The 65535-nt window shown below is 38.6% G+C and overlaps 1 protein-coding gene and 1 non-coding gene across 2 annotated transcripts; one reads left to right on the plus strand and one right to left on the minus strand.

Moving 5' to 3' along the window:
• Positions 1-37704: 37704 nt before the first annotated feature.
• Positions 37705-38439, plus strand: LOC130962935 (uncharacterized). The gene has a single exon (XM_057889092.1). It carries the CDS (start codon positions 37705-37707, stop codon positions 38437-38439), a length of 735 nt encoding a protein of 244 aa, XP_057745075.1.
• Positions 38440-48590: 10151 nt separating this feature from the next.
• Positions 48591-48694, minus strand: LOC130964518 (small nucleolar RNA R71). Its single transcript, XR_009080608.1, has one exon. It is a non-coding gene; the product is annotated as a small nucleolar RNA R71 (small nucleolar RNA).
• Between the last annotated feature and the right edge of the window lie 16841 nt (positions 48695-65535).

Here is a 65535-nt window from a genome sequence, read left to right on the forward strand (position 1 = left end):
CCATGATCTAAGATAGCATAAGACTAAAGATAGCTACCAAGATGTCAAATACAATAGTAAAAGGTCCTATTTATAGGGAACTAGTAGCTTAAGAATTACAAAGATGAGTGAATGACAAAAAAATCCACTTCCGGGCCCACTTGGTGTGTGCTTGGGCTGAGCATTGAAGCATTTTCGTGTAGAGACTCTTGTTGGAGTTAAACGCCAGCTTTTGTGCCAGTTTGGGCGTTTAACTCCCACTTTGGTGCCAGTTCCGGCGTTTAACGCTGGGAATTCTGAAGGTGACTTTGAACGCCGGTTTAGGCCATCAAATCTTGGGCAAAGTATGGACTATCATATATTGCTGGAAAGCCCAGAATGTCTACTTTCCAACGCTGTTGAGATCGCGCCAATTGGGCTTCTGTAGCTCCAGAAAATCTACTTCGAGTGCAGGGAGGTCAGAATCCAATAGCATCTGCAGTCCTTTTCAGTCTCTGAATCAGATTTTTGCTCAAGTTCCTCAATTTCAGCCAGAAAATACCTGAAATCACAGAAAAACACACAAACTCATAGTAAAGTCTAGAAAAGTGAATTTTAACTAAAAACTAATAAAAATATACTAAAAACTAACTAAAACATACTAAAAACATACTAAAAACAATGCCAAAAAGCGTACAAATTATCCGCTCATCACAACACCAAACTTAAATTGTTGCTTGTCCCCAAGCAACTGAAAATCAAATAGGATAAAAAGAAGAGAATATACTATGGACTCCAAATTATCAATGAAACTTAGCTCCAAATTAGATGAGCGGGACTAGTAGCTTTTTGCCTCCGAACAGTTTTGGCATCTCACTTTATCCTTTGAAATTCAGAATGATTGGCTTCTTTAGGAACTCAGAATCCAAATAGTGTTATTGATTCTCCTAGTTAAGTATGATGATTCTTGAACACAGCTACTTTATGAGTCTTGGCCGTGGCCCAAAGCACTCTGTTTTCCAGTATTACCACCGGATACATACATGCCACAGACACATAATTGGGTGAACCTTTTCAGATTGTGACTCAGCTTTGCTAGAGTCCCCAATTAGAGGTGTCCAGGGTTCTTAAGCACACTCTTTTTGCCTTGGATCACAACTTTATTTCTTTCTTTTTCTTTTTCTTCTCTCTTTTTTTTTTTTGTGTTCACTGCTTTTTCTTGCTTCAAGAATCATTTTTATGATTTTTCAGATCCTCGGTAACATATCTCCTTTTTCATCATTCTTTCAAAAGCCAACAATTTTAACATTCATGAACAACAAATTCAAAAGATATATGCACTGTTCAATCATACATTCAGAAAACAAAAAGTATTATCACCACATCAAAATAATTAAGCTAGTTTTAAGGATGAATTCGAAATCATGTACTTCTTGTTCTTTTGTGGTTAAAACATTTTTCATTTAAGAGAGGTGATGGATTCATAGGACATTCATAACTTTAAGGCATAGACACTAAGACACTAATGATCATAAGACACAAACATAGATAAACATAAGCATGATTTTCGAAAAAACAAGAAAATAAGGAACAAGGAAATCAAAGAACGGGTCCACCTTAGTGATGGCTGCTTGTTCTTCCTCTTGAAGGTCTTATGGAGTGCTTGAGCTCCTCAATGTCTTTTCCTTGTCTTTGTTGCTCCTCTCTCATGATTCTTTGATCTTCTCTAATTTCATGGAGGATGATGGAATGTTCTTGGTGCTCCACCCTTAGTTGTCCCATGTTGGAACTCAATTCTCCTAGGGAGGTGTTGATTTGCTCCCAATAGTTTTGTGGAGGAAAGTGCATCCCTTGAGGCATCTCAGGGACTTCATGATGAGTGGGGTCTCTTGTTTGCTCCATCCTTTTCTTAGTGATGGGCTTGTCCTTATCAATGGGGATGTCTCCTTCTATGTCAACTCCAACTGAATAACAGAGGTGACAAATGAGGACTTGAGGTCATGCCTTCTCAGTTGAACTGGCTTCCCTTTTGAATCTCTCTTCCATTGAGCGCCCTCTTCACAAATGTCTATGAGGACTTGGTCCAAACCTTTGATCAAAGTTGACCCTTTTTCATGGCCACAACTTCATAGAAGTGGTCTTGATGCACCCTTGAGATGAATCTCTCCATCTCCCATGACTCGGAGGAGGAGGCTTTTGCCTTCCCTTTCCTCTTTCTAGAGGTTTCTCCGGCCTTGGATGCCATAAATGGTTATGGAAAAACAAAAAGCAATGCTTTTACCACACCAAACTTAAAAGGTTTGCTCGTCCTCGAGCAAAAGAAGAAAGAAGAGAGTAGAAGAAGAAGAAATAGAGGAGATGGAGGTGGCTTTGTGGTTCGGCCAAAGGGGGAAGAAGTAGTGTTTAGGGTGTGTGAAAATGAAGGAGTGAAAATGGGTTTATATAGGGGTGAAGAGAGGGGTAGGGTTCGGCCATTATGGGTGGGTTTGGGAGGAAAAGTGGTTTGAATTTGAATGGTGAGGTAGGTGGGGTTTTATGAAGGATGGATGTGAGTGGTGAAGAGAAAGATGTAATTTGATAGGTGAGGGGTTTTTGGGAAAGAGTGGTTGAGGTGATTGGTGAATGGGTGAAGAAGAGAGAGGGTGGTGGGGTAGGTGGGGATCCTGTGGGGTCCACAGATCCTGAGGTGTCAAGGAAAATTCAACCCTGCACCAAGTGGCGTGCAAAAATGCACCCTTTGCCAATTCTGGCGTTAAACGCCGGGCTGGTGCCCATTTCTGGCGTTTAACGCCAAGTGCTTGCCCTTTTCTGGCGTTTAACGCCAGTCTGGTGCCCCTTTCTGGCGTTAAACGCCCAGAATGGTGCCAGACTGGGCGTTAAACGCCCATTTGCTAGCCTCACTGGCGTTTAAACGCCAGCAAGTTCTCCTCCAGGGTGTGCTGTTTTTCTTTCTGTTTTTCATTTTGTTTTTGCTTTTTTAATTGATTTTGTGACTTCTCATGATCATCAACCTACAGAAAACATAAAATAACAAAGGAAAATAGATAAAATATAACATTGGGTTGCCTCCCAACAAGCACTTCTTTAATGTCAGTTGCTTGACAGAGGGCTCTCATGGAGCCTCATAGATTCTCAGAGCAATGTTGGAACCTCCCAACACCAAACTTAGAGTTTGAATGTGGGGGTTCAACACCAAACTTAGAGTTTGGTTGTGGCCTCCCAACCCCAAACTTAGAGTTTGACTGTGGGGGCTCTGTTTGACTCTGTTTTGAGAGATGCTCTTCATGCTTCCTCTCCATGGTGACAGAGGGATATCCTTGAGCCTTAAACACAAAGGATTCTTCATTCACTTGAATGATCAATTCTCCTCTGTCCACATCAATCACAGCCTTTGCTGTGGCTAGGAAGGGTCTGCCAAGGATGATGGATTCGTCCATGCACTTCCCAGTCTCTAGGACTATGAAATCAGCAGGGATGTAATGGTCTTCAATCTTTACCAGTACATCCTCTACAAGTCCATAAGCTTGTTTCTTTGAATTCTCTGCCATCTCTAGTGAGATTCTTGCAGCTTGTACCTCAAAGACCCTTAGCTTCTCCATTACAGAGAGAGGCATGAGGTTTATACTTGACCCTATGTCACACAGAGCCTTCTTAAAGGTCATGGTGCCTATGATATAAGGTATTGAAAACTTCCCATGATCTTGTCTCTTTTGACGTTATTTCTGCCTAGACAAGTCATCCAGTTCTTTGGTGAGCAAGGGAGGTTCATTCTCCCAAGTCTCATTACCAAATAACTTGTCATTTAGCTTCATGATTGCTCCAAGATATTTAGCAACTTGCTCTTCAGTGACATACTCATCCTCTTCAAAGGAAGAATACTCGTCAGAGCTCATGAATGGCAGAAGTAAATCCAATGGAATCTCTATGGTCTCAGTGTGAGCCTCAGATTCGCATGGTTCCTCATTAGGGAACTCATTGGAGGCCAGTGGACGCCCATTGAAGTCTTCCTCAGTGGCGTTCACTGCCTCTTCCTCCTCTCCAAGTTCGGCCATATTGATGGCCTTGCACTCTCCTTTTGGATTTTCTTCTGTATTGCTTGGAAGAGTACTAGGAGGGAGTTCAGTAATTTTCTTGCTCAGTTGTCCCACTTGTGCCTCCAAATTCCTAATGGAGGACCTTGTTTCAGTCATGAAACTTTAAGTGGTTTTGATTAGATCAGAGACCATGGTTGCTAAGTCAGAGTGGTTCTGCTTAGAATTCTTTGTCTGTTGCTGAGAAGATGATGGAAAAGGCTTGCCATTGCTAAACCTATTTCTTCCACCGTTATTGAAACCTTGTTGAGGTCTCTATTGATCCTTCCATGAGAGATTTGGATGATTTCTCCATGAAGAATTATAGGTGTTTCCATAGGGTTCTCCCATGTAATTCACCTCTTCCATTGAAGGGTTCTCAGGATCATAAGCTTCTTCTTCAGATGAAGCATCCTTAGTACTGCCTGGTGCAGTTTGCATTCCAGACAGACTTTGAGAAATCAAATTGACTTGCTGAGTCAATATTTTGTTTTGAGCCAATATAGCATTCAGAGTATCAATCTCAAGAACTCCTTTCTTCTGAATTGTCCCATTGTTCACAGGATTCCTTTTAGAAGTGTACATGAATTGGTTATTTGTAACCATTTCAATTAGTTCTTGAGCTTCTGTAGGTGTCTTCTTCAGATGAAGAGATCCTCCAGCAGAGCTATCCAAAGACATCTTGGACAGTTCAGACAGACCATCATAGAAGATACCTATGATGCTCCATTCAGAAAGCATGTCAGAAGGACATTTTCTGATCAATTGTTTGTATCTTTCCCAAGCTTCATAGAGGGATTCTCGTTCCTTCTGTCTGAAGGTTTCGACTTTCACTCTAAGCTTACTCAATTTTTGAGGTGGAAAGAACTTTGCCAAGAAGGCATTGACTAGCTTTTCCCAAGAGTTCAGGCTGTCTTTAGGTTGTAAGTCCAACCATATTCTAGCTCTGTCTCTTACAGCAAAAGGGAATAGCATAAGTCTGTAGACCTCAGGGTCAACCCCATTAGTCTTGACAGTGTCACAGATTTGCAAGAACTCAGCTAAAAACTGATGAGGATCTTCCAATGGAAGTCCATGGAACTTGCAATTCTGTTGCATTAGAGAAACTAATTGAGGCTTAAGCTCAAAGTTGTTTGCTCCAATGGCAGGGATAGAGATGCTTCTCCCATAGAAGTCGGGAGTAAGTGCAGTAAAGTCACCCAACACCTTCCTTGCATTGTTGGCATTGTTGTTGTTTTCGGCTGCCATGGGTTCTTCTTCTTTGAAGATTTCTGTTAGGTCCTCTACAGAGAGTTGTGCCTTAGCTTCTCTTAGCTTTCGCTTCAAGGTCCTTTCAGGTTCAGGGTCAACTTCAACAAGAATGCCTTTGTCTTTGTTCCTGCTCATATGAAAGAGAAGAGAACAAGAAGATGTGGAATCCTCTATGTCACAGTATAGAGATTCCTTGAGGTGTCAGAGGAACAGAAAAATAGAAGGAAGAAGTAGAGAATTCGAACTTAGTGAGATAGAGTTCGAATTGTGCATTGAAGAGGAGTGGTACTCCATAAATAGGATGTGAGAAGAGAGGAAGAGTTTTTCGAAAATTAAGTAAAAGATTTTAAAAACATTTTGAAAAACACTAATTGATTTTCGAAAACCAAGATTGGAAAAGAAATCAAGTGATTTTTGAAAAAGATTTTGAAATTAGAAATTAAAAAGATATGATTGAAAACCATTTTTGAAAAAGATGTGATTAAAAAGATATGATTTGAAAAACAATTTTAAAAAGATTTGATTTTAAAAAATTAATGACTTGGCTAAGAAGGAAAGATATGATTCAAACATTAAACCTTTCTCAACAGAAAAGGCAACATACTTGAAATGTTGAATCAAATCATTAATTGATAGCAAGTATTTTTAAAAAAGGAAAGAAATTGATTTTGAAAAGATATGATTGAAAAGATATGATTTGAAAAAGATTTGATTTTGAAAAACTTTGAAAACTTGAAAAAAATTTGCATTAAAAACAGAATCTTCCCTCTTGTGCCATCCTGGCGTTAAACGCCCAGAATGGTATCCATTCTGGCGTTTAACGCCCAAAATGCTATCTTTTTGGGCGTTAAACGCCAGAATGGATACCATTCTGGGCGTTTAACGCCATGGGCATTAAACGCCAGTTTTCCTTCTCCACTGGGCGTTTTGAACGCCCAGCTTTTTCTGTATAATTCCTCTGCTGCATGTACTGAATCTTCAGTTCTCTGTATTATTGACTTGAAAATAGGAGCAAGATCAAATAAACAATGCATGCAAGACACCAAACTTAAAATGAGACACTAAACTCAACAAGAAACATAAAATATTTTTGGTTTTTATGATTTTGTAATTTTTTTTTTTGAAAATTAAGTGGAAAAGAAAATAAAGGTATCAAAATTCTTAATGAGAATTCCATGAATCATGCAATGTTAGTCTAAAGCTTTAGTCTAAAGAAATTAGACATGGATAGCCAAGCTTCAGCAGGACATTGCATTCAAGAGCTAAATTGATGAGAATCAATCAGCTTTGGTGATGATAAGATCATCACCTTGAAATACTAGAATTCATTCTTAAGAACTCTGAAAAATACCTAATCTAAGCAACAAGATGAACCGTCAGTTGTCCATACTCGAAACAATCCCCGGCAACGGCGCCAAAAACTTGGTGCACGAAATTGTGATCACTACTTTTCACAACTCAAATAATCCCTAGTAATGGCCCCAAAGACTTGGTGCTCAATACCATGGCATAAACACAACTTCGCACAACTAACCAGCAAGTGCACTAGGTCGTCCAAGTAATAAACCTTACGCGAGTAAGGGTCGATCCCACGGAGATTGTTGGTATGAAGCAAGCTATGGTCACCTTGTAAATCTCAGTCAGGCAGACTCAAAGGGTTATGGGTGATATATGAATAAAACATAAAGATAAGGATAGAGATACTTATGCAATTCATTGGTGAGAACTTCAGATAAGCGTATGAAGATGCTTTGTCCCTTCCGTCTCTCTGCTTTCCTACTGTCTTCATCCAATCCTTCTTACTCCTTTCCATGGCAAGCTGTATGTTGGGCATCACCGTTGTCAATGGCTATAGTCCCGTCCTCTCAGTGGAAATGTTCAACGCACCCTGTCACGGCACGGCTATCCAGTTGTCGGTTCTCGATCATGTCGGAATAGAATCCAGTGATTCTTTTGCGTCTGTCACTAACGCCCCACAATCGCGAGTTTGAAGCTCGTCACAGTCATTCAATCATTGAATCCTACTTAGAATACCACAGACAAGGTTTAGACCTTCCGGATTCTCTTGAATGGCGCCATCAATTCTAGCTTATACCACGAAGATTCCGATTAAAGAACCCAAGAGATAAACATTAGAGCCTTGTTTGCTTGTAGAACGGAGGTGGTTGTCAGTCACGCGTTCATAAGTGAGAATGATGATGAGCGTCACATAACCATCACATTCATCATGTTCTTGAGTGCGAATGAATATATTGGAATAAGAACAAGCTGAATTGAATAGAAGAACAATAGTAATTGCATTAATACTCGAGGTACAGCAGAGCTCCACACCTTAATCTATGGTGTGTAGAAACTCCACCGTTAAAAATACATAAGAATAAGGTCTAGGCATGGCCGTGAGGCCAGCCCCCATGATCTAAGATAGCATAAGACTAAAGATAGCTACCAAGATGTCAAATACAATAGTAAAAGGTCCTATTTATAGGGAACTAGTAGCTTAAGAATTACAAAGATGAGTGAATGACAAAAAAATCCACTTCCGGGCCCACTTGGTGTGTGCTTGGACTGAGCATTGAAGCATTTTTGTGTAGAGACTCTTGTTGGAGTTAAACGCCAGCTTTTGTGCCAGTTTGGGCGTTTAACTCCCACTTTGGTGCCAGTTCCGGCGTTTAACGCTGGGTATTCTGAAGGTGACTTAGAACGCTGGTTTGGGCCATCAAATCTTGGGCAAAGTATGGACTATTATATATTGATGGAAAGCCCAGAATGTCTACTTTTCAACGCCGTTGAGAGCACGCCAATTGGGCTTCTGTAGCTCCAGAAAATCTACTTAGAGTGTAGGGAGGTCAGAATCCAACAGCATCTGCAGTCCTTTTCAGTCTCTGAATCGGATTTTTGCTCAAGTCCCTCAATTTCAGCCAGAAAATACCTGAAATCACAGAAAAACACACAAACTCATAGTAAAGTCCAGAAAAGTGAATTTTAACTAAAAACTAATAAAAAATATACTAAAAACTAACTAAAACATACTAAAAACATACTAAAAATAATGCCAAAAAGCGTACAAATTATCCGCACATCAGAGGCAACCCAATTTTATTTATCTAATTTTTATTTTATTTTATTTTATTTTTATTTTGTGTTTTATTAGGTACATGATCATGAGAAGTCACAAAAAAATATAAAAATTAAAAACAGAATCAAAAACAGCAGAAGAAAAATCACACCCTGGAGGAAGCACAGGCTGGCGTTCAACGCCAGTAAGGAGCATCTGGCTGGCGTTCAACGCCAGAACAGAGCATGAATCTGGCGCTGAATGCCAGAAACAAGCAACATTCTGGCACTGAACGCCAAGAATGTGCCTAGAAGAAAAGCTGGCGCTGAACGCCAGTAACAAGCATGAAATTGGCATTCAACGCCAGAAACATGCTTTACATGGGCGTTGAACGCCCAGAACGTGCACCACTCGGCGTTCAAACACCAGAATAGTGTGCAAAGGCATTTTACATGCCTATTTGGTGCAGGGATGGAATTCCTTGACACCTCAGGATCTGTGGACCCCACAGGATCACCTCAGGATCTGTGGACCCCACAGGATCACCTCAGGATCTGTGGACCCCACAGGATCCCCACCTACTATATTTCCACCTTACCTCCTAATCCTATTTTCACTCTTCCCCATGTCACACTTCCCAAAAACCCTTCACCAATCACCTCAATCTCTCTTCCCAATTACCCCCTTCACCACTCACATCCATCCACTCTTCCCCATAAACCCCACCTACCTTCAAAATTCAAAAACATTTTCCCACCCAATCCCACCCTAAATGGCCGAACCTACCCTCCCCCCTCTCCCTATAAATACCCTTCCATTCTACTTCATTTTCACACAACACTACCCCCTCTACTATACTTTGGCCGAACCCACACTCCACCTTCTCCTCCATATTTTCTTCTTCTTCTTCTTCTCTTCTTTCTTCTCTTGCTCGAGGGCGAGCAATATTTTAAGTTTGGTGTGGTAAAAGCATAAGCTTTTTTGTTTTTTCCATTACCATCAATGGCACCTAAGGCCGGAGAATCATCTAGAAAAGGAAAAGGGAAGACAAAAGCTTCCACCTCCGAGTCATGGGAGATGGAAAGATTCATCTCCAAAAGCCACCAAGACCACTTCTATGATGTTGTGGCAAAGAAGAAGGTGATCCCTGAGGTCCTTTTCAAGCTCAAGAAAAATGAGTATCCGGAGATCCGACATGAAATCCGAAGAAGAGGTTGGAAAGTCCTAACCAACCCCATGCAACAAGTCAGAATCTTAATGGTTCAAGAGTTCTATGCCAATGCATGGATCACTAGGAACCATGATCAAAGTATGAACCTGAGTCCAAAGAATTATCTCACAATGATTCGGGGGAAATACTTAGATTTTAGTCTGGAAAATGTGAGGTTGGCGTTCCACTTGCCCATAATGCAAGGAGATGAACGCTCCTACACTAGAAGGGTCAACTTTAATCAAAGGTTAGACCAAGTCCTTATGGACATATGTGTGGAAGGAGCTCAATGGAAGAGAGACTCCAAAGGCAAGCCAGTCCAACTAAGAAGACTGGACCTCAAGCCTGTGGCTAGAGGATGGTTGGAGTTCATTCAACGCTCCATCATTCCCACTAGCAACCGATCTGAAGTTACTATAGATCGGGCCATCATGATTCATAGCATCATGATTGGAGAGGAAGTAGAAGTTCATGAAGTCATCTCCAATGAAATCTACAAAATAGCCGAAAAGCCCTCCACCATGGCAAGGCTAGCTTTTCCTCACCTTATTTGCCATCTATGTTACTCAGCTGGAGTTATCATAGAAGGAGACATCTCCATTAAAGAGGATAAGCCCATCACCAAGAAGAGGATGGAGCAAGCAAGAGAGACCCTCCACGGTTCTCAAGAAATGCATGAGGAAGCTCATCATCAAGAAATCCCTGAGATGCCTCAAGGGATGCACTTTCCTCCCAACAACTATTGGGAACAACTCAACACTTCCTTAGAAGATTTGAGCCACAATGTGGAACAATTAAGGGTGGAACATCATGAGCACTCCATCATTCTCCAAGAAATAAGAGAAGATCAAAGAGCAATGAGGGAGGAGCACCAAAAGCAAGGAAGAGACATAGAAGAGCTTAAGAACATTGTTGGTCCTTCATGAAGAAGACGCCACTAAGGTGGACTCATTCCTTGTTCTTATTTCTTTCTGTTTTTCGGTATCTATGTTATGTTTATCTATATTTTGTGTCTCTACTTCATGATCATTAGTATGTAGTAACCATGTCTTAAAGCTATGAATAAATTCTATAAATCCTTCACCTCTCTTAAATGAAAAATGTTTTAATTCAAAAGAACAAGAAGTACATGAATTTTGAATTTATCCTTGAATTTAATTATATTGATGTAGTGACAATACTTTTTGTTTTCTGAATGAATGCTTGGACAGTGCATATTTTTGATCTTGTTGTTTATGAATGTTAAAACTATTGGCTCTTGAAAGAATGATGAACAAAGAGAAATGTTATTGATAATCTGAAAAATCATGAAATTGATTTTTGAAGCAAGAAAAAGCAGTGAATAGCAAAAGCTTGAAAAAAAATAATTGGCAAAAAAAATATTTAGAAAGAAAAAGAAAAAGCAAGCAGAAAAAGCCAATAGCCCTTAAAACCAAAAGGCAAGGGTAAAAAGGATCCAAGGCTTTGAGCATCAATGGATAGGAGGGCCCAAGGAAATAAAATCCAGGCCCAAGCGGCTAATTCAAAGCTGTCCCTAACCATGTGCTTGTGTCATGAAGGTCCAAGTGAAAAGCTTGAGACTGAATGGTTAAAGTCGTGATCCAAAGCAAAAAGAGTGTGCTTAAGAGCTCTGGACACCACTAACTAGGGACTCTAGCAAAGCTGGGTCACAATCTGAAAAGGTTCACCCAGTTATGTGTCTGTGGCATTTATGTATCCGGTGGTAATACTGGAAAACAAAGTGCTTAGGGCCACGGCCAAGACTCATAAGTAGCTGTGTTCAAGAATCAACATGTTTAACTAAGGGAATCAATAACACTATCTGAACTTCTAAGTTCCTAGAGAAGCCAATCATTCAAAACTTTAAAGGAAAAAGTGAGATGCCAAAACTGTTCAGAAGCAAAAAGCTACAAGTCCCGCTCATCTAATTAGAATTAATATTCATTGATATTTTGGAATTTATAGTATATTCTCTTCTTTTTATCCTATTTGATTTTCAGTTGCTTGGGGACAAGCAACAATTTAAGTTTGGTGTTGTGATGAGCGGATAATTTATACGCTTTTTGGCATTGTTTTTAGGTAGTTTTTAGTAAGTTCAAGCTACTTTTAGGGATGTTTTCATTAGTTTTTATGTTAAATTCACATTTTTGGACTTTACTATGAGTTTGTGTGTTTTTCTGTGATTTCAGGTAATTTCTGGCTGAAATTGATGGACTTGAGCAAAACTCTGAAAAAGGCTGACAAAAGGACTGCTGATGCTGTTGGAATCTGACCTCCCTGCACTCGAAATGGATTTTCTAGAGCTACAGAACTCCAAATGGCGCGCTCTCAACGGTGTTAGACATCCAGAGCTTTCCAGCAATATATAATAGTCCATACTTTATTCAGAAATTGACGACGTAAATTGGCGTTGAACGCCAAGTACATGCTGCTGTCTGGAGTTAAACGCCAGAAACACGTTATGATCCGGAGTTGAACGCCCAAAACACGTTATAACTTGGAGTTCAACTCCAAGAGAAGCCTCAGCTCGTGGATAGATCAAGCTCAACCCAAGCATACACCAAGTTGGCCCCGGAAGTGGATTTATGCATTAATTACTTACTCATGTAAACCCTAGTAGCTAGTCTAGTATAAATAGGATAATTTACTATTGTATTAGACATCTTTTGACAGTTTAATCTTTAGACTGTTTAGTCTTTGATCATTCGGTCTTTTGATCATTTAGGGGGCTGGCCATTCGGCCATGCCTGAACCTTTCACTTATGTATTTTCAACGGTGGAGTTTCTGCACACCATAGATTAAGGGTGTGGAGCTCTGCTGTACCTCAAGTTTCAATACAATTATTATTACTTTCTATTCAATTCTCTTTTATTCTTATTCCAAGATATACGTTGCATAACACTTTGATGAATGTGATGATCCGTGACACTCATCATCATTCTCACCTATGAACGCGCGTGACTGACAACCACTTCCGTTCTACCTTAGGCCGGGAGCATATCTCTTAGATTCTCCAACAGAATCTTCATGGTATAAGCTAGATAGATGGTAGCATTCATGGGGATCCGGAAAGTCTAACCTTGTCTGTGGTATTCCGAGTAGGATTCCAGTATTGAATGACTGTGACGAGCTTCAAACTCCTGAAGGCTGGGCGTGATGACAAACGCAAAAGAATCAAGGGATTCTATTCCAACCTGATTGAGAACCGACAGATGATTAGCCGTGCTGTGACAGAGCATTTGGACCATTTTCACTGAGAGGATGGGATGTAGCTATCAACAAGGGTGATGCCTCCAGACGATTAGCCGTGCAGTGACAGCGCATAGGACCATTTTCCCGAGAGGATTAAAAGTAGCCATTGATGATGGTGATGCCCTACATACAGCTTGCCATGGAAAGGAGTAAGAAGGATTGGATGAAGGCAATAAGAAAGTAGAGATTCGAAAGGATTCTAGCATTTCCACACGCCTATCTGAAATTCCCACTATTAATTTACATAAGTATTTCTATCCCTTTTTATTTTCCATTTATTATTAATTTTCAAAACCCATAACCATTTAATCTGCCTAACTGAGAATTACAAGGTGACCATAGCTTGCTTCATACCAAGAATCTCTGTGGGATCGACCCTTACTCACGTAAGGTATTACTTGGATGACCCAGTACACTTGCTGGTTAGTTGAACGGAGTTGTGTCCACACATAGGTGCCATAATAATGATTCCATACAACAACAAAGAATACTACATTGATGTGATCACAATTTCGTCCACCAATACATTAGAGTAGTTAGTTGATTTGGTCTCCATTGACTCTATGTGACCCTAAGTGTTGACATAGGACTTATGGATTAAAATCAACTATGCCTACTTGACTTATCCTCGATGTAGGTTGACTAAGTAGGATTAACTTTTCATAATCATCATATGTTTATGGTCAATGGATAGGATAGGTAACCTTAGCTCTCAATTACTTGCCAAGAGATTTTCTTGCATTTGAAGTTTTCTTTCCTTGCATTTAATTGCTTTGATTTTTAATTCATTGCATGTTTAGTTTTCACACTCTTGGTTGAGAAATTGGGTTTTTGGGTGGAATTGAGTTGTAGATGTCCATTCCGCATTGTGTGAAGATTGTTAATTGGTTTGGTTTCCCTTGACTCTAAGTGACCCACTAGTGTTGACTTAGGACTTAGGGATTGGAATCAATTATGCCGTTTTGACTAATTCTCAAGTAGGATTGACTAATTGGGATTAATTCCATACAATTGCCATGTTTGTGGTCCATAATTAGGATAGGAATCCTTAATTTCCCAATTATTACCAAGAGTCCTTTTTAGCACTTAATTTCCATTTTCATTGCTTTTAATTATTTTTCTTTAATTTCTTGCATGCTTATTTAATTTCTCGCTATTTACATTACTTGCCCCTCTCTTGCATATCTTGTCATCCAATCCATCATTTCCCTCATAGCCAATAAATATACATTTCATTGCAACTCATAGGGAAGATGACCCACGAGTTAAATACTTTCGGTTATAATTGTTTTGATTGTAACTATCTTTTGATCTAAATTTAATTGTGGGAGTTAGTTGTTGATTTAGTTATACTTGCAACGAAGTGATCCTATTTTGAGAAATTCTAGATCAACACTAATCTTCATTCATCACTCATCATCTACCCAATCCTATCTGGAACTAGTCCAGTTTATAACCTAAACCGAACTTGACTAGGGCTCAAACCTAGCTTTCAACTGCAAAGTGCTAATCCAACTAGCAAGAAAATCTTCTCAGGATCATGACAACAAAACAGAAATACATTCAAAGGATTTTTGAAATAACTTAGGCTTTTTTTCCAAGTTTAGCTCACTGCCTTTTTCCACTCAATGGCTTATACTTACAAAAGCTCACCATGTTTTCCTTTTCAATGAGACTCAGACAGACTAAACTGAGAAAAAAAATACAAAATAGAATCCATGAAGGAGAAGAACTTAGAACAGCTTAGGAAGCTATAAGAACTTAACCATGTGCTCTGTTCCACTCTCTTGCTCAACCTTTGGTTGTTCACTCTTATTATAGAAGAGTAAAGCCTCCAAGGTTTGAACCAAGTTTAACACTTGAGTTGTCTTCTTCCACCTTCACCAGAACTTACAGCAGCGCAATCAATGAAGAGAGAGAAGGCCGAATCGTTGACATGTATCATACCTTTCTCTTCAAATTCCTTTATTCTTGACCGTGAATCTTTTCTTTGGCTCCAAGTTTGGTTTTGGATCATGGATTCAAGACAGAGCACCATTGACTTTCTATTTTTCATGATTGCTTGATTTGTTCTTGAGGCTAACTGATTTCTTCACGGTTTATTGTTGAAGCACGAATAGGGCAAGTAACTTTTGAAGATGCTCTGTCCGAATAGGATTTGCTTCTTTGTTGTAGCCTTTCTTGCTTGAATTTGGAATCAAGATTTTGGTTCTTCGTCGAACCCTAGCTTTAGATCTTTCTTCTTTCTTCTTTCTTGGTTTAGTAACTTGATATGATAGGGAAGGGAAAGAAGAGAGAGAAGAGAGAGATTATGTTGGGTGAAAGTGAAACAAAATTCAATTGAATTTTGAGTTGATTACCCAGTTAGATGCTAGGTTGAAGAGAGATGGGTTTGAATGTCTCCACCACATTGGGCTTGAATATCTATTTGGGCTAGGTTGATTTCCTTCTTACTTATTGTTTAGCTTGTCCCAGCCTTCATAGATCAAGATTTAAGTGAATAGAGAGATAGAGTTGAAATATGTTTTGGTCAATATGTTTGTGTTTGTGGGCTTGCTTACTAGGCCTATTTTGATTAAATTTTTTTCCTGCACAATTAAACAAAAACATATACCACCAATTGATAAAAACCAATAATGTTTGATCATCACTTTAATCAAGTTTTAGTTTTTCAAACTCAAACAATCTCTCCCTTGATGACAAACATTATTAAAATAATGAATTGAAATAGATTGAGGGTTAGAAACTTGCCGTTGATGATATTTTTAATGTAAAGCTCCCTCTTTCTTTTGATCACTAAGCTCCCCCTAAATGTTTGTTTTTAACAACCTGTGGAAACTTTTTCCAAACAACAAAAAGATTTACAAACATTTCTAAAACATCCATCCTGTTAAGTTTTTGCAAGGCTTTTCAAAAGATCAATCAGCCTTATGAAACAAATAGAGAGTAATCACATATTAGAGCTAACATTCTCATAATTAAAACACAAGTATTCATATATGAGTTTTCATCTTTTCAAAATCGGGGCAGTTAATCAAAACAGAACATGGAATTTTCACAAGTTCAAAACAGAGGTAGCTATTTTTAGCAGCCTATTTTTCATCTTATTTTCTCTTGTTCCTTTTCTCATGTTCAAAGCATTCAAAATAGAGACAACTATTTCTAGCAGCCCATTTTTCTCATTTTATTTTTTCTCTTTTGTCATCAAGGAGGGAACCTGCAAAAAGAATGTCACGAAATAATCCAAAAACAACAAGTAAAACAAGCAAATTACTAACAAAGTTAATAAGCTAATTCTATTACCATCACCCATAAAACAATAGTTAAAGCAGTACCCAAAGTACCAAGAAACACAGTGCCACCAAAAAGAGTTCAGAATTTAGAAACAAAATATCAAACTTCCAAGGGCAACAGGGGACACAACTAGGCATCAGATTCCTCTTCTTTAGTCTTCAAAATGTCTTCCCCTTTCTTGAACATTATCTGGTTCTCATCAAGTGAATCAAGGCACTTCAAAAGTACCTTAATTCTATCATGGGATTTCATCTTCACTTTCATCTTCGCTTTCATCTAAGAATGGATCCTTAGCTGTCTTGGTGCCCTTTCCTTTGGCTTGTTTCATTGCACCACCGCCCTTTAGAGATGAAACTTTATTTTTGACTGGCTCATTACTCAGATCAATTGTAAAATATTCAAAGATGCAAGTCAGAAACATTCCATATGGTAGAGAAATATTTTTGTCACTTTGAACGCAGTCAAGCATATGATAGATCATGAGGTAAGCAAAAGAAATGGGAACTAGATTCAGAATTGCATACAACACCAAAATATCACAAATGGGAACTAGCTGGTATGATCCACTTTGGAGAAGAATAATGTGAGTGATGATTCGGAATAGTTGGGCTCTAACAGGACCTAGAGACCTATGAGTGGAAATCATACCATCCATAAGTGAAAAATTTTCACAAATGCTAGCCAAGGCATCCTGATGAGAGATACCTAGATGGTCATCCCATTTTCCAGACATGTATACTCTCACTCCAATGTCTTCATAATCGAAGACATCATCGATGGTCTCCTTGTTCAAAATAATTTGACAACCCTTGACATAGGAGTGAATTTCTCCCTCATGAAAAAGCAAGTTAGCATAAAATTCTCTGACCAAATTCGGATAAACTGATTTTTGAATCTTGAAAATGTTTTCAAATTTCAAAAGATTAAAGTTATCATAGTGAGTTGAGAGAAGCGAAGAGAATATTTTGAAAGCACTTGTTTGTGAAACTCATAATCTATACATGAAGAGAATCGGAGAGGATCATAGTGAGAGTGAAAAGGTTTACCAAATTTGATTTTGTAGTCAAGAGAGTCAATATTAGGAAGTTCCCTAATAAGTTTGAGAACTAGCCTTACGGAGGCTTTTGAAGGACGACTAGAAGGGGCAGATCGTCTTGAAGGATGAGGTGTAGAGCGAGGAGGAGGAGACAATGGATGATCTTCTTCATGCATGGGACCCTTACGTTTATCTCCCTTAGCCCAAGATGACTCGGGCCCCTTATGTGCTAAGGAAGCCCTAGGATGAATGGTTTTTCTAGCCATGGATTTCGTTTGTTGAAGTGGCTGAGATGAAGATGAGTGAGAGTGAACATGTATGTGAGTGTGTGATTGAGGTTGCTTTGAATGTGGGGGGTTGCGAGGAGGTATATAGGTGCCAGTGCTTCTTCTAGTAGCAACTTTCTTTCTCATAATGAAGAAGAGAAGAATAAGTAGAGAGGGAGAGAATAACGTAGTGGGGTAGTAGAGAAGAGAGAATTTTTCGTGATTAATAAACCGTATTTAATGTACAATGAAAACTTCTCTTGAAAACATGAATTTATTCAATGAAAATATTTTCAAAGAAAATTTTGAAATTTTAAAAAATGATGCAGTTTTTGAAATGACATAACAAGATGAATTTGAAAGATAACTAATAGATATTACTTGAGATAGAGAAGAAAGGGAAAAGAAATAAAATTTTAATTTGTAATGATCAAGGTAAGTATGAGGCCCATTTCATTAAACAAAGCTTATCTCACTTAGGCCCAACGGTGATGAAGAATCACTTGAAAGCAATTTGAGTTTTATTTCAAGCTCATATCTCAAAAAAAAACATTATGTGCTCAGTTTTGTCTCCCTGCGACCTGTGAGACAAAACAACATCTGAAAAAACATTAGACACAATTATTCCACAGATTTGATATCGATCATTCTCAGAGCAGTTCTCAGTTTACAGAACCTATCTTCACACAAAGGTTTTGTGAAGATGCCATCTGGTGTAGAAAACTGGCTCCCCAGAATTCGCACAGATAGACCAGCAAGTACACCAGGTCATCCAATACACACTTCCCAATAAACTCTAGCCCAATCACATCCACATCACTTTCCCAAAACCATCATAACTCCCACCAACCCCTACCCACTTCAAAATCAAAATTTTCTCCCATTTACCCCACCTATAACCGAATCTACCCTAGCCCACTCCTATAAATACCCCTCATTCTAACCCTTCATACACACAACTCTCATACACATCAATAGCCCCCTTGGCCGAATTGCTTCCTCTCTCATTCTCCTTCTATTTTCTTCTTCTTCTATTCCATTCTTCTCTTTTCCTTATTTTTGCTCAAGGACGAGCAAAGATTTTAAGTTTGGTGTTGGAAAAGCATTGTTTTTTACTTTTCGTTACCACTTATGGCACCCAAGGCTGGAGAACTCTCTAGAAAGAGGACAGGAAAGGCAGTAGACGCCGCCTCCGAATCTTGGAAGATGGAGAGATTGATCACCAAAGCCCACCAAGACCACTTCTAGTGGCAAAGAAGAAGATGATCCTTGAGGTCCCTTTCAGGCTCAAGAAGAATGAGTATTCGAAAATCCAAAGAGAGATCTGGAAAAGAGGTTGGGAAGTCCTAACCAATCTCACCCAAGAGGTTGGGATCTTAATATTGCAAGAGTTTTATATTAATGCATGGGTCACGAAAAATCATGACATTAGTGTGAACCCAAATCCAAAGAGTTAGAGCACTATGGTCCGAGGGAGAATATTAGATTTTAGCCCGAAAAGTGTGAGGTTGGCGTTCAACTTGCCCTTGATGCAAGGAGACCCACATCCTTACACTAAAATAGTCAACTTTGATCAAAGACTGGATCAAGTAATCTCAAACATCTGTGTGGAAGGAGCACAGTGGAAAAGGGATTCCCAAGGAAAACCCATTCAACTAAGAAGGCTTGACCTCAAGCCCATAGCTAGAGTACATCATGATTGGAATTGAGGTGGAAGTACATGTGGTGATCCCTCAAGAATTGTACAAGATAGCTGATAAGCCTTCCACCAAAGTAAGGTTCGCATTCTCACACCTCATCTGTCATCTATGCAATTCAACTGGAATTGTCATAGAGGGAGATATCTCCATTGAGGAGGACAAGCCCATCACTAAGAAGAGGATGGAGCAAACTAGAGAGTATGTACACGAGCCTATGCAGCCACCTCAGCATGAGATCCTTGAGATATCTCAAGGGATGCAATTCCTTCCTCAAGGCTATTGGGGCCAATTGCATAATTCTCTTGGAGAATTAAACAGTAATATAGAGCAATTGAGGTTAGAGCATCAAGATCATTCCACCATCCTCAATGAAATAAGGGAAGACCAAAGGGCCATGAGAGAAGACCAAAGGGCTATCAGAGAAGAACAACAAAGACAAAGGAGTGACATTGAAAAGATCAAGCACTACATTGGATCCTCAAGGAGGAGTACTAGCCGCCACCATTAAAGGTGGATTCGTTCTCTTAATCTCCTTTTCTTATGTTATTTTTCTATTTCCTATTATGTTTTTGTGCCTGTTCTCTTGTTCTTATTGCATGATCATTTCTATCTATGTCTTAAAGTTATAAAATATTCCATATATCTCTCACCTTGCTTAAAAAGAAAATTTTATTTGAAAAGAATGGAGAGGTACAAGAATTTCAACTTTATAGTAAGAATAATTCAATTATCTTGATGTGGTGGCACTGCTTTTGTTTTCTGAATGTATGAATAAACAGTGCATATTTGAAGTTGGAATTTTAGAATGTTGACTCTTGAAAGAATGATGAAAAAGGAAAAGTATTATTGGTAATCTGAAAAAATCCAAAAATTGATTCTTGAAGCAAGAAAAAGCACCAAAAAAAAAAGAAAAAGCATGTTGCAAAAGAAAAAAATTAATATATTCATGCACAAAATAAAATGGCAAAAAATATAAATAGAAAAATAAAAAGCAAAAAAAGCCAATAACCCTTTAAATGAAAAGGCAAGGGTAAAAGGATCCAAAGATCCTAAGAATGTGCTTAAGAACTCTGGACACCTCTATCTTGGGATTCTAGCAAAGCTGAATCACAATTCGAAAGGGTTCACCCAGTTAAAGTGTCTGTGGTATTTATGTATCTGGTGGTAATACTGGAAAACAAAGTGTTTAGGGTCACGGCCAAGACTCTAAAAGCTATGTTCAAGAATAAAAAAGAACTAAACTAGGAGAGTCAATAATATCATCTGGATTCTAAGTTCCTAAAGATGCTAACACTTCTAAGTTTCAATGGATGGTGAGATGACAAAACTATTCACAAGTAAAAAGCTACTCTGTCCCGCTCATCTAATTGAAACTGAGCTTCATTAGAAACTCTGAGATTTATTGTATCTTACTCTTCTTTTTATCCTACCGTGTTTTTAGTTGCTTGGGGACAAGCAACAGTTTAAGTTTGGTGTTGTGATGAGTGGATATTTTATACGCTTTTTGGCATCATTTTCATATAGTTTTTAGTATGTTTTGTTTAAGTTTTATTAAGTTTTCATAGGTTTTAGTATAAAATTCACATTTTTGGATTCTAATTTGAGTTTGTGTGTTTTTATGCAATTTCAGGTATTTTCTGGCTAAAATTGAGAAGTTGGAGCAAAAGTCTGATTCAGAGACAGAGAAAGCCTTGCAGATGTTGTCCATATCTGACCTCATTGCACTCTAAAGAGCTTTTCTAGTGCTACAGAAGTCCAAATAGAGCGTTCTTAATGGCTATGGAAAGCTGACTTCCAGAGTTTTCCAGCAATGTATAATAGTTTATACTTTGCTTTAGAACTGAAAGCCTAAAACAGGTGTACAACGCCAGCCTCCTGCCCTAGTCCAGGGGTCCAGCGCCCAGTGGAGGAGACCAGCATCTAAATGCCCAAAGAGGACCCTCTATCCAGCGTTCAATGCTCTAGAGACCTCCTAGCACGTGGATCTCATCAAAGCTCAGCACAAACACTCACCAAGTGGGCCCCAGAAGTGGATTTTAGCACTAAAAGACTATTTTACCCTTTCTTATGTAATCCTTAGTTATTAGCTTAGTATTTAAAGACTTTTTACACTTGATCTTCGAAGAATACAGGGAGATATGCCATATTTCGTTTTTCACATTGTATTTTCTATCAGTATGAGTTTCTAAACCTCTTAGGTTGAGGGGAGGAGCCCTGTTGAGTTTTATGGATTAATAAAAGTATTACTGTTTCTTTTCTATCCGTGTTTGATTTAATGGGATGACCCATGACAATCATCTTCGTTCATCATTCTAAGACCGCGTGCCTGACAACCACCTGTGTTCTTCTTGGGTTCGTGTAAATACATAACTGAAAAGCATCGAACCACCAGCTTGATTATACATCTCTTAGACGGCTAATCCACGACTTCGTTGGGGACTTCTTGAGACACCAGTTCAGCCGAGGTATGGGGAGATTATGGTCTCTGTGGTAGAGGCTAGAACCCAAAGGCGCAGCTTTCTTTGATTTGGAAGATTCGACCTTGTCTGTGGTATTTTGAGTAGGATTATTAAGGAGTATGGACTGCAGGAGCTTCACCCTCAATCAGAATGGATCCACACTAACCCTGGGGTTCAGATCTGGAGGAGATTGGTAACCGTGACTGTACGGCATTGATCACATACAGCCTGCCATAGAAGAAATCATTCACAGTTGAAGAAAACTGTAAGACCAGAGTTAATCCAGAAGGACAAAGCATTTCCAAGCCTTAACCATCTTCTTATCACTGCTTTTAATCAAACCTAGTAATTCCATTTTTATTCCTTTCATGCATTTAAACAAATCAAACAACTTTTCTATCCGCCTGACTAAGATCTGCAAGATAACCATAGCTTGCCTCAAACCACAATCCTCGTGGGATCGACCCTAACTCACTCAGGTATTACTTGGACAATCCAGTGCACTTACTGGTTTATTTGTACGAAGTGTGGGGATTCATGCACTAGAGGGCATGTCAGCTACTCTGTAAAACTCCTGAGAGATCACCTCATGCACTTTGTTACCGAGCATAATACAGTTAATCATCATTACTCACTCGACTGTAACCTCAGCCTAGGGATGATAAAACATTGGATGAACTCCAACCATCCTTTAGCTACTGGCTTAAGGTCAAGCTTACCCAGCTGGTAAGGCCGAACTTGAGCGTCCCTCCTCCACTGAGCTCCAGGTACACAGATGTCAGCAAGGACTTGATCCAACCGCTGGTCTGTGTTGACCTTGCGAGTGTATGAGTAAGGGTCTTCTCGTGGCTCTGATAACTGTAGCGTCATCCTCACACTCTTTGGGCTGAAATCCAAGATGTGTCTTCTGACCATGGTGCGCCAATTCTTCAGCTCCAGATTCACGCTTCTATCATGCTTGCTCGTCACCCAGGCGTTGGTGTAAAACTCCCGCACCATTAGCACTCCAACCTCGATTATGGGATTGTCCATAACTTCCCAACCTTGTCTCAGAAGAAAGAAATAGAAGGGATGGGGTATAGGCTTCATCCTTTGGGGCGAAGGAAATGGAAAAAGAAGAAAGGAAATGTGTATGGTGAAGAGTAAGTAAGAGGGGAATAGTAGTGTAAGGTGTGGTGAAGTGGATGAAGTGAAGGGTATTTATAGGTAGGGGTAGGGTGGGGTTTCGGTTATGGTGGGGGAAGGGTGAAAAAATTGAATTTGAATGTGGGTTGTTAGGACAAGAGATGGATGGGATTGATAAGGGGGGATTGGGTGGAGTGAAAGGTGGGTTGAGAGAATCAATAGAAGTGATGGTTGATGGGATAGATGAATGTGGATAGAAAAGTGGGTGAAAGAGGAGAGAAAATGGATAAGATTGAGTGGAGGGGTGGTTGGTGGTTGGGGTTTATCCATTGGCCAGGAAAGTTTCAAAATTCAAAATCTGCCTATTCTGCCTCTCCCCTAGGTGTTGAACGCCGGGCTGGCGTTGAACACCACCACAGAGATCATCAACTTTTTTTTGAATCTGGAGTTTAACGCCAAGAATGGGTGTTAAATGCCCTAGGAGATCAAAAATTGGCTTGGAACTACTCCCCTAGGGACGTTAAACATCCAACCTTTGGTCCCACCCTGGGCGCGTCAGGCTGGCGTTTAGTGCCACCCAGGTATGCTATTTTTCGTTCTACGCGTACCTGTTTCTATTCTAAGTGCTATACATGATCAAAAATGTTAGAAGAATGAGGAAAACTATGAAATTCAACATAAAGTTAATATAAAATCAAACTCAAATAACATAACGAAAACTAAAATAAAAACAAGCTAAACTATAGGATATGTATAGTTGGGTTGCCTCCGAACAAGCGCTTCTTTACCATCATAAGCTTGATGGACAGATCCTTTACGGAGGTTTATAGGCACTCAGATCTTCACTCCGCATTGTGAACTTCCTTCCTATGCTCTCATGAATTAACTCCACATGCTTCAGAGACAAGATTCTGCTCACAATATGTGGTTCGACACTGGACTTCTTGTGAAGACTACTCTCATGCCAGGTGAGAAGTCTTTAGTAGGAATCTTCTTGTTCCTCCAGCCTCTAGGTACTTTTTCTTGGGGGACTCCTTCTGCAATGGTGGATGGTGAATGCCCAACACCAAACTTAAGTTTAATATCCAGGGGCTCTGTATGGGTTTCCACTGAATGAGAAGGCTTGAGCACTGAGCTTTGTATGCTAGTACTACATTTGTTTGAGAGAGGTTGAGGCTTAGGAATTTTGAACAGCAAATGGTCCTCATGCATTGTCAGGACTAGCTCTCCTCTCTCCACATCAATCAAGGCTCTCCCAGTAGCTAGGAATGGCCTTCCTAGGATGATGGAGTCATCATTTTCCTCTCCAGTATCAAGTATCACGAAGTCTACAGGAAGGTAACGGTCTTCAACCTTTACTAGGACATTCTCTACCAATCCGTATGCCCACTTCATGGACTTATCCGCCATCTCTAGTGAGATTCTTGTGGGCTGCACCTCTTGAATACCCAACTTCTTCATCATAGAGAGAGGCATCAGATTTATGCTTGATCCAAGGTCACATAGTGCCTTCTCAAATGTGATGGTCCATAGAGTATAGGGAATCAGGAAGCTTCCAGGGTCTGGCAATTTCTGAGATAGCTTCTTTTGCACTAGTGCACTGCACTCCTTGGTCAGCACCACAGTTTCATCTCCCCTCAGGGACTTCTTCTCAGAAAATATACTTTTCAAACAGGCCGTATAGGGAGGCTTCTTCTCCAACACCTTCGCAAAAGGAATATTGTTTTATAACTTCTTAAAGACTGCCAAAAACTGAGCAAGTTGCTCATCCTTGGTCTCCTCTAGCACGTTCTGAAGGCGTTGTACTTCAGCCTCCTTCATCATTAATGGGGCATGTACAAGTGTACTGCTAGTCTTCTCTTGAGCCTTTTTCTCCTTTGAATCCTCAACAACATCCTTCTCCTTAGGCATGGCTGATAGGTGGATTATCGTTGGTAAAGAATTTCACAAAATATTTACGTTGCAAGTATAGTCCTAACCAACTAACAATCCTCAAATCAAATTTTAAAGAGTGGTTGTCACAAAGTTCAACCCCAATAAAAGTAAACCGAAGTATTCAAACCTCAGGTCGTCTCACAAGAAATAGGCAAACATGTGCATTAATACTGGCTAGAATTCCGGGGTTGGGAGTCATGATCAAGAATTTAAACTACTAGACTTAACATGTAAGGAATCTTAAAGTGCAAGAAATTAAACTAACTATAACAAGAACTAAGCAATTGGAAATTTTGGATTTCAAATATGAATAATAAAAGGAACTCTTGGCTAGGCATGGGAATTGGGGTCACCATCCTTGTCTAATAACCATATCTTAACAATTATGAGGAACCAAGCTCATTAAGTCTACCCCTATGCATGAAATACGTATCATGTCTACCTCAACGCATTAGATAGGTCAAATGGCTTGATCAATCTCAACTCATAAGCCATAATCCAACTACTAATTGGCTTAATAGTGGATTAGTGTCAATGGGTATCAACTTGACCACTAAGGTTCTTAAACCACTAAATTAATTAGACCCAATGACTCAAATTTATCCAATTCCCTTGGCCTAGGCCAAGAATAAAGGAAACTACTCCAATTTAAAGGAAACATTTCATCAAACACATGGCATGCAATAATAAAAGACATATTCAAATTGTAATTTAAATTGGAAATTACAAATACCCACTAACAATTATCAATAGAAAATAACTAGAATAACACTATCAATCATAGGAAACATAAATGGACTAATAGAAATTCAGGATCCATAAGTTCATAAAATGAGTAGAAGAGAGAAAATAACAAGAGAATTCCAATTCAGCATAAGATCTCAACAAAATTATAACTAGAGAATTCAAATTGAGTAATTCAAACTAAAATCAACAAGATCCAATTCAGAATTTCAACCAGGGAAGATCAAATCAAACTATATCTAGAGAGGATTAAAGTTTCTCTCCCTAGAATACAAGAACCAAAAACTAGCTAAAATTATGTGTAAAGTGTGAATGATTGATCCCCTCACCTTTCCTCCTTGGTTTCCTAGGTCTTTTCCGTGCAGAATTAGCTTGAATTTGGGCCTGGAGCTCTCCAGAAATCGCTAGCCACAATTTCATTAATGAGATCACGTACTGTGCGTCACGCGTGCACATTGTTTGCTTTTTTGATCCACGCGTATGCGTCAAGTATGCGTACGCGTCGATGGGATTTTCGCCAATCCACGCGAATGCGTTAGCTCCTGCGCGCGAGTCCCCGCTGCATGTATCCACGTATGCGCGTCAATGCTAACTCCTTCAAAGCTCCATTTTCCATGTCCATTCTACTTGTGCATGCTCTCTTTCCATCTTCTAGGGCCATTGCTACCCTATTAACTCTGAAATCACTCAACAAACATATCACAGCATCGAATGGCAATAGAAGAGAATTAAAATATAGCATTTTTAGGGTCAAATAAGCATGTTTCCAACCATGAGGCACAATAAGAAAGGAAACACAAAACCATACATTTTATATGAATAAGTGTGAAAAATATCGGTAAGATAAAACCCCCGAAGTACTACACAAGATAAATCACAAAATTGGGGTTTATCAATGGCCTCCTTGCCCATGGTGAGGGCTTTGGACTCCTCCCTTGGATTTACCTCAGTGTTGCTTGGAAGAGTGTTGGGAGGTCTCTGAGGTATCCTGCTGCTCAACTGACCCACTTGTATTTCCAAGTTCTGAATTGAAGATCGAGTCTCTTGCATGAAGCTGTGAGTGGTCTTTGAAAGACTAGAGACTATTATGGATAAGTCAAAGAGCTTGTGATTGGACGTCTCCATCTGCTGCTGAGAGGGTTGGAACTGCCTGTTGTTGAGCCTATTCTAATTTGTTCCACCTTGGTTATTATTGAAGCCTTGTTGAGGCCTCTACTACTCCCTCTACCCAAAGTTGGGGTGATTCCTCTATCCATGATTGAAAGTATTTGCATAGGAATCATTATTGGAATTTCTAGAAGAATTTTCCATGTAATTTACTTCCTCCATGGTGGGTTGAACAATGTCATGAACGTTCCCTTGAGTGTAGCTCTCAGTCATGCCATATAATGCATCTTGAGTGCTGATAGCTGAAACTTGCATCTCGGTCAAGTGCTGAGAGATCATGCTTATCTGTTGGGACATGAGCTTGTTTTAAGCCAAAATAGCATCCAGTGTATCCAGTGTACATGTACTGGTTGTTGTTAACCATTTCAATATCCTCATTTGCCTCCTCAGGTATTTTTTTCATATGTAGAGAACCACCTACAAAGTGATCCAATATAATTTTGACCATCTCAGAGAGGGCATCATAAAAGATCTGCAGTTGGGTCCAGTCTAAAACCATGTCTGAGGGGTATCTCCTAATCATCTGCTTGTATCTCTCCCATACCTCATAGAGGGGCTCTCCCTCTTTCTGTCTGGAGGTCTGGACATCCACTCTAAGCTTATTCAACTTCTGGAGTAGAAAGAACTTGGTTAGAAATTCAGTGACCACCTTGTCCCATGTGTCCAGGCTCTCCTTGGGCTAAGAATCAAGCCACAAACTTTGCTCTGACCCTTACAACAAGAAGAAGAGCATGAGCTTGTAAACCTCAAGGTTCACTCCATTCGTCTTGATCGTGTCACATATCTGCAGGAAGTCAGATATGAATTTGTTGGGGTCCTCCGCGGGAGTCTATGAAACTGACAGTTCTGTTGCACCAGAGTGACCGGTTGAGCCTTTAAGTTTGAAACTATTGGCACCAATGGCAGGTACAGATATGCTACGCCTATATAAGTTAGCTGTGGGTGTAGTGTATGAGCCAAGCACCTTCCTTCCTTGCTCTTCAATGTTCAGATTCCCTCCATTAGCTGCCATAGTAGTCTCTTCAGCTTCCTTCTTAAAGGTTTTCGTGAGATTCTCTCTGGATTTGTAAGCTCTAGTTTGTTGCAAACACTACCTTAAGGTTCTCTTAGACTCAAGATCAAAATCAAGAAGGAGTTCTTTATCCCTGTTCCTACTCATAAATAACAAGAAACAAAGAAAAAGTGGGAGTCTCTATGTCAAAGTATAGAGCACTCCCAGTGAGATATTCTATGTAAAAAGGGAAAATTAAAGCAAAACAAAGTAAGCAATTAACAAGAAAATTCAAAAATAAGAATGCGAGATTTAATCCTAAAAATTTTTGCAAATTCAGAAAGAAAAGGATTTAAAAATTTTCAAAATTCAAAGAGAAAGGGAAAACACTAAAAGACACCAAAATTAAAATCAGAAAATAAGAGAAAATAAATAGGGTAAAAATAAAAAATTAAGAGAATTAAACAAAATAGAAATCGAAAATTGAAAAGAGAAATAAATAAACAAAAACTAATAAAAATTCCTAATTTAAGCAACAAGACAACCGGTAGTTGTCAATCATGAACAATCCCCAACAACGGCGTCAAAAACTTGGTGCGCGAAATTAAAACTCGCACAACTTAACCGGCAAGTGCACCGGGTCATCCAAGTAATACCTCAAGTGAGTAAAGGTCGATCCCACGAGGATTGTCGGACTGAGCAAGCAATGGTTATCTTGTTGGACTTAGTCAGGCAAACAGTAAAGTTTGTTTGTTGCTGTAAAACGCATAAACAAAGATGATAAAGAAAGCAATAAGAATTAGGTGTAAAAACAATAATGAGAAAACACTTAAGATCTCAGAAATGTTTACTTTTTCGGATTAAAACAACTTATCAACTATTTTAACAATGAATGATTCATTCTATGGCAAACCATAAGTGATTAAACCCTAATCTCTTAGTGATTTAATATCCTCTAATCCTCATCAAACGCCACTCTCGTGTTCGCTCAATTTAAATCAGAGGGTGAAGTTCAGAAAACTAGTTTAATGCCACAAAAACCCTAATTACCTAAAGCTAACATGATTATATGTCAATATCCCAATTAGTTCATGTAATTAGCAATTTAAGAGGAGTGTTTTCAAGTTGTAGCTCAAGTGAGATAACTCTCTCGAGAATCACAAGAGCTCATGTAGAAAAGGGTCATACTCTTATTCCACCTTAGTAGCACGAATCCCCACACCTTCGTACTTTTGTACCAACAAGTGCACTGGGTCGTCCAAGTAATAACTGAGCGAGTCAGGGTCGATCCCACGAGGATTGTGGTTTAAAGCAAGCTTTGGTTATCTTGCTGGTCTTAGTCAGGCGGATCAGAAGACTTGGTTGTTGGATACGGAATTGTATTAGGATTATGGGTTAAATAATAGGAATAGAGTTGACATGAAAGGGGTAAAACCAATTGGATTAAATCAGTGAGAGAAATAGAGTTAAGGATTGGAGTTGCTTTGCCTTTCTGAAATAACTCTAGTATTACTGTCTTCTTTGCTTGTGAATGATCTTCTTCTTTGGTAGGCTGTATGTGATCAAAGCTATTGCCCGTGGTCATTGATCTCCTCTGCTACAGATCAAACGCCATTGCCCATGGTCATTCAATCTGACAGAGGGTGAAGCTTTAGTAGTTCATTATCTTGGCGATCCTACTCAAAGCGCCACAGACAAGGTCGAATCTTCCGGATCAGAGAATGTTGCTTTTATGGATTCTAGCCTATACCACGGAGACCCTAATCTCCCCTAAAATCGGCTGAAATAATGTCTTGAGAAGTCCCCAACGAAGTCGTGGATTAACCGTCTGAGAGATGTATAAACATAGCTGTTGGCTTGTGCTTTTCGGCCACGTATTTAGACGAACCCAACTAGACGCGGGTGTTTGTCAGGCACGTTCATCTTAATGTGATGAACAGAGCTAATTTGTCAGATCATCCTATTCACCACGATGAAGATCGGATATACATCTTAGAAGTAAATCAAACACAGATCGAAGAAAGAACAATAATACTTTTATTAATTCTTAGGACTTAGCAAGGCTCCTCCCCTCAACCTAGGAGGTTTAGAAACTCATACTGAAGTAAAACTCAATGTAAAACATGTATATGGCTGAATATGATTATTAAAAGTCTAAATTACATAAATATAATTCCTTAAATACTAAACAGATGACTAGTAAGGGTAAAACAATCTATTTAGTGCTAAAATCCACTTCTGGGGCCCACTTGGTGAGTGTTTGGGATGAGCTTTGATGAGATCCACGTGCTATGAGGTCTCTTGGGCATGGAACGTGAAGAACTGAACATTGATGGTTTAGAAGTTATCGTAAACTCTCGTTGTAAGTATAGTTATTAAACCAAGCAATCAACCTTTCTTACAAACGTTGTGGTTGTCACAAGTAACAAACCCCTTTAAAATTGATAACCGAGTATTTAAACCTCGGGTCGTCTTCTCAAGGAATTGCAAGGAGGTATGACTTATTATTGGCTATGAAAAAAAAGTAAAATTTTGGGAGTTTTGAGAATAAGGAACAAGTATGATAAATGATAAGCGAAATAAATAAATAACTATAAAATAAACTCTTGGCAAGATATGAAAATTTGGAAGTCCTATCCTAGTTACTCCTATAAGAATGGAAGTTAATCCCACTTAGTTAACCTTTGCGTAAGCATGGGAAAGTCCAGTGAACCAATTGGTTAGAATTCCCAAGTCCTAGCTAACTCCTAAGGAAGGACTAGAGTTAGTGGAATTCAAATTAATCAGCCGACATAAAAATCAATCATGAATAGTTGATAACTCAAGAGCTTCCAGTTAATCAATTAAAGCCAATAATATAAAAAGCTAAATTAAAATCATAAATATCTGGAATACCTCAAATAACATACATTCAAAGCAATAAAATCTAACATGGACAATATTCATAAGCCAAATGGGCAACACAAATCAGATACAAATGAAAGCATCAGAGTGAATAAAAGTAGAAGAGAAACATAAATTATTGAACCTGGTATGAAGAAGAAAAATTGGGAGTTGAAATAATAAAATTCCTAATTTCTAAAAATCCTAATCATAATCCTAAGAGAGAGGAGAGAACCTCTCTCACTAAAAACTACATCTAAAACTAAAATTATGAATTATGAAAGCCTTCTTATGAATGGATGCATTCCCCCACTTTATAGCCTCTAATCTGTGTTCTCTGGGCTGAAAATTGGGTTAGAAACAGCCCAGAAGTCGCTGATTGTGAAATCTGGTCCGTACAGGTCGCGGCAAAGTGACGCGGAGGCGTCGTCCACGCGTCCGGGCAGATTGAAGTTCGCAGATGCGACGTGTCCGCGTGGAGCGCGCATTCACGTCGCCTATCTATATGGCCACTATAGCGAATTATATATCAAATCGAAGCCCCGAATGTTAGCTTTCCAATGCAAGTGGAACCGCATCATTTAGACCTCTGTAGCGCAAGTTATGATTGTTTTAGTGCGAGAGGGTCAGGTTGACAGCTTTGCAGTTCCTTCAACTTCTTGTATTCCTTCCACTTTTGCATGCTTCCTTTCCATCCTCTAAGCTATTCTTGCCCTGTAATCCTTGAAATCACTTAACACACATATCAAGGCATCGAATGATAATAAGAGAGGATTTAAAATTAACTAATTTAAGACCAAAGAAACATGCTTTCAATGATAGCACAAAATCAGGAAGGAGAATGTAAAACCACGCAAATCATATGAATAAGTGAGCAAAGGCTTGATAAAAACCACTCAATTGAGCACAAGATAAACCATAAAATAGTGGTTTATCAACCTCCCCATACTTAAACATTAGCATGTCCTCATGCTAAGCTCAAGAGAAGCTATAAAAGTGAAGATGAATAGTAGAATGCATGAAATGCAACCTATGAATGTAACTACATGCTAAATGCTTTTACTTACTTGGTTAAGAGTAAATAAGTTCTTCAAGACAAAAGTAATTCAAATTCCACTAATTCAAATCATACAATAAAAAGCAAGTAAACTTGTAAGAAGATAGCTCATGAAAGCAGGGGACATAGAATCAAGCATTGAACCCTCACTGGTAGTGTATATGCACTCTAATCTCTCAAGTGTATAGGGTAATTCTCTCTACTCTTCTCTAATCATGCTTTCTAAACTTTGTTCTTCATCTAACCAATCAACAAATATTTAATATACCAATGCAAACATCATGAGGTCTTTTCAGGGTTGTAATGGGGCTGAGGTAAAGGTAAGGATGTACATATAAGGCTAAGTGAGCTAACAGAGTGAATCCTTGATTAGTCTAAGATCTCACCTAACATATACATACTTTATAAAATTTAAAATTCTTTACCTAGCTACCTAAATTTTACCCACTTTTGTATTATATGCTCATGTATCAAACTTATTTTTGAATTTTGTCCCATGTGCATTGCTTTATTTTGCATTTGGGAAATTCTTTTGTATCCCCTTTATTTAAATACTGAATTTTTTTTATATGCACATGGTAATTTAATTACTTTGATTTCACATGAGCATGCTTTCCAGAAATTTTTATTTTGAAATATCTTTATTCTTTTTACTTTCTACCTTGTTTCTATCATCCGTGTTCCCATAAAGTTTCTCCACACTTAAACAATTACACAATTTCTATCTTAAGCTAACCAAGGATTCAACTTGGGATTTTTATTTTGTTTTTCTACTTAAGGCTAGTAACGTGGTTTATAGAACAAGAGGGGATTAAAAGCTCAAGTGGGCTAACAAGGATGATGTAAAAGATAGGCTAATTTGGGAATGGTGAGCTAGAATCAAACAATGGCCTCAATCATATGCAAGCATGTAAATATGCTAAATAATGGACATATAGATTTGAAACAAAGTGAAGATTACAATCATAGAGAAGGAAACACACAAGAATAAAATATTATGGTTAAATAATGTAACCATGCAATTAAGTTCAAAATCTCACGGGTTGTGTGTTCTTTAGCTAAAAAAACTATGTTCTAAATACAACTTCAAACAAATTTAACAAAAAATTTTCAATTCAAATTAGTGAAATACTATAAAAATTTCTTGAAAAAGAAAATATTACTTCAACCAAGTAGTGACTAAATGCATAAAATCAAACAAACATGCAAATGCAACAATTAACAAATTAACATTGGTGTTGAGAAGGGATTAACTAACCCGCGGAGATCGGTATCGACCTCCCCACACTTAAAGATTGCACCGTCCTCAGTGCATGCAAAGATGTGCAGGTGGTGGGGGTTGTGGTTTCTCAGCCGATGCTCGTTGTAGAGTCTTTCTCTTTACTCTTCCCGGTGGCCAACCTGAAAAAGGGAGAAGAGAGAGGGACATGAAGTCAAAGGGGTAGAGCAAGGGAGAGGGCAGTACTAGTAAGAATCATGCCAAAATAAAGAAGAATGTCATTAACACATGGTCACGACTCCATGAAATTAGGACAACAATAGAAATAGGGCATGATAAATTGAGGCAAGTAAATGCAAGATGTTTATTGGCATGCTGGCAAAGGCATGAGTTGTAACAACCCCGATTTTCGACTACGCGGATCTTTTCTACAGGCACGAATTTCTCCGGAAGATCAGTAAAGGGAACACCTCTGCTGTATCATCAAGCATCTCAATCCTCATTGTCATTATGACATCTTTAAGCCAAAACCTCTTTTGAGGCAAGCTCGACAACGCGGCCACGGAGAACCTAGTTTTTGAACCGTATCGGTTAGGAGTTTTGATTCTAGTTTTCGTAAATAGGCTCAGTTTGACGAACCGGACTCGATTCATGAGAGAAGAAAGATAATAGTATAATATTATCATTATATTAGTATTAGAAGTTGCTTGAAAGATATTATAAGGTTACCTGGTCTGTTTTAGTTAAAAACAGGAAATCGGTTTAACCAGGTTTACGGTTTACTGGTGTAGCTTAGCACCAGCACTCTCTGATGACTTTAGCAATGCTAAGGGCTCATCATACATGTTTTATTCTCATAATAAATATGTTACTAGTGTCATTTATGCTAGTAGCTCAGAAAATAATTTTTAGAGATATTTTTACAAGTGTTTCGATACACCTAGTTTTAGTTGTTATACACCTGAGATATTTTAATATTATTTTAATCCACCTCCAAGCCAACCAATCACAACTCACCCTAAACCCCCAAAACCCCCAAGGCTGCCTCATTTGCTCATTGTGGCCGAAAATAACCAAGAGAAAAAGGAGAGAAAGTTCTTGGTTCATAAATCTTCAAAGCTTGATTTCTTCTGAACTAAAACTCAAATCAAAACTCCGATTTCACCAAAATGATCCTCTCTTCTTTCTCTACATAACCATATAACATATCAAGGCTGGAAATAAGGTGAGATGGCTGTCTCCCTCCCTCTTCAATTCGGTTTTCAAGGAAAACCATGTAAACATGTGTTTTTTTGATGTTTTTCCTTAGGAATCATGCTTAACTTGACTTGAGGGCCAAGAAACGTGAATTTCCAGTAATTCTAAGGTGAGATATCTCTTCCTAACATACTGAGTGAGATTTGGTCAGTTGAGAGTTTTTGGATTTAAAGTTGTTCTTGATGTGATTTAGGAGGAAAAAGTGCTTAAGGACCACCTGAAAGTTTGATTGAATTAGGAGCAGCAAAACCAGGTAGGGTGTCACGAAATTAATCTTGATTATTTGTGTTTGAGATGTGTGAATGTTGTATTATTTGGTTGTGCTAAAAATTGGTTGCATATATGATTGATTCTTGGTGAAAATTTGGTGAAATTCTGATGAAATTTGATGAAATTTAAGCTTTAAAGTTCATGTTCTTGGGAAGCTGGGAAAAACGAAACCCTAAGCTTAAATTGAGGTTCAATTTGTGTTGAAATCATGTAGAAAAGATGGGGTTTTAGTGGCTGCTAATTTATTATGAATTATAGTAAAAATCGGTTGCTGAAAAGACTGAAAAATGGGTAAAAATAGAGAAAGAATCTGAAGAATTTATGAAGAACATGAAGAACACTTTGAGTGTTATGAAGAACAATGAAGAACAGGCCTTAGATCTTAAAAAGGGCAAAGAAGTAAAATTTTTGGTGTTTTAGGGGCTGTCTGGTAATTTCTGAAAGTTAGGGTGGTAAAAGTAGAAATATTAAAAGTTACGGGTGGTAAAAAGTGAATTTTACAGGTTAAAGGTTAAAGTAAAGTTAATTTTCGAAAATATATTAATAAAATAATAAATAATAATAAAATATTAAATAATAATATTTAATTAAAAATAATATTTTAATAAAAATAATAAAATAATGCAGAAAAGACAGTTTTTTGTAAAAGCTTTAGAAAGACAACTTTAAGTGCAGAATCTCATAATTACCTTCATAAAACACTTAGGGAGTGGTAAGAACATATTAGTGAGGCAAAGATAAAGGAAAGATAAAAGGTTGAAGACAAGATAAAAATCGAAGAAAAAGTCTGTAAGGTTTTAATGACAGAAAAACAGATAGAATTAGTGAACGAACAAGGGCAACATAGTTAGTCCTTGAGTTGCGACTAGGGTTAAGTATTATATGAAAAGTTAAACTGTTTCAGTATAGACTTAATGAACCTATACTTGGGACAGGCTAACTATTCATACCGAAATTTACATAAGCTTTAAATACATATGTTAAGCAGAGAAATCAGAGCAGAGTAAAGAAACACAGAGAACAGAGTAACCGGAGCATGATAAAGGGATACAGAGAAAAGAGTAATCAGAGCAAAGTAAAAAGACAAAGAGAAAAGAGTAATGTGACAAAGAGAAATGGTTTGAGTTAAGATGTTGTAAAAGTAAAAGCTGTAGAGTTTGTATAGCATGATTGAACAGAGAAAGAAAGAGGTACAGCATAAGAATGTGAAAGCAATGATGAATAATGAGAATGTTAATGAATGATGATAATGAGAATGATTATGTAAGAATCTTCTGCAAAGAGGCAGTCAGATAGATGGTGGTACGACCACTGAGAACGCTTTCCTGGGATACCTTGCTATAATGCTTTGCTGTAAGACAGAGGTTGCTTACAGAGGTATCAAGATGAATGTGCTCCTGTAAGACAGAGGTTGCTTACAGTGAGTGTGTTGTTGCTCCTATAAGACAGAGGTTGCTTACAGTGAGTATGTTGTTGCTCCTGTAAGACAGAAGTTGCTTACAGTGAGTCTGTTGGGCGTATATCGGCTAATAAGTTTCGTCCTGCAAGACAAAGGTTGCTTGCAGTGGATACCCTGCAAGATAAAGGTTGCTTGCAGTGGATATTGCCAACAGGAAGGCCTTATCCAGACAGAGGTTGCTGGGTAACGTCGGGAGCGGGTATGTAACCGACAGATGAGCTCATTACCTGCACTAGGGCTAGACATGCATCATACTTGGTTGTGCATTTTCTCTATTATGATTGTTGCATGAATGTATGCTTTCTTTGTTTGTATTCTATTCTCTGTGTTTGTGTCTGTGTTTTACTTTCTTGTATTCTTCTGTTTGTGATCTTTTTCTGTTTTTTCTATTTTCTCTATTTATCTGTCTTCTGTTTACTACTTCTCTTTATTCTACTGTTAGTCTGCTAAACAACACAAAATTAATGAACGTAACTAATAACCCCGGCCCTACTAAGAACTCCCCAGTTCTTACCCCTTCTCTCTCCCTTTCCCCTCCAGATGGAAGCATGAGTACCCTTCCGTAATTCGCTAATGACCGTTCGTAAAGAGAATTCCGCTCTAGGTAGTCTTCTGAGTCTAGGGTGAATCTCTTTATCTATGTATATGTATATACTGTGAGACCAGCCAACGTCTGCCCCCCGTTCGTATGCGCACTTTAACCTGAATCCTGTGTACGAGACTCCCGTTGTGTGGCTACTTGATGAGGTACCAGAGGGACGTCCTATGGCAATGTCTGATCGTGCAGAGGAATAGCAGATGATGTCCTACCTTTGGTGACGTTCACTTGACTTGAGTTTTGAAGACTTAGAATGTACTTTCCCTCGCTTTAGTAGTTTAGAGGGACTAGGCGAGTATAGAGTCTAGGCTAGCCTGGGTGCCAGCTTAGGGACTTCTTGAACAGGTCAGGACCTGGGATGTTGTATATATATATATGTATATAGATATTATTTAGCTATATCTAGGGGTGTTCTAACTAAAAGTCTATACTCTAATAAAGGCTGGATCACTGAATCTTGTTAGCTGCTTGTGATGTATTTATGTGTGGTTGTTTATAACTGTTTTATCTGTTATTATTTGTGAATTGATTATAAATGATTATGTTTATTAATCCAAACGTTTTCAAAAAAAAATACACCTCGCAAATTAATTACGCTTTTAACAATGAATCAGGCTCATATGATAAATAATAGATAATAACTAGGAAGACAAATTGGTAGCGCTCAGTTTTCGGTGTGTCCTAGGCGTACTGAAAATTGGGTCGTTACAATTTTGGTATCAGAGCAGTTCGTTCCCAATAGAGCCTGGGGAGTGGACTGACTATGCTTCATTGCATACTCTGTTGTGTGTCTCATGCTTATAGGATATCTATGTGATATGTGTTGCATGATTGTCTCTGTGTTTTTATTCTGGGAATGTTCACACTTGACTTGAAGTGTTAAGACTGATCACCTTAATAACGATTGTTTGGTGTGAACAGGACTACAATGAGACCACGGAGATGGAGTGCGCGGGAAGGAACCCCTAGTGATAACCGAAAGAGAGAACAGGAAACCTTTATGGCTACGATGAACATTGTAGCTGAGGCAGTGCGTGAGGCTGCGATGGTTGCTGCTAGGGCTGTTGAGCATCTGGGAGTGAGAAATGAAAACCGAAATAAAAACGGTGAGGATAATGGAAACAACAAGGCTGATTCAACGCATCTTGATAAACCCATGACCCTTGCTACTTTTTTGAAAGTAAATCCACCTAAGTTCAAAGGTACACTCGTTGCGACTGATGCTGACAACTGGTTTCGAGGTATCGAGCGATCACTACGAGCACAGCATGTTCCGGAAGGTCAACACGTGGAGTTCGCTACTTATATGCTGGAAGGAGAAGCTGAGCATTAGTGGCAGGGGATACAGCAACTGTTGCGACAAGATGAAGGTGATATCCCTTGGGATACTTTTAAGGACGAATTTTATAAGAAGTATTTTTCGAGGGCAGCTCGTGATGCTAAGGAGATGGAACTTATGCAACTGAAACAGGGTAACACAACTGTTGCAGAATATGCCCGTAAGTTTGATGACTTGTGCCGTTTCTCCAAGATTTGTCAAGGAAATCCTGCTGACTTTGAAGAATGGAAGTGTTTGAAGTTCGAAGGGGGCCTTCGTGAGGATCTGATGAGTTCAGTAGTTCCATTAGAGATACGAAATTTTGCTGAACTGGTGAATAAAAGTAAACTAGTGGAAGAATGTTCGAAAAAGGTGGCGATAGCTCGAGCAGATCGTAGGGAAGCCTTAGGAAGAAATTTTATTCAATATCTAGCCCCTCAAGGTCGTAACTTTAAGTTCAATGGTCAGTTCGATCGCCAAAATAGGAATCAACGAAATGGTAACTTTCTCGCTCGTAACAATGGCAACTACGACAACAATAATCTGGGAGAGGAAGAAGGAGGTCAATCTCAGCAAACTCAGGATATTTCAGTATGCTCAAGGTGTGGGAAGGATCATGGTAATAGAGCTTGTAGATATGGGACACACACTTGTTTCTCTTGCGGAGAGTATGGACATATCTCGAGGAATTGCCCAAAAAGCTTTGTTCGAAATCCAGCTAGGCCACAACAACAAGGAAGGGTTTTTACCGTAACTGCTGGCAACACTAATGCATATAATTCTTCCACTCGAGGTGAGTACCACCCTATGGTTTTGTTTGTGTTAGATAATACTATAACTTCTTATGCGCATGTTAAATTTTGAGGGCAAAATTTTCTTTAAGGAGGGTAGAATGTAACAACCCCGATTTTCGAGTACGCGGATCTTTTCTACAGGCACGAATTTCTCCGGAAGATCAGTAAAGGGAACACCTCTGCTGTATCATCAAGCATCTCAATCCTCATTGTCATTATGACATCTTTAAGCCAAAACCTCTTTTGAGGCAAGCTCGACAACGCGGCCACGGAGAACCTAGTTTTTGAACCGTATCGGTTAGGAGTTTTGATTCTAGTTTTCGTAAATAGGCTCAGTTTGACGAACCGGACTCGATTCATGAGAGAAGAAAGATAATAGTATAATATTATCATTATATTAGTATTATAAGTTGCTTGAAAGATATTATAAGGTTACCTGGTCTGTTTTAGTTAAAAACAGGAAATCGGTTTAACCAGGTTTACGGTTTACTGGTGTAGCTTAGCACCAGCACTCTCTGATGACTTTAGCAATGCTAAGGGCTCATCATACATGTTTTATTCTCATAATAAATATGTTACTAGTTTCATTTATGCTAGTAGCTCAGAAAATAATTTTTAGAGATATTTTTACAAGTGTTCCGATACACCTAGTTTTAGTTGTTATACACCTGAGATATTTTAATATTATTTTAATCCACCTCCAAGCCAACCAATCACAACTCACCCTACACCCCCAAAACCCCCAAGACTGCCTCATTTTCTCATTGTGGCCGAAAATAACCAAGAGAAAAAGGAGAGAAAGTTCTTGGTTCATAAATCTTCAAAGCTTGATTTCTTCTGAACTAAAACTCAAATCAAAACTCCGATTTCACCAAAATGATCCTCTCTTCTTTCTCTACATAACCATATAACATATCAAGGCTGGAAATAAGGTGAGATGGCTGTCTCCCTCCCTCTTCAATTCGGTTTTCAAGGAAACCCATGTAAACATGTGTTTTCTTGATGTTTTTCCTTAGGAATCATGCTTAACTTGACTTGAGGGCCAAGAAACGTGAATTTCCAGTAAGTCTAAGGTGAGATATCTCTTCCTAACATACTGAGTGAGATTTGGTCAGTTGAGAGTTTTTGGATTTAAAGTTGTTCTTGATGTGATTTAGGAGGAAAAAGTGCTTAAGGACCACCTGAAAGTTTGATTGAATTAGGAGCAGCAAAACCAGGTAGGGTGTCACGAAATTAATCTTGATTATTTGTGTTTGAGATGTGTGAATTTTGTATTATTTGGTTGTGCTAAAAATTGGTTGCATATATGATTGATTCTTGGTGAAAATTTGGTGAAATTCTGATGAAATTTGATGAAATTTAAGCTTTAAAGTTCATGTTCTTGGGCAGCTGGGAAAAACGAAACCCTAAGCTTAAATTGAGGTTCAATTTGTGTTGAAATCATGTAGAAAAGATGGGGTTTTAGTGGCTGCTAATTTATTATGAATTATAGTAAAAATCGGTTGCTGAAAAGACTGAAAAACGGGTAAAAACAGAGAAAGAATCTGAAGAATTTATGAAGAACATGAAGAACAGGCCTTAGATCTTAAAAAGGGCAAGGAAGTAAAATTTTTGGTGTTTTAGGGGTTGTCTGGTAATTTCTGAAAGTTAGGGTGGTAAAAGTAGAAATATTAAAAGTTACGGGTGGTAAAAAGTGAATTTTAAAGGTTAAAGGTTAAAGTAAAGTTAATTTTCGAAAATATATTAATAAAATAATAAATAATAATAAAATATTAAATAATAATATTTAATTAAAAATAATATTTTAATAGAAATAATAAAATAATGCAGAAAAGACAGTTTTCTGTAAAAGTTTTAGAAAGACAACTTTAAGTGCAGAATCTCATAATTACCTTCATAAAACACTTAGGGAGTGGTAAGAACATATTAGTGAGGCAAAGATAAAGGAAAGATAAAAGGTTGAAGACAAGATAAAAATCGAAGAAAAAGTCTGTAAGGTTTTAATGACAGAAAAACAGATAGAATTAGTGAACGAATAAGGGCAACATAGTTAGTCCTTGAGTTGCGACTAGGGTTAAGTATTATATGAAAAGTTAAACTGTTTCAGTATAGACTTAATGAACCTATACTTGGGACAGGCTAACTATTCATACCGAAATTTACATAAGCTTTAAATACATATGTTAAGCAGAGAAATCAGAGCAGAGTAAAGAAACACAGAGAACAGAGTAACCGGAGCATGATAAAGGGATACAGAGAAAAGAGTAATCAGAGCAAAGTAAAAAGACAAAGAGAAAAGAGTAATGTGACAAAGAGAAATGGTTTGAGTTAAGATGTTGTAAAAGTAAAAGCTGTAGAGTTTGTATAGCATGATTGAACAGAGAAAGAAAGAGGTACAGCATAAGAATGTGAAAGCAATGATGAATAATGAGAATGTTAATGAATGATGATAATGAGAATGATTATGTAAGAATCTGCTGCAGAGAGGCAGTCAGATAGATGGTGGTACGACCACTGAGAACGCTTTCCTAGGATACCTTGCTATAATGCTTTGCTGTAAGACAGAGGTTGCTTACAGAGGTATCAAGATGAATGTGCTCCTGTAAGACAGAGGTTGCTTACAGTGAGTGTGTTGTTGCTCCTGTAGGACAGAGGTTGCTTACAGTGAGTATGTTGTTGCTCCTGTAAGACAGAGGTTGCTTACAGTTAGTCTGTTGGGCGTATATCGACTAATAAGTTTTGCCCTGCAAGACAAAGGTTGCTTGCAGTGGATACCCTGCAAGACAAAGGTTGCTTGCAGTTGATATTGCCAACAGGAAGGCCTTATCCAGACAGAGGTTGCTGGGTAACGTCGGGAGCGGGTATGTAACCGACAGATGAGCTCATTACCTGCACTAGAGCTAGACATGCATCATACTTGGTTGTGCATTTTCTCTATTATGATTGTTGCATGAATGTATGCTTTCTTTGTTTGTATTCTATTCTCTGTGTTTGTGTCTGTGTTTTACTTTCTTGTATTCTTCTGTTCGTGATCTTTTTCTGTTTTCTCTATTTATCTGTCTTCTGTTTACTACTTCTCTATATTCTGCTATTAGTCTGCTAAACAACACAAAATTAATGAACGTAACTAATAACCCCGGCCCTACTAAGAACTCCCCAGTTCTTACCCCTTCTCTCTCCCTTCCCCCTCTAGATGGAAGCATGAGTACCCTTCCGTAGTTCGCTGATGACCGTTCGTAAAGAGAATTCCGCTCTAGGTAGTCTTCTGAGTCTAGGGTGAATCTCTTTATCTATGTATATGTATATACTGTGAGACCAGCCAACGTCTGCACCCCGTTCGTATGCGCACTTTAACCTGAATCCTGTGTACGAGACTCCCGTTGTGTGGCTACTTGATGAGGTACTAGAGGGACGTCCTACGGCAATGTCTGATCGTGCAGAGGAATAGCATATGATGTCCTACCTTTGGTGACGTTCACTTGACTTGAGTTTTGAAGACTTAGAACGTACTTTCCCTCGCTTTAGTAGTTTAGAGGGACTAGGCGAGTATAGAGTCTAGGCTAGCCTGGGTGCCAGCTTAGGGACTTCTTGAACAGGTCAGGACCTGGGATGTTGTATATATATATATATGTATATAGATATTATTTAGCTATATCTAGGGGTGTTCTAACTAAAAGTCTATACTCTAATAAAGGCTGGATCACTGAATCTTGTTAGCTGCTTGTGATGTATTTATGTGTGGTTGTTTATAACTGTTTTATCTGTTATTATTTGTGAATTGATTATAAATGATTATGTTTATTAATCCAAACGTTTTCAAAAAAAAATACACCTCGCAAATTAATTACGCTTTTAACAATGAATCAGGCTCACATGATAAATAATAGATAATAACTAGGAAGACAAATTGGTAGCGTTCAGTTTCCGGTGTGTTCTAGGCGTACTGAAAATTGGGTTGTTACATGAGTAGCATAGATCAAGCATCAACAGCCTAGATGTATTATTAGTCGTGAGAAACTAACAATAACGTTTGTATTGACAATTATATTTAATTAATAAAATAGTAAAGGAAATTTGTGAAAAGCAAGCATTGAATAGTAGAATAGAATAATGTAGAAAAGTACATGATGCCATACAGACTTTTTCACAAACACATAGCAAGCATGGTAAATAAGTCATTTGAAAGTATTAAATTAAACATGCAAGCAACCTTTTAAAAAGTTATATAATTGTCAAACAATTCTTTGAATCATCCACAAGCAAAATAAATAAATTTCTAATACCAGTGAAAATAATGCAATGAATGAAACTATGCAAATAAATTTAAAAAAATAGAATGAAGGTGAAAAAGAATGAGAAGTGAAAGAAATAAAGTAAGAAAGAAAGAGGAAAAGATGGAAGAAATTAGGATTAGAAAAGAAAAGATAAGATAATTGGTACTGATCTGGATAAGCTGTGCGTCGCATGTGATGCGGACGCATGAGTGACGCGGTCGCGTGGTGTGCGATAAGGTCAGGTGACACGGACGCGTGGATCACGCGATCGCGAGACCTGATTTGTGCGATTGGCGCGAGGGCAGCCTCGCAGTCGCGCAACTCGCTGTTCGAAATTCTTTTTGCCAATTCTTAGGGTGACGCGGTCGCGTGGGTGACACGATCGCGTGAATGGCCTTATTTCCAATATGACGCGGACGCGTGGGTGACACGTTCGCGTGGTAGGGCTTGTGCTGCTAGCATCATTCCAGCCCCGCTCCATCATAACTTTCTGCCTTGCACCCTCTACGTTGATTTTACAGAGCCACGCGTTCACGTAGGTGATGTGGGCGTGTGGGAGGTATTTTTCGCAACTGACACGGACGCGTCAGTGACGCGGTCGCGTGGCGCAATTTGTGCCAAAGGCACGCCTACAGCCACGCTTTCGTGTGACTCTCTGTTCACTTTTCTTTTCTTCCAAACGCACTTGTGACGCAGTCGCGTCAACGACACTGTCACGTCGCGTGCAAAATTTTTTTTTTTCGAATAAGATGCAAATGCAGATGCAATGAATGTTATGCAAAATTCCAGGCTCAATCAAAACTCAAAAACATACTAAAATTTAAACTGAAAAAGGAACGATCATACCATGGTGGGTTGTCTCCCACCTAGCACTTTTAGTTAAAGTCCGTAAGTTGGACATTCTGGTGAGCTCCTTGTTATGGTGGCTTGTGCTTGTACTGATCTAGAAATTTCCACCAGTGTTTAGAATTCCAGTAGCCTCCGGGATCCCAAACTAGGCACAGAAAGTCTTCAAGTAAGTTAAAGCAAGTGACAAGGCCCCAAGAGTATTGATTTCTAGATTGAATTCCGGAGTCCCAAACCTTGCTTTTGCACCCGTCTTCTTGTTGATCATTAGTGTTCCAACCGGGTGGCAGGCAATCTGAATTCTCACTAAAGCGGCCAAACAACTTCCTAGACCCATTCAGTTGAGCTTTACACCAACCTTTGCGTTTAAATTTTGAGCACACAACCATGTTGAACCTTGCAGGATAAATCTTGTCACTGACCATCTTCTTCTTACTCTTAATGCCACGGAGAGCTCTAAGTTGACCATCCGTCTCCAGTAGCCCATATTTAAGTGGAATTAGAAAGCTAAGGGATATGAATTTTACCCACTTGAATGTTGTGAAGGATGATGGCAACTTAGGGGGAGGTGTTTCTAATGAACGTGCAGGCTCCACTTCCTTGTGCTCTTCTTTGACATCTTCCACCTCTTTGCAATCTTCTTCAATATCAACCTCTTCCTTTTAGTGGATTTCTTCCGATTCAATTTCTTTTTCATTTTGCACCAAGGGCATGGGAGGTTGTGCTTCTTCTTCTTTAAACTCCATATCAAGTCCAATGGGAGAGGATTCAAATGTAGATAAGAATTCATTAATGATTGAATCCATCTCTTGATCATCTCCTTCAAAGTCTTCAACTATGATATGCTTTGGAGGTTGTACATCCTCCTCAATATCAGCTTCAAACGTCTTTGAAGGATGCTCTATAACTTGACTTTCCCATGGAGGTTCAGCATCTCCTAAGTCTTCAACCACTGCCTTCTCTTCTTTTTCAATAATTCTGGCTTCCTCCACTTGTTCCAATATCAAATCGTGCTGCTCACTATCCACCGGAGTGCCCAATTTCTCCTTCCTGCTACATTCTTCAGTAGATTTCCCACATGAAACCATGGGGGTTCTTTGAATGTCCGAACGTCGGAAAGGTAATCGATTTCTTGCTTGATCCAGGTATTTAAGTATGAAATCGTATTCATCCTCGATGATTTTCTTTTCAACTATTTCTTCACCTTCAAGCACAAAATCCTCCTTGTCGTCTTTTGATGAGCGGATAATTTATACGCTTTTTGGCATTGTTTTTAGGTAGTTTTTAGTAAGTTCAAGCTACTTTTAGGGATGTTTTCATTAGTTTTTATGTTAAATTCACATTTCTGGACTTTACTATGAGTTTGTGTGTTTTTCTGTGATTTCAGGTAATTTCTGGCTGAAATTGAGGGACTTGAGCAAAACTCTGAAAATGGCTGACAAAAGGACTGCTGATGCTGTTGGAATCTGACCTCCCTAAACTCGAAATAGCTTTTCTGGAGCTACAGAACTCCAAATGGCGCGCTCTCAACGACGTTAGAAAATAGACATCCAGAGCTTTCCAGAAATATATAATAGTCCATACTTTATTTGGAAATTGACGACGTAACTTGGCGTTGAACGCCAAGTACATGCTGCTGTCTGGAGTTAAACGCCAGAAACACGTCATGATCTGGAGTTGAACGCCCAAGACACGTTATAACTTGGAGTTCAACTCCAATAAACGCCTCAGCTCGTGGATAGATCAAGCTCAGCCCAAGCATACACCAAGTGGGCCCCGGAAGTGGATTTATGCATCAATTACTTACTCATGTAAACCCTAGTAGCTAGTTTAGTATAAATAAGACTTTTTACTAGTGTATTAGTCGTCTTTTGACCACGTTTCATCTTTGGTCTCAGTTTTATTTTATTCTTCATCTTAGGAGGCTATTGATCACGTTTTAGGGGGCTGGCCATTCGGCCATGCCTGAACCTTTCACTTATGTATTTTCAACGGTGGAGTTTCTGCACACCATAGATTAAGGGTGTGGAGCTCTGCTGTACCTCAAGTTTCAATACAATTACTATTACTTTCTATTCAATTCTCTTTTATTCTTATTCCAATATATACGTTGCACAACACTTTGATGAATGTGATTATCCGTGACACTCATCATCATTCTCACCTATGAACGCGCGTGACTGACAACCACTTCCGTTCTATCTTAGGCCGGACGCATATCTCTTAGATTCCCCAACAGAATCTTCGTGGTATAAGTTAGATAGATGGCGGCATTCATGGGGATCCGAAAAGTCTAACCTTGTCTGTGGTATTCCGAGTAGGATCCTGGGAATCCGGAAAGTCTAACCTTGTCTGTGGTATTCCGAGTAGGATTCCGGTATTGAATGACTATGACGAGCTTCAAACTCCTGAAGGCTGGGCGTTAGTGACAGACGCAAAAGAATCAATGGATTCTACTCCAACCTGATTGAGAACCGACAGATGATTAGCCATGCTGTGACAGAGCATTTGGACCATTTTCACTGAGAGGATGGGATGTAGCTATCAACAAAGGTGATGCCTCCAGACGATTAGCCGTGCAGTGACAGCGCATAGGACCATTTTCCCGAGAGGATTAAAAGTAGCCATTGATGATGGTGATGCCCTACATACAGCTTGCCATGGAAAGGAGTAAGAAGGATTGGATGAAAGCAATAAGAAAGTAGAGATTCGAAAGGATTCCAGCATCTCCACACGCCTATCTGAAATTCCCACTATTGATTTACATAAGTATTTCTATCCCTTATTGTTTTCTATTTATTATTAATTATTTGAAAATCCATAAACCAATTTAATCTGCCTAACTGAGATTTACAAGGTGACCATAGCTTGCTTCATACCAACAATCTCTGTGGGATCGACCCTTACTCACGTAAGGTATTACTTGGATGACCCAGTACACTTGCTGGTTAAGTTAACCGGAGTTGTGAGCTTTTCTAACAGTACCTGGAACTCTTTGATCACAATTTCGTCCACCAAGTTTTTGGCGCCGTTGCCGGGGATTGTTCGAGTATGGACAACTGACGGTTCATCTTGTTGCTCAGATTAGGTAATTTTCTTTTCAAAAACTTTTTCAAAATTTTTTCTTTTCTTTTTTCGTTTTTTTCCAAAATTATTTTCGAAAAAAATTAATAAAAATCCAAAAAAATTAATAAATCATAAAAAACCAAAAATATTTTGTGTTTCTTGTTTGAGTCTTGAGTCAATTTTTAAGTTTGGTGTCAATTGCATGCTTTAAAAATTTTTCTTGCATTTTTCGAAAATTCCATGCATTCATAGTGTTCTTCATGATCTTCAAGATGTTCTTGATAAGTCCTCTTGTTTGATCTTGATGTTTTCTTGTTTTGTGTTGTTTGTTGTTTTTCATATGCATTTTTCGTTTGTTAGAGTCCATGCATTAAAGATTTCTAAGTTTGGTGTTTTGCATGTTTTCTTTGATCAAAAATTTTTCAAAAATATGTTCTTGATGTTCATCATGATCTTCAAAGTGTTCTTGGTGTTCATCTTGACATTCATAGTGTTCTTGTATGCATCTTGTGTTTTGATCCAAAATTTTCATGTTTTGGGTCATGTTTGTGTTTTTCTCTCTCATAATTAAAAATTCAAAAATAAAAAAAATATCTTTTCCTTATTCTTCTCCAAATTTTCGAAAATTTGAGTTGACTTAGTCAAAAATTTTTAAAATTGGTTGTTTCTTATGAGTCAAGTCAAATTTTCAATTTTAAAAATCTTATCTTTTCAAAATCTTTTTCAAAAATCATATCTTTTTCATTTTTTTTCTTATTTTCAAAAATTTTAAAAATTATTTTTCAAAATCTTTTTCTTATCTTTTATATCATATTTTCGAAAATATGCTAACAATTAATGTGATTGATTCAAAAATTTGAAGTTTGTTACTTTCTTGTTAAGAAAGGTTCAATCTTTAAGTTCTAGAATCTTATCTTGTAGTTTCTTGTTAGTTAAGTCATTTTAAAAATTAAATCTTAGTTTAAAAAATCTTTTTCTTAAAATTTTTATCTTATCTTTTTATCTTATCCTTTTCAAAATTTTATCTTTTTCAAAATTTGATTTTAAAAATATCTTATCTAACTTCTTATCTTCTTATCTTTTTCAAATTTGATTTTAATAACTTTTTCAACTAACTATTTGACTTTTTGTTTGTTTCTTATCTTTTCAAAATCAACTAACTACTTTTCCCTCTTAATTTTCGAAAATATCTCATCTCCTTTTCAAAAATTCTTTTTAATTAATTAATTGTTTCAAATTTTAATTTTAATTTTATTTCTTCCTTTAATTTTTGAAATTACTAACACATTTTTTAAAAATTATTTTTGAATTTCTCTCCCCCTCATCTCTTTCTATTTTATTTATTTACTAACATTTCTCTTCACCTCCCCTATCCTTACTCTTTATACAGACTATTCATTCTTCTTCACTCTTCTCCCCTTTCTTTTTCTACTAACATAAAGGAATCTCTATACTGTGACATAGAGGATTCCTCTTCTTTTCTTGTTTTCTTCTCTTTCATATGAGCAGGAACAGGGAAAAAGGCACTCTTGTTGAAATTGATCTTGAACCTGAAATGACTCTGAAAAGGAAACTAAGAGAAACTAAATTACAACAATCCAGAGACAACCTTTCAAAAATTTTCAAACAAGAGAAGGAGATGGCAGCCGAAAATAATAATAATGCAAGAAGAATGCTTGGTGACTTCACAAAGCCAACGTCCAAATTTGATGGAAGAAGCATCTCCATTCCTGCCATTGGAGCCAATAATTTTGAGCTTAAACCTCAACTAGTTGCTTTAATGCAACAAAACTGCAAGTTTTATGGACTTCCATCTGAAGATCCTTATCAGTTTTTAACTGAGTTCTTGCAGATCTGTGAGACTGTAAAGACGAATGGAGTTGATCCTGAAGTCTACAGACTCATGCTTTTCCCTTTTGCTGTAAGAGACAGAGCTAGAATATGGTTGGATTCACAACCTAAGGATAGCCTGGACTCCTGGGATAAGCTGGTCACTGCCTTTTTGGATAAATTCTTTCCTCCTCAAAAGCTAAGCAAGTTGAGAGTGGATGTTCAAACCTTCAAACAAAAAGATGGTGAATCCCTCTATGAAGCTTGGGAAAGATACAAGCAGCTGACCAAAAGATGTCCATCTGACATGTTTTCAGAATAGACCATATTAGATATATTCTATTATGGTCTATCTGAATTTTCGAAAATGTCACTGGACCATTCTGCAGGTGGATCTATTCACCTAAAGAAAATGCCTGAAGAGGCTCAGGAACTCATTGATATGGTTGCAAACAACCAATTCATGTATACTTCTGAGAGGAATTCCGTGAATAATGGGATACCTCAGAAGAAAGGAGTTCTTGAAATTGATGCTCTGAATGCCATATTGGCTCAGAACAAAGTGTTGACTCAACAGGTCAACATGATCTCTCAAAATCTGAATGGATGGCAACATGCATCCAACAGTACTAAAGAGGCAGCTTCTGAAGAAGCTTATGATCCTGAGAACCCTGCCATGGCAGAGGTTAATTACATGGGTGAACTTTATGGAAACACCTATAACTCATCATGGAGAAATCATCCAAATTTCTCATGGAAGGATCAACAAAAGCCTCAACAAGGCTTTAACAATGGTGGACGCAATAGGCTGAGCAATGGCAAGCCTTTCCCATCATCTTCTCAACAACAGACAGAGAATTCTGAACAAAACACTTCTAATTTAGCCAATCTAGTCTCTGATCTGTCAAAGGCCACTTTCAGTTTCATGAGTGAAACAAGATCCTCCATCAGAAATCTGGAGGCACAAGTGGGCCAGCTGAGTAAGAAAGTCATTGAAACTCCTCCCAGTATTCTCCCAAGCAATACATAAGAGAATCCAAAAGGAGAGTGCAAGGCCATTGATATAATCAATATGGCCGAATGCACAAGGAAGGAGGAGGACGAAAATCCTAGTGAGGAAAACCTCCTGGGACGTCCCTCAAGCAAGAAGGAATTTCCTATTAAGGATTCAAAGGAATCTGAGGCTCATACAGAGACCATAGAGATTCCATTAAATCTCCTTCTGCCATTCATGAGCTCTGAAGACTATTCTTCCTCTGAAGAGGATGAAGATGTGACTGGAGAGCAAGTTGCTCAATATTTAGGAGCTATCATGAAGCTGAATGCCAAGTTATTTGGTAATGAGACTTGGGAAAGTGAACCGCCCTTGCTCATTAGTGAACTGGATACCTGGATTCAGCAAATTTTACCTCAAAAGAAACAAGATCCTGGCAAGTTTTTGATACCTTGTACCATAGGCACCATGACCTTTGCAAAAGCTCTGTGTGATCTGGGGTCAGGGATAAATCTTATGCCACTCTCTGTAATGGAGACGCTGGGGATCATTGAGGTACAACCTGCCCTGTTCTCATTACAATTGGTAGACAAGTCATTAAGACAAGCTTATGGATTAGTAGAGGACGTGCTAGTAAAGGTTGAAGGCCTTTACATCCCTGCTGATTTCATAATCTTAGACACTAGGAAGGAAGAGGATGATTGCATCATCCTTGGAAGACCTTTTCTAGCCACAGCAGGAGCTGTGATAGATGTCAACAGAGGTGAATTAGTCCTTCAATTGAATGAGGACTACCTTGTGTTTAAGGCACAGGGCCATCCCTCTGTGACAAAAGAGAGTAAGCATGAAGAGCTTCTCTCAGTTCAGAGTCAAGAAGAGCCCCCACAGTCAAATTCTAAGTTTGGTGTTGGGAGGCCACAACCAAACTCTAAGTTTGGTGTTGGGAGGCCACAACCAAACTCTAAGTTTGGTGTTAAGACCCCATATCCAAACTCTAAGTTTGGTGTTGGGACTATACAACATTGACCTGATCACCTTGTGACTCCATGAGAGCCACTGTCAAGCTATTGACATTAAAGAAGCGCTTGTTGGGAGGCAACCCAATTTTATTTATCTAATTTTTATTTTATTTTATTTTATTGTTATTTTGTGTCTTATTAGGTACATGATCATGAGGAGTCACGAAAAAAATATAAAAATTAAAAACAGAATCAAAAACAGCAGAAGAAAAATCACACCCTGGAGGAAGCACAGGCTGGCGTTCAACGCCAGTAAGAAGCATCTGGCTGGCGTTCAATGCCAGAACAAAGCATGAATCTAGCGCTGAACGCCAGAAACAAGCAACATTCTGGCGCTGAACGCCAGGAATGTGCCTAGAGGAAAAGCTGGCACTGAACGCCAGTAACGAGCATGAAACTGGCGTTCAACGCCAGAAACATGCTTTACATGGGCGTTGAACGCCCAGAACGTGCACCACTCGGAGTTTAAACGCCAGAATGGTGTGCAAAGGCATTTTACATGCCTATTTGGTGCAGGGATGGAATTCCTTGACACCTCAGGATCTGTGGACCCCACAGGATCACCTCAGAATCTGTGGACCCCACAGGATCCCCACCTACTATATTCCCACCTTACCTCCTAATCCTATTTTACTCTTCCCCATGTCACACTTCCCAAAAACCCTTCACCAATCACCTCAATCTCTCTTCCCAATCACCTATTCACCACTCACATCCATCCACTCTTCCCCAAAAACCCCACCTACCTTCAAAATTCAAAAACATTTTCCCACCCAATCCCACCCTAAATGGCCGAACCTACCCTCTCCCCTTTCCCTATATATACCCTTCCATTCTACTTCATTTTCACACAACACAACCCCCTCTTCCATACTTTGGCCGAACCTACACTTCCCCTTCTCCTCCATATCCTCTTCTTCTTCTCTTCTCTTCTTTCTTCTCTTGCTCGAGGACGAGCAATATTTTAAGTTTGGTGTGGTAAAAGCATAAGCTTTTTGTTTTTCCATTACCATCAATGGCACCTAAGGCCGGAGAATCCTCTAGAAAAAGAAAAGGAAAGACAAAAGCTTCCACCTCCGAGTCATGGGAGATGGAAAGATTCATCTCCAAGAGCCATCAAGACCACTTCTATGATGTTGTGGCAAAGAAGAAGGTGATCCCTGAGGTCCCTTTCAAGCTCAAGAAAAATGAGTATCCGGAGATCCGACATAAAATCCGAAGAAGAGGTTGGGAAGTCCTAACCAACCCCATGCAACAAGTCGGAATCTTAATGGTTCAAGAGTTCTATGCCAATGCATGGATCACTAGGAACCATGATCAAAGTATGAACCCGAGTCCAAAGAATTACCTCACAATGGTTCGGGGGAAATACTTAGATTTTAGTCCGGAAAATGTGAGGTTGGCATTCCACTTGCCCATGATGCAAGGAGATGAACGCCCCTACACTAGAAGGGTCAACTTTAATCAAAGGTTGGACCAAGTCCTTATGGACATATGTGTGGAAGGAGCTCAATGGAAGAGAGACTCCAAAGGCAAGCCAGTCCAACTAAGAAGACTGGACCTCAAGCCTGTAGCTAGAGGATGGTTGGAGTTCATTCAACGCTCCATCATTCCCACTAGCAACCGATCTGAAGTTACTGTGGATCGGGCCATCATGATTCATAGCATCATGATTGGAGAGGAAGTAGAAGTTCATGAAGTCATCTCCAATGAAATCTACAAAATAGCCGAAAAGCCCTCCACCATGGCAAGGCTATCTTTTCCTCACCTTATTTGCCATCTATGTTACTCAGCTGGAGTTATCATAGAAGGAGACATCTCCATTGAAGAGGATAAGCCCATCACCAAGAAGAGGATGGAGCAAGCAAGAGAGACCCTTCACGGTTCTCAAGAGATGCATGAGGAAGCTCATCATCAAGAAATCCCTGAGATGCCTCAAGGGATGCACTTTCCTCCCAACAACTATTGGGAACAACTCAACACTTCCTTAGAAGATTTGAGCCACAATGTGGAACAATTAAGGGTGGAACATCATGAGCACTCCATCATTCTCCAAGAAATAAGAGAAGATCAAAGAGCAATGAGGGAGGAGCAACAAAGGCAAGGAAGGGACATAGAAGAGCTTAAGGACATTGTTGGTCCTTTAAGAAGAAGACGCCACTAAAGGTGGATTCATTCCTTGTTCTTATTTTCTTTCTGTTTTTCGGTTTTTATGTTGTGTGTTTATCTATGTTTTGTGTCTCTACTTCATGATCATTAGTGTTTAGTAACTATGTCTTAAAGTTATGAATAAATTCCATGAATCCTTCACCTCTCTTAAATGAAAAATGTTTTAATTCAAAAGAACAAGAAGTACATGAATTTCGAATTTATCCTTGAATTTAATTTAATTATATTGATGTGGTGACAATACTTTTTGTTTTCTGAATGAATGCTTAAACAGTGTATAATTTTTTATCTTGTTATTTATGAATGTTAAAACTGTTGGCTCTTGAAAGAATGATGAACAAAGAAAAATGTTATTGATGATCTGAAAAATCATGAAATTGATTCTTGAAGCAAGAAAAAGCAGTGAATAGCAAAAGTTTGCGAAAAAAAATTGGCGAAAAAAATATTTAGAAAGAAAAAGAAAAAGCAAGCAGAAAAAGCCAATAGCCCTTAAAACCAAAAGGCAAGGGTAAAAAGGATCCAAGGCTTTGAGCATCAATGGATAGGAGGGCCCAAGGAAATAAAATCCAGGCCTAAGCGGCTAAATCAAGCTGTCCCTAACCATGTGCTTGTGTCATGAAGGTCCAAGTGAAAAGCTTGAGACTGAGTGGTTAAAGTCGTGATCCAAAGCAAAAAGAGTGTGCTTAAGAGCTCTAGACACCACTAACTGGGGACTCTAGCAAAGCTGGGTCACAATCTGAAAAGGTTCACCCAGTTATGTGTCTGTGGCATTTATGTATCCGGTGGTAATACTGGAAAACAAAGTGCTTAGGGCCACGGCCAAGACTCATAAGTAGCTGTGTTCAAGAATCAACATGCTTAACTAGGAAAGTCAATAACACTATCCGAAATTCTAAGTTCCTAGAGAAGCCAATCATTCTAAACTTCAAAGGAAAAAGTGAGATGCCAAAACTGTTCAGAAGCAAAAAGCTACAAGTCCCGCTCATCTAATTAGAATTAATATTCATTGATATTTTGAAATTTATAGTATATTCTCTTCTTTTTATCCTATTTGATTTTCAGTTGCTTGGGGACAAGCAACAATTTAAGTTTGGTGTTGTGATGAGCGGATAATTTATACGCTTTTTGGCATTATTTTTAGGTAGTTTTTAGTAAGTTCAAGCTACTTTTAGGGATGTTTTCATTAGTTTTTATGTTAAATTCACATTTCTGGACTTTACTATGAGTTTGTGTGTTTTTCTGTGATTTCAGGTAATTTCTTGCTGAAATTGAGGGACTTGAGCAAAACTCTGAAAAAGGGTGACAAAAGGACTGCTGATGCTGTTGGAATCTGACCTCCCTGCACTCGAAATGGATTTTCTGGAGCTACAGAACTTCAAACGGCGTGCTCTCAACGGCGTTGGAAAGTAGACATTCAGAGCTTTCCAGCAATATATAATAGTCCATACTTTATTCGAAAATTGACGATGTAACTTTGCGTTGAACGCCAAGTACATGCTGCTGTCTGGAGTTAAACGCCAGAAACACGTCATGATCCGGAGTTGAACGCCCAAAACACGTTATAACTTGGAGTTCAACTCCAATAAACGCCTCAGCTCGTGGATAGATCAAGCTCAGCCCAAGCATACACCAAGTGGGCCCCGGAAGTGGATTTATGCATCAATTACTTACTCATGTAAACCCTAGTAGCTAGTTTAGTATAAATAAGACTTTTTACTAGTGTATTAGTCGTCTTTTGACCACGTTTCATCTTTGGTCTCAGTTTTATTTTATTCTTCATCTTAGGAGGCTATTGATCACGTTTTAGGGGGCTGGCCATTCGGCCATGCCTGAACCTTTCACTTATGTATTTTCAACGGTGGAGTTTCTGCACACCATAGATTAAGGGTGTGGAGCTCTGCTGTACCTCAAGTTTCAATACAATTACTATTACTTTCTATTCAATTTTCTTTTATTCTTATTCCAAGATATACGTTGCACAACACTTTGATGAATGTGATGATCCGTGACACTCATCATCATTCTCATCTATGAACGTGCGTGACTGACAACCACTTCCGTTCTATCTTAGGCCGGACGCATATCTCTTAGATTCCCCAACAGAATCTTCGTGGTATAAGCTAGATAGATGGCGGCATTCATGGGGATCCGGAAAGTCTAACCTTGTCTGTGGTATTCCGAGTAGGATCCTGGGAATCCGAAAAGTCTAACCTTGTCTGTGGTATTCCGAGTAAGATTCCGGTATTGAATGACTGTGACGAGCTTCAAACTCCTGAAGGCTGGGCGTTAGTGACAGATGCAAAAGAATCAATGGATTCTACTCCAACCTGATTGAGAACCGACAGATGATTAGCCGTACTGTGACGGAGCATTTGGACCATTTTCACTGAGAGGATGGGATGTAGCTATCAACAAAGGTGATGCCTCCAGATGATTAGTCGTGCAGTGACAGCGCATAGGACCATTTTCCCGAGAGGATTAAAAGTAGCCATTGATGATGGTGATGCCCTACATACAGCTTGCCATGAAAAGGAGTAAGAAGGATTGGATGAAAGCAATAAGAAAGTAGAGATTCGAAAGGATTCCAGCATCTCCACACGCCTACTGAAATTCCCATTATTGATTTACATAAGTATTTCTATCCCTTTTTATTTTCTATTTATTATTAATTATTCGAAAATCCATAAACCAATTTAATCTGCCTAACTTAGATTTACAAGGTGACCATAGCTTGCTTCATACCAACAATCTCTGTGGGATCGACCCTTACTCACGTAAGGTATTACTTGGATGACCCAGTACACTTGCTGGTTAAGTTGAACGGAGTTATGAGCTTCTCTAACAATGCTTGGAACTCTTTGATCACAATTTCGTCCACCATCTTTTTTCACTAGTTCTTCAATCGCGCTGTCAACTTCAAGGGTCTCTACTACCTTCACCTTTAGTGCCTCCTCTAGCTCCTTATGAAGTATGGATTCGCGAAGATGATCCTCTCTCTCTTGTTCCATGTCAATTGTATCAGTGGGATCATGTTGCTCTTGGATTGATGGATGTTGGTGCTCTTCCACGGATGGTGGTGATGGGATGGGTGGATCATTATGTGGTTGAGATGGAAGTGCATTGGAGCTTGAGGGTTGAATATTGGGTGTAGAGAGTTGGCCCAAGTGGGATATAAGTGCTTGAAGAGTAGAGGCGAGACTAGTGATAGAGGCAAGTTTGCTTTCCATGGAGGTTTGGGGTGGATATGAGGGTTCATTTGTTGGGAGAAAAGGTTCATAACACGGAAGTGGTTCCTCTTGATAAGGATATGGAGATGGTGTATATTGAGGTGGTGGTTCTGGGTATGGTTCATATGGTGGTTGGTGTGGTGAATGAGAATTGGGGTCATATGGAGGTGAATAGTGGAAAGGGGCTTGTGAGTGTGGTGGTTCAAAGTTATGTTGTGAGGATGGTCTCTGAGCATACGGTGGGGCTTGTTGGTAGCTACTAGGCAGTCCACCATATCTATCAGCTTGGTATGCATTGTAGGATGGTCTTTGTCTGTGATATCTAGGAGGGTGTTGTTGCCTAAAGGGTTGATCAGATCCTCTTGGCTTCGTCCATCTTTGATTGCTTTGACCTTGATGCATATTCATGTTATAGCTTCCATTCCTTGCAACAAAATTAGAACTAGACTCAAAGAAAGAGGGGTGAGAATTCATAATAGCTGTCAGAAATAAGGGGGAAAAAGAAGAAACAAATAAACAAGTAAAAGAAAAAAAATTTTGAAAAATATTTACAATAACCAATAATAAGACACACGTTTGTAATTCCCCGGCAATGGCGCCATTTTGAAGAACTGAAGATTGATGGTTTAGAAGTTATCGTAAACTCTCGTTGTAAGTATAGTTACTAAACTAAGCAATCAACCTTTCTTACAAACGTTGTGGTTGTCACAAGTAACAAACCCCTTTAAAATTGATAACAGAGTATTTAAACCTCGGGTCGTCTTCTCAAGGAATTGTAGGGAGGTATGACTTATTATTGGCTATGAAAAAAAAGTAAAATTTTGGGGGTTTTGAGAATGAGGAACAAGTATGATAAATGATAAGCGAAATAAATAAATAACTATAAAATAAACTCTTGGCAAGATATGAAAATTCGGAAGTCCTATCCTAGTTACTCCTATAAGAATGGAAGTTAATCCCACTTAGTTAACCTTTGCGTAAGCAAGGGAAAGTCCAGTGAACCAATTGGTTAGAATTCCCAAGTCCTAGCTAACTCCTAAGGAAGGACTAGAGTTAGTGGAATTCAAATTAATCAGCCGACATAACAATCAATCATGAATAGTTGATAACTCAAGAGCTTCCAGTTAATCAATTAAAGCCAATAATATAAAAAGCTAAATTAAAATCATAAATATCTGGAATACCTCAAATAACATACATTCAAAGCAATAAAATCTAACATGGACAATATTCATAAGTCAAATGGGCAACACAAATCAGATACAAATGAAAGCATCAGAGTAAATAAAAGTAGAAGAGAAACATAAATTATTGAACCTGGTATGAAGAAGAAAAATTGGGAGTTGAAATAATAAAAATTCCTAATTTCTAAAAATCTAAAAATCCTAATCCTAATCCTAAGAGAGAGGAGAGAACCTCTCTCACTAAAAACTACATCTAAAACTAAAATTATGAATTATGAAAGCCTTCTTATGAATGGATGCATTCCCCCACTTTATAGCCTCTAATCTGTGTTCTCTGGGCTGAAAACTGGGTCAGAAACAGCCCAGAAGTCGTTGATTGTGAAATCTGGCCCGTACAGGTCGCGGCAAAGTGACGCGGAGGCGTCGTCCACGCGTCCGCGCGGATTGAAGTTCGCATATGCGACGCGTCCGTGTGGAGCGCGTGTTTGCGTCGCCTATATGTATGGCCACTATAGCAAATTATATATCAAATCGAAGCCCCGGACGTTAGCTTTCCAATACAAGTGGAACCGCATCATTTGGATCTCTGTAGCTCAAGTTATGATCATTTTAGTGCGAGAGGGTCAGGATAACAGCTTTGCAGTTCCTTCAACTTCTTGTATTCCTTCCACTTTTGCATGCTTCCTTTCCATCCTCTAAGCTATTTTTGCCCTGTAATCCTTGAAATCACTTAACACACATATCAAGGCATCGAATGATAATAAGAGAGGATTTAAAATTAACTAATTTAAGACCAAAGAAACATGCTTTCAATCATAGCACAAAATCAGGAAGGAGAATATAAAACCACGCAAATCATATGAATAAGTGGGCAAAGGCTTGATAAAAACCACTCAATTGAGCACAAGATAAACCATAAAATAGTGGTTTATCAGAACGCCAGCTAGGGGGTCCTCATTAGGCGTTTGTACACTGGTCTCTGCTTTTGATCTTTGTTGATGAAACTGATTTATGGCATAAAAGATTATGTCATATGAGTAAGAAATGAATGAATATGTTATCCAAGAGGAATCTTTTATCTTGTTGCAAAGTTGCTTTGCAAAGTGCAACCATTACTTTGCTAGAAAACAAAATAGAGTTTCTTTTAAGAGTCATCCACCTTCAAGGAAGCCGAAAATACTTGACTTGGTGCATTTTGATGTATGTAGGTTGATGAAGATAAGAACACTTAGACGGTCTATCTATTTTGTAACCTTTATTGATGACCATTCTAGGAAATTATGGGTTTACACTTTGAAGACCAAAGATCAAGTTTTGAATGTGTTCAAGAAATTTCAAGTTTCTGTTGAAAGAGAAACTGGGAAGAAGTTAAAATGCATTTGTACTAACAATGGTGGTGAGTACTCAGGTCCATTTGATGCTTATTGCAAAATGCATGGTATAAGACATCAAAAGACTCCTCCAAATACTCCTCAGCTGAATGGCTTGGCTAAAAGGATGAACATAACTTTAGTTGAAAGAGTTAGGTGCTTATTGTCACAATCTGGATTGGCAAAATCTTTTTGGGGTGAAGCTTTGAGCACTGTTGTTCATGTCTTGAACCGGACACCATGTGTTCCCTTGCAATTTGAAGTGCTAGAGAATGTATGATCAGGAAAAGATGTTTCTTATGAACATTTAAGTGTCTTTGGATGTAAAGCTTTTGTTCATATTCCCAAAGATGAGAGATCTAAGCTTGTTGTAAAGACTAGGCAGTATATTTTTATTGGCTATGGCATGGATGAGTTTGGTTATAGGTTTTATGATCCTGTTAGCAAGAAGGTGATTCGGAGTAGAGATGTTGTCTTTATTGAAGACCAAACATTGAAGGATGTTGATAATGCGGAGAAGCCAATGGTTCAGCCTAGTGATGATTTTCACTTGGATATTACTCCATCTATGCCTTGGTCGAAGATGGTAGAGTTGAAGCTCAAAATAATGAGCATGATATAAGTGCAGGTGAAGATGGAACAATTGATCTGATACTTGATGAAGTTGGTGATGATGATCAAGATGAACAACCAACTTTAGAAATTCTTGCAAATGCACTTAGAAGGTCTACAAGAGAGAGGAAGCCTTCGTCAAAGTATTCTCTACATGAGTTTGTTTTGTTGACTGATGGAAGAGAACCTAAATGTTTCAGAGAGGCTGTTGAAGATGAAAGCAAAGCTCAATAGCTTGAAGCTATGCAAGAAGAAATGAATTCCTTGCTTGAGAATGATACCTATGAGTTGGTGAAGCTACCTAAGGGTATGAGAGTTTTGAAGAACAAATGGGTATTTAGAATCAAGAATGAAGAACACAATTCTAAGCCTCGGTATAAGGCTAGATTGGTTGTTAGAGACTTTAGCTAGAGAAAAGGTGTTGATTATGATGAGATTTTTTGTCCTGTTGTGAGGATGTCATCCATTCATGCTGTGCTTGGATTAGCAGCTTCTCTTGATCTGGAGATTGAGCAAATAGATGTGAAGATAACTTTTTTTCACGGTAATTTGGATAAAGAAATCTACATGGAGCAACCAGAGGGCTTTGTTGTTAAAGGAAAGGAAGATTTTGTGTGTAAACTTAAGAAGAGTCTTTATGGGTTGAAGCAAGCTCTAAGACATTGGTACAAGAAGTTTGAATCTGTTATGGGGGAGCATGGTTACCATAAGACAACTTGAGATCATTGTGTATTTGTGCAAAATTTCTAATGGTGATTTTATCATTCTTTTGCTTTATGTGGAAGATATTTTGATTATGGACAAGAATGCTTTGAGGATTAATGTGTTGAAGAAATAGTCGAGCAAGTTCTTTGCTCTGAAGGACTTGGGTCCTGCCAAATAGATTTTGGGCATGACTATTACTCATTATAGAGATTCCAAAAAGCTTTATTTGTCACAGGAGAAGTACATAAGAAGATGCTTTAAAATTTTGGCATGAATGATGCCAAATGTGTTGCTAGTTCTTTTGCTCCTCATTTTAAATTGAGCACCAAGCAGTGTCCAACCACTGATGAAGAGAAACAAGCAATGGATGAAATTTTTTATGCCTCAGCTGTTGGAAGCTTGACGTATGCTATGGTGTGTACTAGACCAGATATTGCTCATGCAGTTGGTATTGTGAGTCATTTTCCCTCTAATCCAGGTAAAGAACATTGAAATGCTATTAAATGGATTATGAGATATCTCAAAGGTACAACTAACTTGAGTTTGATTTTTGGTGGTGAGAAACCTTTGCTAGTTGGCTATACTGATGCAGACATGGTAGGAGATATTGATTCTCGAAAGTCTACTTCATATTATTTAGTCAAGTTTGCAGGGGGAGCTATTTCATGGCAGTCAAGACTACAGAAATGTGTTCCACTTTCTACAACAGAGGTAGAGTTTATTGCAACAACTGAAGCATGTAAAGAGTTGTTGTGGATGAAGAAGTTTCTTGTAGCGGTTGGCTTCAAGCAAGACTGTTATGTATTGTTGTGTGATAGTCAAAGTGCTACTCATCTTGCCAAGAATTCTACTTTTCATGCAAGATCTAAACATATTGATGTTAGGTATCACTGGTTACAGAATTTGTTAGACTCCAAGTTATTAGAACTAGAAAGTTCATACTGATGACAACGGTGCTGATATGATAGCAAAAGCATTGTCAAGAGATAAGCTTGAAACTTGTTGTTTGATTGTCGGAATGGCGATGGCCTCCACCTAGTCGAGAAGGGGGAGATTTGTCAGACTTTTCTCTCTCCTTTTTGAGGCTCAAGCCCAACTTTTTTGGGGTGTATTCTTGCACCCTTGTGTCTATACCTTAATCATATTTTTGGGGTCACTGAAAGGTAAAGAGTGTAGCCATCAAAGTGAGACAGAAGAGGAAAAACAGAATTCCCTTTTTTATGCAAAGTAGTAAATTTCAAATAGCAGTTTCTTATTTGTTTACCATTGGATCTTTTTGAAATTTAAACTGCGTGTTTGTCTCATCTTTTTCTTCAATTTGGATGGTAGAGATATTGATTGAAATTCTACAGTCGGAGAAATTGGCTTCGCAAGAGAGAAAACAGGTTTCACCATTGGATCGATGTGAAATTTGGACTGCAAATTCTTCTCATCTTGTTCTTCATTCTAAATGGTGGCGATTTTGATTAGAGGTTTGCAGAGGGAGAAATATGCTTGAACAGCAGCTCTATTTTTGGATATTTTCATCTTCTTGCTTCTCATTTGTAAGCTTTGGTGCTTTGATGTTTTGGCTGGTTATATGCACGATTTGTACTTTGTTTAAGACTCTCTTGTACCTCATTTGATTATAGTGGAGCTATTTCATTGGTCTTGACGACCCATGATTTTTACCTCTTACATTGAGAGGATTTTCCATGTTAAAATCTCGGTGCGTTCTTGTTATTGTTTTACTTGCTATATTTGCTTGTTCATAGTTACTGCTATATTGTGTTGAGAGTGCTTCCATATTGTTCTTGTATTAGATATTTGTGTTGTTTCCGTTGTTGGGCTCTTTCATGGTAATGATGGTGGTAAAGGTAGATGATGAGGATATTATAAAATTTTTAATAATTTATGTGTCTTCTGTCTTTATGTTCCAAACATAAAATATGTATACATGTATTTTGTGTCTTTGTCTTCTTTATTTATGTCTTAGTGTCTATGTCATTTGATATACACTAACTAAACACAGCCTTAGTTCACAACCATGAAGAGCAAAAATGGTAGGGCTAACTGTGTCAACAAAAACTATGGGGCTAGACGGTAGAAATGACAGGGCTAAACAGTTGTAAACAGAAGACAAAGATTGGCAATTGCAGGGAGGAGCGGAGGAAGGCACGACGCTGGAGAGCAATACGAGGTTGCTGCTACGTCGAGGAAGACACGATGGCTGCACTTAGGGGTGTGCAAAAAAATGGTTTCACTGAACTGAATTGAAACTGAACTGAAACTGTTTTAAATAAACCAGTTTTTTTAAATAAAAAACTGAACTGAAACCATAGTTTTTATGAAAAATCAATTTATTGAAAACCAGTTTTTATGGTTCAGTTTAGTTTTAAACCAAATTAAAACTGATTTTATTTAAACTCCAAAAATAGTTTTTATATACTCTTTCTTTCTCTTTCTCCCTTCACTCTCTCTCTCTCTCTCTCTCTCTCTTTCTCTCTCTCTCCTCTTTCTCCCCCTCCTCTCTCTCTCTTTTTCCTTTCTTCCTTATCTCCCTTCTCTCCCTTCTCTTTCTCTCTCTCTCTCTCCCTCCTTCTCTCTCTCCTCTCCTTCTCTCTTTCTCCTCATTCTCTCTCTATCTCTTCCTTCTTTCTCTTTCTCTCTCTCCTCTCCCTCCTTTCTCTCTCCTTTCCCTCTCTCTCTCTCTCCTCTCCCTCTCTCTTCCCCTCCCCTCTTTCCTCTCTCTCTCTCTCCCCTCTTCTTTCTCCCTCTCCTTTCTTTCTCTCTCTCCTCTCCCCTTCTCTCTCTTTCCCCCTCCCATCTCTTTCTCTCTCTCCCTCTTTCTTCCCCTCTTTTCCTCTCTCTCTTCCCCTATCTCTTCCTCTCTCTCTCTTTCTCCCTTTTTTCTCTCTCTTTTTTCTCTCGCTCTCTCTCCCTCTCTTTCCTTTTCTCCCCTTTCCCCCCTCCCATCCCCCTTCTCTCTCTCTCCCCCTCCCTTCCCCCTTTTTCTCTCTCTCTTTCTCTTTTTCCTCTCTTTCCTTTTGTTTCTCTCCTCTCCCTCCTCTCTCTCTCCCCTCCCCTCTTTTTTTCTTTCTCATTTCTTCTCTTTTTTTCTTTCTCTCTCCTATTCTCTCTCTCTTTTTCTTCTTTCTCTCTCCTTTTCTTTATCTTTCTTCTCCTTCTTCTCTCCTTCTTCTCTTTCTCTCCTTCTTTTCTCTATTTTCTCTATCTCTCTCAGCCTTCTTTCACTTTATATCCCTCTTCTCTCCCTTCCTCTTTTTTCCAAAACAAGAGAGAGAAGAAGAGAGAGAGAAGAGAAAAAAAAGGAGGAAAAATAAGGAAAGAGGAGAGAGAGAAGGAGAAAGAGAGAGAGAAAGAGAGAAAAAAGAGGGGTGAAAAAGTACAAGGAGAGAGAGAAAGGAGGAGAGAAGGAGAGAGGAAGAAAGAGAGAAAGATGGAGGGAGAGAGATAGAGAGGAAGAGGGATATAGGAGAGGATAGAGAGGAAGAGGGATAGAGAGAGTGAAAAGGGAGACGGAAAAAAAGGGGAGGGGGAGAAAGAGGGGCAGGGGAGAGAGGGAGATAAAGAGAGAGGGGGAGAGAGAGAAAAGAAATAGGCGGAGAGAGAGAGAGAGAGAGAGAGAGAGAGAGAGGAAGACAAAGAGAGGGGAGGGGAGAAAGAGGCGGAGCAAGAGAGAAGAGGAAGAGAGAGGAGAGGGAGAGAGAGAGAGAGAGGGAGCAAAGAAGAGAAAGAGAGGAAAGGGGGAAGGAGAGAGAGAAGGAGAGAGAGAGAGAGAGAGAGAGAGGGATAAGGGAGAGAGAGAATGAGAGAAAGGGATAGAGAAAGAAAAAAGGGAGAGAGAAATGGGAGAGAGGAAGAGAAAGAGGAAGACAAAGAGAGAGGAGGGGAGAAAGAGTAGAAGGGGGAGAGAGAGAGAGAGGTAAAAGGAAAAGAGAGAGGATGGAGAGAGAATGGAGGGGGAGAGAGGGAGAGAAGAAGCGAGAGAAAGGAAGAGGGGAAGGAGAGAAAGGGAGAGAAGGAAAGAGAGTGGGAGAGAGAGAAAGGAGGGGGAGAGAGGGAGGGAAGAAGAGGGAAAGGAGAGAGAGAGAGAGAAGGAGGGAGAGAGAGGCAGAGAAGGAGAGAGATAGTGGAAGAGAGAGGGGAGAGAGAAAAAATGTAAAAATTAATTTTATATATGTTAAAAGTTAAAACTAGTTTTAGCCTATAAACCAGTTTAAACTGGTTTTTTCAATTAAAACTAGTTTTATTTTTATGAACTGGTTTAAACTGGTGCACTGTATTGTAAATTGGTTTAAAACCAGTTTCTTATGTGACAAAGCAATTTGGTTCAGTTTTTAAACCATTTAAAATGGTTTAGTGCAGTTTCAGTTCAGTTTATAAAAAAACTGAACCATGAACACCCCTAGCTGCACTGCACGGAGGGCGACACAGGGTTGTTGATGCGTGGAGAACGACAAGGCAGCTGCTGGTGCGTGTTGCTACCGCGTGAAGAACGATGAAGAGAGAGGGCGGCTACGAGGAAGGGAGAGGGTGAAGATAGGCTGCTGCTGTCTAGATATGAGATTAAGGGTGAGGTTGCACTTTATTAGTAGATCGGTATACAATGATAAAAAATAATTTTTCAGATGTGTTCTTATTTGTGATATGAATGGGGTTACGAGAAATTAGATTAGGGTTCATGAGAGACAAATAATTTTTTAGTGTATATGAATAATGGAATGTATTTTGATTTTGATTTTTAAATTATTTCAGATTTAAAATTATGAAACTAAAACTAATTGAATTTTGACTAAATTAGAAAGATTAGAGTAGTTTTTGTCCGATATAAAAAAAAGTTATTTAAGTCTTTTTGTAACATTAAATAAAAAAATATTTTTTATTTTTATTAAAGTATAAAGATAGCTTAGTAAAAGTATTGATATGATATATATTTAAAAAATTAATTACTGATGTGAAAAATATAATCCACATGTCGTGTTTTAATTTATCCACGTTTTTATTGTGCCGGTACGTATATATTTATCATCATACAAAAACAAACACATTCATCTATTATTACAATAATATTTCTACATCAAATTATTCTCATTACACCACAGTTTTCATGACCATAACCTTTATTATAATAACATCCCTACATAAACTATTCTCGTTACACTACAATTTTCATGACCGTATCTGATTTCTTTATCTTCTTTTTTCAATTTACTTTACATGTATGTACTCTCGTAAAATTTAAAATTTCAAATTTTAAATTCAAAATCAAAATAAAAAAAATTTTATTCTTATTATTTACATTCTCTCTCATTATCTTTTTCCATTTTTCTCTTTTCTTTTTATTCTTCTTCTGATATCTTTGTCACCAGATAACCTTTTTCCATCATTTCGTGATGCCGTGCCAAGTGCGTAGTGTTTATCGACGTCATGATGGTGGATAGGGAAGAGGAAGCAGTGAAAGAGAGTAGATTGGTGAAAAAACTGAATGGCTGCCACAGAAAACACATACAGCGAGAATAGGCAAGTGGAGAGCGCAGCATCGGCGGTGACAAGAATAGAACGATGAGATCTATTTATTTTCTGTCATGGTGAAAGGGACAACAATAGTTGTGGCAGGGGTGTTGGCAGTAGATGAGGTTGCGGCAGCGGCTGTGGTGGTTGAGAATATCCTTGCACATAGTTTTTTTTTTAATATTATTTTTTTATTTAAACTGTGTCTTCATAGTAGATAACAACACTAAATCACTTTCAAGAGACATGCTCCCACCTCGGGTGATTTTTTCTTTTTCCTTTTCTCTTTTTCCAATGACAGATTGGTGATGGTTTGCAATGATGAGTTGTGTGTGTTCCTTATTATTTGATCTGAT

Source organism: Arachis stenosperma, chromosome 2 (genome assembly GCF_014773155.1).
Source record: "Arachis stenosperma cultivar V10309 chromosome 2, arast.V10309.gnm1.PFL2, whole genome shotgun sequence".
NCBI classification, from domain to species: domain Eukaryota; kingdom Viridiplantae; phylum Streptophyta; class Magnoliopsida; order Fabales; family Fabaceae; genus Arachis; species Arachis stenosperma.

Excerpts from the sequence above, each read along its gene's own strand:
- LOC130962935 (XM_057889092.1), top strand. The coding sequence starts at position 37,705 with ATGGAACTTATGCAACTGAAACAGGGTAACACAACTGTTGCAGAATAT.